At 45.7% G+C, this 70,248-nt stretch overlaps 2 protein-coding genes and 1 long non-coding RNA gene across 11 annotated transcripts; all 3 read left to right on the forward strand.

The window, feature by feature from the left end:
* The first annotated feature begins 7,039 nt into the window (after positions 1-7,039).
* On the forward strand, positions 7,040-31,853 carry KHDRBS1 (KH RNA binding domain containing, signal transduction associated 1). 6 transcript variants are annotated; one of them, XM_082229448.1, is made up of 13 exons: positions 7,040-7,617; positions 15,747-15,871; positions 16,875-16,991; positions 18,598-18,744; positions 20,446-20,579; positions 20,718-20,747; positions 21,869-22,082; positions 23,684-23,751; positions 24,392-24,450; positions 26,232-28,762; positions 29,482-29,531; positions 30,665-30,746; positions 31,468-31,853. In XM_082229448.1, exons 1-10 carry the CDS (start codon positions 7,275-7,277, stop codon positions 26,327-26,329), a joined length of 1,335 nt encoding a protein of 444 aa, XP_082085574.1. In that variant the 5' UTR covers positions 7,040-7,274; the 3' UTR covers positions 26,330-28,762; positions 29,482-29,531; positions 30,665-30,746; positions 31,468-31,853. The 6 variants fall into 6 exon arrangements, with proteins under 6 accessions (XP_082085574.1, XP_082085573.1, XP_082085572.1 ...); XM_082229447.1 differs by having other exon boundaries at positions 30,665-31,853; XM_082229446.1 differs by lacking the exon at positions 30,665-30,746.
* Positions 31,854-33,805: 1,952 nt separating this feature from the next.
* TMEM39B (transmembrane protein 39B) lies at positions 33,806-52,069 on the forward strand. 4 transcript variants are annotated; one of them, XM_082229445.1, is made up of 9 exons: positions 33,806-34,807; positions 42,858-43,090; positions 45,064-45,283; positions 46,040-46,123; positions 47,216-47,370; positions 47,482-47,818; positions 48,555-48,742; positions 49,750-49,870; positions 51,560-52,069. In XM_082229445.1, the coding sequence occupies exons 2-9, from the start codon at positions 42,963-42,965 to the stop codon at positions 51,794-51,796; spliced, it is 1,470 nt and encodes a 489-aa protein (XP_082085571.1). In that variant the 5' UTR covers positions 33,806-34,807; positions 42,858-42,962; the 3' UTR covers positions 51,797-52,069. The 4 variants fall into 4 exon arrangements, with proteins under 4 accessions (XP_082085571.1, XP_082085568.1, XP_082085570.1 ...); XM_082229442.1 differs by having other exon boundaries at positions 33,807-34,807; positions 46,040-46,132; XM_082229443.1 differs by having other exon boundaries at positions 34,687-34,807; positions 42,970-43,090; positions 46,040-46,132.
* On the forward strand, positions 34,820-40,925 carry LOC309535949. Its single transcript, XR_014221449.1, has 3 exons — positions 34,820-35,422; positions 35,479-37,024; positions 40,758-40,925. It is a non-coding gene; the product is annotated as an uncharacterized lncRNA (long non-coding RNA).
* Positions 52,070-70,248: the final 18,179 nt, after the last annotated feature.

Below are 70,248 nucleotides of genomic sequence, written 5' to 3' on the forward strand. Positions count from 1 at the left end.
CCAACTGCAAGGAAAAGTGGTCTGCTATTCAGTTTAAACTAGGTGCATAAGCACCTAGACTGAGCATGGGAAACTGCTTTATACGAAGTCAAACCATTGATCCATCTAGCGGTTTTGCCTATATCACAGGCAGCAGCTCTTCAGTTTCAGGCAGGACATCCCCACCTGGAGATGCTGGGGCTTCAGCCTGGGACCTTTTGCATCCAAAGCAGATGCTCTGCCACTAAGCTCTGATCCTTCTCTGCTTGCCTTTCCAGTAGTGTACTGTTCAAAGAATTCCCCAATGAGAATGAGCGGGTGGTTCTCCCTGCATGCATATAATCTCATTTAAATTTGATGGATTACAACTACAGAAGATTAATTTAATAACTGAGTTTTAAAATGAAAGTCTTTCAAGTAGTTTGGCAGAAATATACTACAGAGTAAAAAAAGGCAGCTTGCCAAAAACATGATGACTAGAATACTCTTCCTTAATGCATTGATGTATACAGATTTAAATCCAACGTGGTTATCAAACTGTTTAAAAACCAAACCAAATTGCTTTCAACCTAGGTGCAGAAAGCCAATGTGTTAGTGATTCTATTATAGATCAGTATTTCCCAAAGTGGGCAATACCGCCCCCTCAGGGGCACTGGAATGATCCAGGGGGGCAGTAGTAGCATCGGGTGTGATTGGGAGGGCCTTGAATAAAAATAAGGGACTGGTGGAAGCATGAAGAAAGAAGAGAATAAAATTTTGAAAAACCATTAGTACACGTCTCATCTGTTGTGTAATCATCCTTACTGCCAAGTCGGGTGCCGTTGTGCAATGGCAACAACACCTCCCCTGAATCCAGTGCTCCTGCTGAAGACGAGGAGTTTTCGTGGGCTTGAGTGAGCTGTTTTCAGCTTCACCCAGGCCTGGGAAATGGATTGCAGCTTGCCTGCCTATTTGGCCAATGGCAGGCAGGTTGCAGCACTGGCCCCAAGCTAGTACACTCCATATGTTTTGAACTGCAATCCCCAGGACTGGGCCTGATGGGAATTGCACACCAAAACATCTTGAGCTTGGTGAAGGTCTCTCTAACTATACAAACTTGTGCAAGTTTACTCAGAAGTAAGTCCCACTGCCAGGGCTGGTATCAGCATGTAGCACTCTTGGACAGCTGTTGAGGCCCCAGCACCACACTAGAGCCCACTCCTGCTCCCTCCACTCTGGGGAGCTGATATTTTAATTTCCTATAATGACTCCAATGTAACCTTGGTCCAGGGCTTTATAGGACATTAAAATGACAGGCCTCGGACTGCCCTGGAGGCCTGCCATTGACATTTCTCATTGTGGAAAATTAAAATGGTGGCTTGCCATCTGACCTTTGTTTGAAACTGCTGCCACTTCCTAACACTGGCAGGGGCAGAGGCATTTTGTTGAGACACCCCTCTTCCTTGTATTCACTGTGGCTTTCTCTCAGATAAGTGCACAGTATTGCTGCTAATATCAGTGACCATTGCACTTGGAATGTAAGATGAGGTCAGAGTAGTTAGCAAAAGGCTTTGCTGAGGGAAGAGGACAGGGAGCAATATTTATCTTTCTATCGCTTTCTATCCCATACTTCCTCTCATACACACACACACACACACACACACACTCTCACTATAGAGCTGTCCTCACAACAATCCTGCGAGGTCTGCTTAATTTTGTTTTTTAGATTTGAGGGGGAAGCTGCTTTTCCATTTCAAATGCAACATATTTGAGTTTTTGCCACTAGAGAGCAGCAGGAATCAACATTCCACTTGCAGAGAAAGCCTGCTCTCCCATGCTGGGAAGGAATGATTGAGTAGCAATATACACTGTTAGATGGTCATCATGTTTTGTCTTTGGGAAGATTAGCACAGGGCTCTGTGAACACCTGTTATCTGGAGTCACTTTATTGAACTAGGTGGGACTTTTTATAATCCTACTGCCATGACCATCCAATTGCTGTGTTAATGGAGGAGCCATTTAAACAGTGAAGGGAAATCTGGTCCTCCTTTTGTTGTAGGCTTATAACACAGCGGGTGGCGCTGTGGGCTAAAGCCTCAGCGCCTAGGGCTTGCCGATCGAAAGGTCGGCGGTTCGAATCCCCGCGGCGGGGTGCGCTCCCGCTGCTCGGTCCCAGCGCCTGCCCACCTAGCAGTTCGAAAGCACCCCCGGGGGCAAGTAGATAAATAGGTACCGCTTACCAGCGGGAAGGTAAACGGCGTTCCGTGTGCGGCTCTGGCTCGCCAGAGCAGCGTTGTCACGCTGGCCACGTGACCCGGAAGTGTCTTCGGACAGCGCTGGCCCCCGGCCAATAGATGTGAGATGGGCGCACAAACCCCAGAGTCTGTCAAGACTGGCCCGTTCGGGCAGGGGTACCTTTACCTTTACCTTTATAATTTATTTATTATTGATTCCTTGCATTTATATCCCACCTTTTTCTCCAAGGAGCTGAAGGTGGTGTTCACAGTTCTACCCCTCCTTATTTAATCCCCTCAACAACCTTGTTAGGCTGAGAGGCAGTGACTAGCCCAAGTGTGCCTCATGGCTGAGTAGGGATTTGAACCCTGGTCTCCCAGGTCCTAGTCCGACACACTAACTACTACACCACACTGGCTCTGTTCCATCAGCCCCGGCAAGCATGGCCAATGGCCAGGGGTGATGGAAGATGTAGTCTATCAAAACATCTAGAGGGCCATCAGTTCCCCACCATTGCATTAACACAAGAGATATGCTTGCAGGGGAGTAGTGTTCTAATCTAATGGGGGAAATATCTATGAGGGTTGTTAAAAAAGAACTAAGAATCTCTGCGGTCACTCCATCTCCAGCTATTTAGCACAGGCCCTACAGACCAATGTCTTCTGAAAAAGTAGGCTCTGGCCTATGAAACAACAAGCAACCATGTCTTTTAAAGGCACCACAGGATGAGTTGGAGTTGTTGCTGCAACAAACATGGCTACCCACCTGCAATTTATCTAGAAAATGTTCTAGCCAACCACTTCTATACTGAGGCATATTTTTCTGCATTCCATGTCCCCATCCCATGGAGAGTTTACCATGGGGAGGTAAATGGTAACATCTGAGATGTCTATGCATCTATGATAATTTCCTCCTCACCAGAGGTATTCAGTGTCTGAATGTGCTTTCTTGGGTTAGGCTGCAGGCATCTGACCTGGTCCTAGTTATGCTACTGTTATGCTAGTTATGCAAGAGGACCTGAGGCAGTGGAATGTGCTTGTTTTCTCCGTTAATATCTACTTCAGCAAAGTTAACACCTTTCCAGACACTGTTCTGGCGGGGCCAGTGTGCCTTTAACAGCAGGCAGAAATAATGTAAGAAAAAAATGTTTTTCTGTGCTGGAGAAAGAAAACAGCACCTGTGGAAAGCCTGCCATTTACCCAACTGTTTAAAGTACAGGGTCCTGACTGTAGCTCCCGCAGCACACGCAAAAGAAATTTGTGGTAACAGGAGTGGGGGAATGCCACTCCAAGAAGCACAAAATGGTTCAACAATGCCAGCTGCATCATCAGCATCCATGGCAACACCACTGATGCCATCATCAGTCACAGATTGCATGGCAATGGTGCCGCTGTGAAAAACCGCTACAGAACAAGCCAGTCTACAGATGGTGATACACCCACACAATATCTCCCGGCATAGCCATGCCTGCCTCAAAGAAGAAAGAATGCTAGGCCCCAACCTCTGCTAAGAAGTAAGATTTCACCCTCCATTAAATGTTGCCTGGTAGCAGCCTCTGCATCACGCTGTAAGAGAGAGAAAAGCAAGGATGCAGGCACACTCTTTGGTCACTGTGAAAATAGGATGCTAGTCTAAATGGGCCATTGGGTTGATCCAGCTGGCTTATGTTCTTATGCTGAGAGAAAGCAATATTTGGTGTCTCCTCTCCTTGAACTTTTCTATCCCATCTGGTCTTCAGAACAACATTTACCTATGAATATGAATGCAAGTTTGCTTTTTTTCCCCTCTAATCCATTTCCTGCTTGTGTTATGTCTGTAGAAATTGTAAGTCTGAGGGCATGGACTGCTTTTTTCTTATATGTAAACAACTCAATTCGTGGCTGAAGAGTGGGATAAAAGCATTCTCCAAATAAATACTAAATAAAAGTGAGTCTTGCACATGGTGGTTCCAGTCCCATTATCTACACACACACAATTGTTCATAAGTACCCTTTTTACTGCACAACAGAGAACACATGGGGAGAACAGTTTTAAAGACCACTGGTGTCATGACCTTGGGATCAGATTCCCCTTTTTCAGGGGATAAGATGGAGAACTCTGAGCCAGAGGAGGAAATTGCATGCAGGGCCAGTCCCAGAAACACATCTCCAACATGAGCCTTGTAGTACCAGTCCCCTCCCCTGCACCAGTGAGGATGTCCCATTGTCATCCTGGAACTCAAATAACACCATCACAAAAGCCCCAGTACACCCAGAGCCACCCTTGCTCCATTGGAATAAAAGATCATTGGAGTGGGCTGGGTTCCCGTAACTGAAGTGGCAACTTCCCAGCATAGGGCACAAGGCTGAGAACCACGGTGGGAATTTATGCTCCACTACGTTGGAAGTGTTGGGATACCACTCAGCTTGCACTGTAGGCAGACATACCTGCATGGGAAGAATAGAAAGAGAGGAACCTCCCAATCTTTCAGTATCAAAATGCAGTTTTACAAATTATGTTGCAACTGCATTTGGAATACTGTGTACAGTTCTGGTTGAGTTGGGGGGGGAGCTGTATGAGAGAGTCATGCCTGATTTCTGCTGGAATCCAAAGCTGTAGCCATAGGAGAAGCAAGACCCTCTTGGGGTGTCAATGCTATGGGCCCCTCCATTGTAGGCTCAGGTTGTATATATGTGTAAATAAATCATATACCATAAAGATACCACTGTCTCCACAGTTCTTCACTCCAAGGGAACCGAACCTTGATCAAGCATCCAGAACTCCTGGAATCTCACACCAATTGGAGACTGGGGCACTTGGAGATTAGGGCAGTGTGCAATAATATTATAGAGTTGGAAAAGGTTAAGAAAAGGGCAATCAACATGATCAAGATGGAGAAACTTAGAAAGGGGGTAGTGTCGAGAAACCAGCTCGGCATCAGTAAGAAAATCAGTCTCACACCAAGATGACTTGAAAAAAGCTCTGACCGCTGCAGCGCAATGTTTATTGAGTGCAGTAAAAATAATTCATCCTCTCTCCTCCAGCACAGCGTTTGTTCTGCCTCGTACTCAAAAAAGTAACAATCAAAGGAATGCAACCTTGCCCCTGCCCGCAGACAAAGAGAATACTATTCTACGTGAGCCAATCATTAATATTCACGTGCTCATCATGCCCAAGCAATATCTCGTGCTGCAAAATCACTCTGCAATAATAAAAGCTTTTATGTACAAACAACCATTTCCCCACAGGGTAGCATTTGCCATCTTTTGGTTTAGAGAAAAGGTAAGTCAGAGGTTACATGACAGAAGTTTATAAAAGCAGGCATGACAAGGAGGAAGCAGACAGAGAAAAGTTTTTCTCCGCTTATCATAACTCTGGAACTCATGGACAAAATCCAGCAGAGCTGAATGTTGGAAAACACAGGGCACATAAAAGAAAATACTTCCTCACACAGTACATAGTTAAACTATGGCCACCAACTTGGATGGCTTCAAAAGATGAAGGAGGCAGCTATCAATGGCTACTAGCCACAATGCCCATGTACTGTTGCCGCCACCAGAGGAAGCAATCCCTCTCAGTACCAGTTGCGGGAAACTATAGGAGGGCAGAGTGCTCCTGTGCTCAAATCCTGCTTGCAGGTTTCCCACAGGCATCTGGCGGGACACTGTGAGAAGAGGATGCTGGGCTGGAAGGACCATTGGATCAGTGATGGCCTGATCCAGCTGAATTCTTCTTACGTTCTTATTCGAATGCTCCGGATTTTTGCTTCTTCTTAAGGTGTGCGCTCATTAGGGCGCTTCTGGTCTGGCACATGCGAGATTGAACACTGCTATTATGCAACTCGGCATTTAACAACGCACATGGTTATCGTACGGTAACTGTTGGGAAATCATTTGCATTTTGTCTTTCTGTAAACTTCTAAGAAAATTATTCACTGAGGCGGCGATGGGGAAACCCATGCGGGGGCGCGCTCCCGCGCCCTCCATGGTTCCTGCGCACGCGGCTGTGCATTGTCCTCCTCGCTTCGCCATGAGGACGCGCGCGCTCCCGCGCTCGGCCTCTCGCTCTCAGCTTTGTCCTCGGCGAAGGAGCTTGTCACGAGAATTAGACTTACGAATGTAGACTCGCCCACAGAGCACAGATTCCGGGTTCACCTAGACAGCCACAAGTACGGAGGCGTTCGCTTGTTTGAAACGAGGAAAGTTGCCCATGGAGGACAAGAGAGTTTGGTACGCTTTTTAGCATCTAGGCGACAGGAGCGAGTTCCCTTCGCGAACAAAAGCTAGCAAGAAAGGCAGCTGCTTTCTTATGGCGCGGGGATTGATCGTGAACGTGACTGGAGTTCTTAAGCAGCTTAAGGCTGCGCTCTACTGCATACACTGCTGAAGCGTCGGTACTCCTGGCTCAAGTTTTGAAAAAGTTTCCCAAATCATATTTTCCCACGGAGTAAAGCTGAATTGGAAAGAGCATTAACGTCTCTTTGTACTGCTGCTTCCATTTCGTTTCGCGGAGGCCGCGCTGCTTTCCGAATCCAGCTAAAAACTACTTTCTATTGTTCTCCATGAGCAGCGCTCACTTTTCTCTTATGGAAAGGGGGGGAGGAGAGAGAGAAGTAGGAGGGAATTTGTACAGTGAACCTTTACTTCCAATGTATTTTTTCTCTCTATATATGTAGTCTACGAACCACGCATGAGCCCTGAATTACATCTAAGACGCATGCGCAGGGCGTGTGCGCACGGCGAGCTGATAGGAAAGAGGGCCGTCTCTTCAATGGAATGCTGCGCCTGCGCGGCTCATCCCGGCGCTTCATTTTTTTTGTTCGTGGCGAAGAGGCCTTAGGCTGGCGCGTGCGCAGTGGGCGCCCTCGCGAGGTCTGCGCACGCGCATTCCTGGCTTGAGTCGAGAAGAACGGTTGGAGGCGGCCGTACTTTGGGCGCGAGGCAGGGGAAGAAAGAAAGAGGCGAAGAAGCAGAAGCAGTTCCCGCGCGCACGAGGCGTTTCCGCTCCGGCCCTCCCTCCGCTTCCTGTCTCGGCGGCCCCGGCGCTCAGTCGGCGTGGCAACCCTGTTCCCTCGCGCGCCTTTGCCGCTCCTTCGGCCGCGGATGCAGCGCCGCGAGGACCTCGCCGCCCCCGGCCGCCTGGGCAGGGCCCCGGGCCCGGCGGCTCCCCCGGGCCGTCTCCAGTCGCCTCAGGCCGCCGCCTCCCCGAGGAGGCCTCCGCGGGGCGGAGGTGGCGGGGTGCGCGGGCCCCAGCCTCCGCCCCTGCTGCCGCCCTCGGCCACCGGCTCGGCTCCGCCGGCCCCCAGCGTCGTCCCTACCCCGCTGATTCCCGGCGCCGGGTCCGCGGCCAAGGCCGAGCCCGAGAACAAGTACCTGCCCGAGCTCATGGCCGAGAAGGACAGCCTGGACCCTTCCTTCACCCACGCCATGCAGCTGCTGCAAGCCGGTAAACGCCCCTGCCGCGGGGGAGGGGAGGGGAGAGGGGCCGCCGACACTGTGGCGACTGCTCGGCTGATTTGGGGGTGGGGTGGGGAGATGAGTCCCAGCGTCCTGTAGAATAATAGTAACAGAAAAGGTGGAGTGCCTGAATGCATCCACTGGAACACTATAGTACAAATTAGTAAGCCCCCCTGCCAATCATAGTTAGTCTGACATCCTTTACTGTTCCAGGCATATACTTAAAAATGTAATCAAGTATAAAGGTGTATGAAGAAGGCCATATGTGCCCTAACTTTCCCCCTCAGTATACGTTTTGGTAGGCTAGAACCCATTTGATCTGGTGCTGATCCTATTTGTTGATCAGACTTAACAGGATGGGAGAACTCAAGATAGTTTATACTCCAGTTAGTTGAGCAAATTCGTTGTCTCTTCCTCTTCCCCGCCCCCAAACCCCCATCCTGTATTCTTGTCAAGGTCGTAAAACTGGACTCCTTTGCCATTTTAAATAAACTCCCACCTCCATGTAACCCATCTGCTTACATATATTTTCAAATGGTAGGTGTGGCATGTTGACGGTATGAATAAAGGAATACTGAACAGAAACTGCTCTTCTAGTTTAGAGAATCCTTCTTGCCTAGTTTATGGTGGTAATTCCTATTTTCCATAGGCAAGTGACTGTTATACTCTTGGAGCAGGGTTCAAAAATTAGCAGGGCGCCAGGCGCATTTCGCTCCTAAAGATTCTCCATTTGCAAGCACCTCAAAAAGTCTGGGTGTCATTTTTTGCACCTGGCTGACACTCAAGGATTAGTGAAATGTATGTGCTTTGAAGCCTCGAAATGTATGTTAAGGATTGACAATATGTTATGGAGTTTAACAAAAAAGAGTAGAGTGTTTTGAAAACTGAAGTATGGTACCAATATTTTTGTTGTAAACATTAAATTAAATATGTATTAACAATTTAATTCAAAAATGTGATAACAAAATATCAAAAAGTTTCGCCAACCTCCCCAAGTGGTGACTAGACATTCTGTTTTGGTGCCCACAACCCAGGTCCTAGGAGCCATTTGGCTCCTAGCTTTTCTATCCCAGTTTCAAACACTGCTTTGGAGAGCATGCCTATGAGTGGTAGAGAGTGTAGTAAAGCAGGAAATTGGAAGTTTCTTAACATGAAGTCTGAGGCATGTAATCTTTCATGTAGTGATGGAAAGGTGGGCCTTACCTCCAGAATCTTGTTTTATCTTGTTTCTGAGAAAGGGAAGACAGTTGTTTTCAAATGGAGATGTGAAAGTACATAGGAATGGCAGAAATGGTGATGAGGACTATAATAGTGATCACCAAGGTAGAAGTAGAGTTCAGGGCTCCTGTTATTCTAATAGTGATGCAGAGGTGTAGCTTTTCTTGACACAACAAGTTCAAGCTGTACCTGCTGAAAGTCTCCTACACTACTTTACATCTGTTGGGAAAGGCTCGTTTAGGTAGTTGGCAGGCTGTGTCAATTCTCTGCCATCCTCTCTTGGATCTGGAAGTTGTGGACGAGGAAGGGGAACTTGAGAAGCTGCCTCACCTGTCAGATCTTTGGCCCCTCTCGTTCAGTATTTCCTACACTGACTGGCAGCAGCTCTCCAGGACTTCAGATGAAACTTTCCCAGCCCTGGAAATGGTGGGCATCCAGTCTGAGTATGTGCTCTACCACTGAGCTCCAGCACTTCTGCTTAGTGTCTGTGTCTTACTAGTCAGACGGTAATGGTTAAAAAACCCCACTTAATTTGCATGTAGTGTTGGTCACCTCTTACCCTGGTCAAGCTGGAGAAATTACAGTGGTTTCTGCTCAGTGAAGTCTATAGTGCCTCTAGTGTATCTGTTATGAAGATTGGTACTAGTGGCACTATAGGCTTTATAATGTGATAGTGGGTACAGAAATGCCATCTAAGTTGGTGGTCAGAGGTAGACTTAGAGAATTGGACCCTAGAATTTCCACCCAAGTATTGGGATTTTTTTTTTATTCCAGGAGATTTCAAGCAGAGCATTCTGTGTATCTCTCCCCTTCCCCTCTTGCTGAGACAGAGGGCTTTGTAATCTCATTGCTATGCATATCTGTATTTGTCCTTGTTTCCAGTGAAACTATTAAATAGAGTGGAAATGGCAGTCTTTGTCTTGCTAGCACCCTCCTTCCCCATCTTGACAGTGTCTAATCGCCTGCTGTAGCTGTATCACCACAGTGCAGCTGCTGTGCTTTCAGGCTTTCACTATATCAAGAGAACAACAACTGTTTGGAAATAACCAGTCATAATTTAGAACAAAGGGAAATGCTAGATTTTCGACTTGTGAGTAAGGTGAGGAACATTCTTGATCTAAGAACTAATTAACTTTTTAAAGCAGAGTTCATGTAATTAAGGCAGATTTCTTTGCTTTTTGAAACAGTTCAGAGGTGCTTTGATTTAATCTTGCTGGATGACAGGCCTGTTTCATTGCTTTATTTCTCTGCGAATGAGAAGCTTCATGTTGCATTGCTATGCAAGAAGCAGTGCTTTTTCTGTGGGTGCTCAGGGGTACTCAGTACTGGCACCCCAAATGTTAAAAGTGTTGCACTTACTGTAACAACTTTATGGTGAGTACCAACATTTTTTTTCCTTTTTTCTTTTTTAAAGCACTGGCAAGAACAATGAAAGTAAAGAAATTGTATCAGTAAAAAATTTTAATTTGAGAATGAAGTCAAACACCCCAAACAGTAAATTCTACTGTTGCAAAAACATTTATACAGTAACCACAGGCAGAAGAGCTTTCTAGACTCTTCTTATATTCTACAAATAACTTCTAGGTACATAACTAATATATTAATTGCAAGAGTCATTGTTCTAGTTGTCCTATATTTTTATGTTCCAAACATTTTAGAAAATCCTAGACAAATTATATGTGAGCCAGCAGAAGCCTCACAGCTGGAGAATTCAAATCAATATGTAAAAGTTGCTTTGCAACCACCTGCTGTTTCTTGGCCCTTGCTGTCCCCTTGGGTCACCTGGCCACAATGCCCAATTATGGCAGAAAGTGCTGTCAGGGTCTCAAGTTTAGACCATAACCTGCAATCCAAGAGATGTGTAAGACACCTCAGCCTCATTTTTTGCTACCTCATTCTTCCATCTCTTCTGAGTTCCTTCCTGTTAGTTTTTTAAAAGTGCTTCCCCCCCCCTTTCTATGTAGTTAAAAAAAAACCGGAAAGGGCAGTACAGTGGTACCTCGGGTTACATACGCTTCAGGTTACATACGCTTCAGGTTACAGACTCCACTAACCCAAAAATATTACCTCGGGTTAAGAACTTTGCTTCAGGTTGAGAACAGAAATCGTGCTCTGCCGGCAGAGCAGCAGCAGCAGGAGGCCCCATTAGCTAAAGTGGTGCTTCAGGTTATGAAAAGTTTCAGGTTAAGAACAGACAGCCGGAACGAATTAAATACTTAACCTGAGGTACCACTGTACTTGATTAGAATTAATTGATTGGGCTTTTTTTCTTTTTACTGGTTGTCTGATGAAAGAAAAAGTTATTTTCCTCAGCTATTTGAGAACAGATTGGTAGACTTATATGTGTGTAGCCATAACACACTGAAGAATTTGGTAAAATAAAAATATTCTGTACTAGAGAATAGTCCTATCACACATATTATGGCTTCCTTATGAATAGATCTGATAAGGTTGGAACTTCTAAACTGAGGGCCAAGGTTGAGGAAGCCTATCTTACACCAGTCTCAGCCTTTACATCAAGGTAATAATGGAGCAAAGCTCTGCCCATTTCTTCCTTTGCCCGTATGTACTTTTTAAGGCTGAGATTGAAGCCAGGCTCCCAGGCACAAGAAACAGCTTTCATGGGCAATGACCCAGCCAACAGATCCAGGGCCCTGGGATTGGAGGCAGGGAGGAGAGCAAAATGACGGGGGGGGGGGGGAGGAAATGCTCTTCCAATAGCACAATGAGTAGGACAAATGCTACCCTAGCTTAAATAAATTGATGCATTGTTCGCATCCATTGTAACTACATGAGGATCCATGACTTGCATAAGTGTTCTTGTGCCATGGTAAAACTGGAAAACACCAGACTGGTTTTTATAGAACTGCTCAGTAACAACACCTAGGTAAAATTTTATTTGATTGTGGTTGAGTGGGCCAGTTCCCATGTAAGAAACATGTAGTTTCAGTATTCATTTTTTTCATTTACTAAATCTGACTATGCCTTTGTGGCAGCCATTTTATGATTTAATGACACCCCCCCATGGCAGCCATTTTGTGGTGGTCCCCACCACACACTTTTAAAGTTCCCAGTGTGTCAGTGGAGTTGAAAAGATCAGGGGTTAGAAAAGTTGGGAAGCCCTGCTTTAGACTTGTACTTCCTAGCCTCTTTTTACCAACATGCTTTCTTCCTGTTAATAGTGTACAGTCCCTGCTGTGTCTATGACCTCTGGTGAGTAATTTGCATCAGAAAACTGTTGCCCTAAAGGTGATCTAATTAAGCATGTTTAGTTTACTTGTATTTAGTAAACAAAGTTAAAAACTTTAAAACATCCAGAGTTGCCTAATAATATTGTATATGCAGTTGGCTTCCATTCACTCTTACTAACGAACTTATAAAGCCAACCATTTCGGGGGGGGGGAGAGAATAAAGCAGTAAAAAATTCCATCCCTACCACCTGCTCTGTCCTACTTTTTGCCATCCTGCCTCTTAGCCAAACTCCTCTTCTTTCCCTTTCCCAATGATATACAATGATATCCCTTTCCCTTCTGTATACAATGTGAAGTTCTTTGGAGACCTCTCATGTCTTGTCTTTCACCTGTTTTTCTATTGGATTCTTTCCAAATAGACTGCTCTTTCTTCTATCAGCAACTTGCTTCTGATTTCCTTGTCTCTTAGTTCCCCTAGATCCAAGGGAGTATGCTTAGTCCTTATTCTCCCTAAATGAAGTTCTAATTCTAGCCAACTTTACAGCTTTTACTTTCTGTCCAAAAGTTATACTGGTATTCAGTTATTTTAAGTTCATTGAGAGACTGGACAATATAAATTTATAATTTTCTATAAAACAATAAAAAAGGTCATAGATCAATAGGTCTACAGTATTTCTGGTTAAATTATGGTACTGATATATATTTACCTAAACTGATTGTGCTTCCTTGAAACTATGCAAGACTAGCTCTTAGAATTTGTCCAGTCTAGCATATGCTGTAGTTTTTAATTCTTTCATCAGCACTGCCCTCTGGCAGTCCCTTATTCCGGGCCTTTTTAGAATCCTCTTGATGGAGCCATATGAGTGAAGTATAACATTGCTAATTCATGCACAGAGAATGGTGTTCTGACCTTGTTTAGCAGAGTGCTGGGTATATGAGTGGGAGTTGAAATAAAATATTATTACATCTGCTAAATAGGCTTCTGGCTAGATACAGTGGTGCCCTGCAAGACGAATGCCTCGCAAGACGAAAAACTCGCTAGACGAAAGGGTTTTTCGGTTTTGCGTTGCTTCGCTAGACGAATTTCCCTATGGGCTTGCTTTGCAAGACGAAAATGTCTTGCGCTTTTTTTTTTAAAGCCGCTTGAAGAGGCGCAGTTGCGACAGACTGTGCTTCACAAGACGAAAAACATCGCAAGACGAAAAGACTCGCGGAACGAATTCTTTTTGTCTTGCGAGGCACCACTGTATTTGCTTTTTTTTAAAGGTAGGAGTAAAAATCCATTTGTCCAGGTGGCAAAGTATCTGCAATGTGTTGATTGTTTTGTGCATTAAAGACTAGACTAGGCCTTGTATTTAGTTACATGAAACAAATGGAGGTGCCATATTTTCCTTTACATTTGGACTTTGTCTAAAAGGTAGGTGCTCACACACTGCTGCACTGCAGTTGGCCATGGCTTTCAGCACTGGTGAACATTTATGCCAGGTTTGGGAACCTTTTGACTTCCAGATGTTGCTAAACTACAACTCCCACCATCCCTGACTGTTTGCTGTGCTTGCTAAGGCTGATGTAGTTCAGCAACATATGAAGGGCAAAAAGTTTCCCACTCCTGTTAAATGCAGAAGAATAGGAGTGTATGAGGATCCTATGAGTATGTAAACACTTTCATATACAAAAGCCTTGTTAACATAAGAAATGTATCAGTTTCAGGTACCAGTATAATATTTTGAGCATGTGGAGCTAGTTACCCTGGTTTCATGGGCTCGTGAACCCCTGAGAAGTTCTGGGTGGTTTTCTGGCAGGTCAGCAGTGCCATTATAGGGCAGCTTCAGCTTGGATAGCTTTTACAGCAACAGCAGCAGCCGGAAATCTAAAAGTGTCGCTTTTTGCGTTAGAAAAGTAATAGCATCAGAGAATGTCCATCTATACCTTTCTGGAAGCTTCTTTTTGAGTTACTCCAGAACAGGTTATTTCCAAGCAAGTTTGTTGGGAAACAAAAGGAATTTGTTTCCGTTGGGGGAGTAAGATGGGGGGAGTAAGATGGTGTCTGCAGTCTTCTGCAGCCCCCAACCAGGTCTGGAGGCTTTTGGCAAATCAATTATCAGCCTTTTGGTAAATAACCTAACTCACCCGTAGTTCATTATGGAGTTTGAGGTCAAAATGTTACAGCAAGGCTAGTTATTCCTTAAAATAGAAGTTATATTGTTCGTGCACATTGATGCATAAAACTCTGTTTCTCCTGGTGAAGGCAATCTTTTTCTAAAATGTAGTTCTTAACAGAATAAATTGGTTTCTGTGCTTGAGTAATTCTCTTAGCAATGTTGAACAGCTTGTGGTTTAAAACCTTTATTCTTCATGCAAAAAAAATCAAGAAATTTTAGCATGCTTCGGTGACTTCTATGAAAATCAATTTAATATTCAAAGAGCCTGAAATATGGGTTAGAAGGGCTCTTCAAGGTCATTTAAATGAAAGGGGGGAAAGTAAAACCTACTGATCAATTTCTGTCTTTTTATCATGAAAGTTTTTGGGGTTTTTTTTTACTTTGGGTAGGCATCTTGTATTCAACCTGAAGTTACTTATTGGTCCTAGTAGTTTTACTGTTGGACTGACTTTTGTTCCATAGTTGCTGAGTAAACTCTTAGAGCAGGGGTCAGGAAACTTTTTCAGCAGGGGGCTGGTCCACTGTCCCTCAGAGCTTGGGGGCGGACGGCGGACTATATTTTGAAAAAAAAGAATGAATGAATTCCTATGCCCCACAAATAACCCAGAGATGCATTTTAAATAAAAGGACACATTCTACTCATGTGAAAACACACTGATTCCTGGACCGTCCACAGGCTGGATTTAGAAGGCGATTGGGCCTTAGTTTGCCTACCTATGTCTTAGAGCTTCTGTGACTTAGGTGTTTTCCTTCTTGCATCCTTGGAAAACTTTGGGCTTTGTTTAGAGAAGGCCTACCCAAAAAGTAGTAATATCTTCTTGAAATTCCTATATTTCCTTCAGCCTGTCATAGGGAAGGCCTTGGAACTTGGCAAGCAGCCCAGTTGTGTCACTTGCAAATTGAGAGCTTGCCAGTTACATTCTTGGACTTCCTTTTAGTGCAAATGCACACATCTTCAAATATTTGATGTCACAACCAGAGCAGAAAGGGATCATCCTGTTACAAAATTGCCTGGTAAAGACAGGCAAGAAAGAAAGGGCCTTGCACCGGAATGTTTTCCATTACAGCAGACGTGGTCGTCTCAGAATTGGGGGTGTTCTGCTGTGGCATGGGTCTGTAGAGTTTTCTTAGAAATGTTTGGGGGAGGACTGGGTAACAACTGGCTCCCGCATGGCTACTGCCTTAATAAAATGCAATAGGTAAGATGTTGCTGGGAGCAAATGAGAAAAGCTACAAAGTAGCAAAACTATAAAAGCAGCTCTCTCTCTCCCTTTCACTTTGGTTTAGAAACAGTTAGCTAACATAAGTGCAAATAGGACAATGATATTTGTTTGTTTGTTTGTTTGTTTGTTTGTTGGGCCTATTGGCTAGGTTGCGGAAAAACTGAGTTTGGGACTCACTTGCACAGTCATGTACCTTGAATGGGGGGGGGGTGATTCTAGACAAGCTGCCTCTTGTACCTGCTTTTACATGTGCATCCTGTTGGGTTTTTCTTTTTTTAAAAAAGGTTGAAGTGCTGTCTCAATTGTATGCTTTGTCTTGTTTAGAAATCGACAAAATTCAGAAAGGTGAATCAAAGAAAGATGAAGAAGAGACCTATCTGGACCTGTTTTCTCATAAGAACATGAAGCTGAAAGAACGAGTTCTCATCCCAGTCAAGCAATACCCTAAGGTGAAGGCCAGCAAATGCCTCATTAATGTCCTGTAAAGGGATGCTTATGACAAGTTCCACTCACAGCAGCTGTTTGCTTTGAGCTGTCCTGATTTATGCCAATGCATTTATTGCTGTTGTTGAATATTTCCAAGGCGTTTCTGCTGTATTTTCTTTGTGTGTTTGTAGCAGGCCAGAGCATAGGCTTATGAAGGATATTTCTTGTACTTGAAAATGTTTATTATTGGATATATATATATTTCATTCCTTGTGCATATGGCATGTCACAAATCATAAGAGGACAGGTCCCTGCCCTGAGGATGTTACAGTCTAAATTTGCCATAGCAAGAAAAAAGAGAGGAGGGGAGACAGTGATATACATGGGGGAAAGGGGCCATATTTCAGTTACAGTTAGGTAGTAAGACAACTAGAGTTGTGCCACAGAAGTGGCATTGCATAGATCAGGGCTTTTTGTGCCCCCCTAAAGTCTGTTATTTTCTTTAAAAATAGACAGGGAAACCATCTTGACTGATCCTGCTGTGATGTCAAAAGGCTTTTGTTAGAGTTACCAACTTTTTTAAAATAACAATTTCTAGATATTTTTTTACTAGCAGTTTCTCTAGGTGATGTCAAAATAAAAAAAAAAATGGGGTGTCCCTAATGCCCCCTAATTAGTCCAACCTTTTAAACAACATATCTTATACATGTAAGTTTACTGAGCATTCCCACAAGCCCCCAGAAGTGAATCTGTGATACCAAAAGTCTTTTGCCTCCAAGCCACCTTTCCTCCAGTGTGCTCTTTTAGAATGCAAACACTTTCACTATGCACACTTTGATATGCTTGATTGCTAACTTACCAGAATTTGGATCATTCACCCTTTGGTTTTTTCTAGAAAGCCAAAATGAGTACAGTTTAAAATTTAGGGAAACTTATAATTGCTGATCCTAGTCATTGCAGTATAAATTTTAAAGTAACTTAATTCTGTTTTTGAAACTAAGAAAAAATCTGTTTCTCTCCTTTTAGTTTAACTTTGTTGGGAAGATCCTGGGACCCCAAGGCAACACCATCAAGCGACTGCAGGAAGAAACTGGAGCAAAGATATCTGTACTGGGGAAGGGGTCAATGAGAGACAAGGCAAAGGTAGGGGCACTGGGCTCAAAGTACTTTTGTGTGTTTTAGAACTCTGGATTTTTTTCATAGATGGTTGGGTTGGCCAACCGTTTGTTGACAGCACATTGCCTTTAAGTAAAAGTGTTGTGTTACCTACCTTTGAAAAATGCATTGATGACTTAGAACTGCAAAATCCCCAGGAGTGAGTACTTGTTGCTTTGCCATTAATCATAGAATGAGCAGGCAGCTCATTAACAGAATGCAATAGTCTTTTCTAATACAACCAATGCCAAGTGTTTGTTGTATCTAGGCTATGTAAAGAAAAGAGATTCATAGAGCATCACTTCAAAGTTGAGCTCTTGCTTCTCACGTTTCCATGTGACTTTGAAGAGGGCATCTAACTGAAATCTTGGTTTTCTTAACTTTTTAAAATTGTACTTGTGAAGGCTACTGTTAAGCCTCTAGATTGTTTAAAGCCAAGTAAGTAAATCTTGAGTTTATGCTAGTCAGGATTTTTCATTGCCAAGTAAGTGAGAAGAGAAATAAATGAATATTATTGGAAGTCCATTTTTCATATTTCTTTGGAATATCAGTTGGCAAAATTCTTTGGAGTCGATATAAGCAAGCATAAGTTTAGGGCCTGACCATCTGGGGATAACTAGTTTAGGGTTGGTACAGGTAAATAATTTTTTTAGTAAAACTAATGTTAGACTTTGTTTTGATTCCTGTTTTTAGAATTATGTACTAGGAGGCATAAATGAAAGACTGTTGTTGGGGTCTGAGATTTCTACCAAAATGTCTAGTCCTGTACTTGTGTTTTATCCTGCCACCTTTATTTGCAACTAGGTGAGCAGTTGCTGTTGCAGTCATTGGGTGTGAAGAATCCACTTGTGTGTCCGTGTCCAAGCACAGAGCAGTCTCAGCTTAAAAAAAAGTTTCCAGATTAAAAATATGGGTGGGCAGTTAATTGTGCACCAAACGATTAGCACCACTGGCCAGTAAAGCAAGTGCTGCCACAATTACATGGGCCTCTCCAAATGGCAGTAAAATTCACCTAGGTCAAACTGTCATAAAAGTCATTACTAGCCCAGTAAAATAACTCATGGATTGAAGGGTCCAGAGCTGTAGCAACAGCCTCCTAAGCCTTAGTAGTTAGTTCTGTCATGAATATATGGAGCCCTTCAATAAGGTGTTGAATCCAGTTTCACACGTGCAAACTGGAAGCAATAGTAAAATTACCTTACAGCAGGCTTTCTCAACCTCAGCCCTCCAGATGTTTTTTGAGACTACAGTTCCCATCATCCCTGACCACTGGTCCTGCTAGCTAGGGATCATGGGAGTTGTAGGCCAAAAAAAATCTGGAGGAAGCCTGCCTTACAACAAGCAGGTAAGGATGATCAATTTTTTCTTTGAGAACTAGGGAAAGATGTGAGACATAATCCCAATACTTCATTCCTTTAAGCATCATAGAATTTGTCTCTGCTTCCTGGGGAAAAATTCTGAGAGGTTTCAGAGAGGTGGCATCTGTTTGCAGATGTGGCAAAGCAACACTTGTCTCTTTATGTGAGCAACAGGAAGGCTTGTGTTGTCTTTTAAAACCTCTAGCCATCTACTGTAACAGTTGTTTGTTTTTCAGGAGGAAGAACTGCGCAAGGGGGGTGACCCAAAGTATGCTCATTTAAATATGGACCTGCATGTCTTCATTGAAGTTTTCGGGCCACCCTGTGAGGCTTATGCTCTTATGGCCCATGCCATGGAAGAAGTCAAAAAGTTCCTTGTTCCGGTACATACCACCTTCTTTTTCTAAAATGTTCTGCATAATGACATGTTTGGTCTTGGCAAGGTGTGTTCAAGTAGAACAGATTGTGGCAAAGCATATTCCATAGAATAAGCTCAGTCAGAAAGAAAAAGGAGATAATGTTTTGAGTAAGGCAGTACTAAGTATTGACAATTCAATCACCGGAGCTGAACAAATGCTTCGTTCCAAAACTTAATTGCAGCCAACCCACCTATGCAGTTGGATGTCTTTCTGCAAAAATGACTCCCAAGCAGTCATAGATACGAAAGACCTTGTCCTATTTTGAAAAAAGTGTTGGGTTGACATTTAAAAATTATAATCTTAGAGATTTTGCAATAGTTACTTAAGAACTTAAAGGCTATTAAAGGGTCAAAAGTTTGGACTCTAGGGAAGATGCCATCAAGAGATTGGCTGCTCCAAAAGTTGTCAGGTACTGAATTTTATTTGCTAATGCCTGCAAATGTTCTTTTTGCGGGGTGGGGGTCCACCTGATCTTTTATTCATTTTAGAGAACCAAGGATTCTAATATCTGGATTGCTGGTTTGGTTTTGCCTTCTGAAATTTGTTACATGAATTGTAGGTGCAGTTGATCTCTCTGAAATGGAAAATCCTGCTGAGGTTTCAACTCAACTAGAGAAGGGAACTTCAGCTCTAATGCACCATTTTAAGACTAGCTGGGGGGTTTTCACCTCGGGTTTAATATCTGTCTTGAAAAGCAGAAAGACCTTTCTAGAAATATTCAGAAATGACTAGCTTTCATTATTCATCAGCAGAGGAAATTGTTGGATCTCATGTTCTAAAGGTGTGAATGTGCACACATTGTGGAGAGTACACAGGAATTTGGGGGTGGGGGTTGTCTTAGTTACCCCTGTTGAGCTGAGCTTCTAGACAGGGAATTGTAGAAGCCTCTTAGACAGGCATTGCTGTACAGCTAAAGCAGAGCAAGAGTTCCATGTCTGCCCTGCTGTGGATAACAATGGACTTCTGATATATTTGTTTTTGTTCTAATGCACACAACACAAAATGACTGTGAGTGCCTCAGTTTTGAATATGGTGCACAAAGGGGTAGAGCTACATAGACACTGCATGTAAGGTTTGTGAAGCTTTGAAGGCTTCCACATATCAAAAAGGATACAAAAGTGGTCGCTCTTCTTTGAAGCCATCTGTTCCTTTTAGTTTGCCAAAACCACCTCCTATCTTTTAACACTTTACTGTGTTACTGTTGCACCCCTCCAACAGATTGGCATCAGTGACTGGATTCCCTACTGGATTTAGGGAGTGAAATGCTTTTGCTCTGCTGCTAATCTCTCCACAGATTGCCTGAAATTGTACCCCCTGGAGAGTGCAGAATGCACAGAGCAGGGACAGAAGTGGAAAGAGGCAGCTTAGAGTTACTGGTGAGCATTTGCTCTTTGGACTGAAACCATTTCCTGCCTCCTCTGAATGGGAACAAGAAATTTAGGTTGCTAAGGGAGCCCACTTCTCAGAGCATTTGACAGGCAGGAAGGCCAGCTGTTCTACAAGGGTGCAGAGGATGTTTTGTGGCAGCTGTTGTGACTTAGGCAGCTCCTGCCCATAGTACTCACCTATGCCTTTCCAAACAGAGCTGCTGTTAGCAGCACAAAAACCCATTTCAAATAAAATGAGTGAGATTATTATTTTTTGCATGGCCATGTTTTTGCTTAGGATATGATGGATGACATCTGCCAGGAGCAGTTTCTGGAGCTGTCTTATCTCAATGGTGTGCCAGAGCCAACACGAGGTCGAGGGATTCCTGTACGAGGAAGGGGAGCTGTGCCCCCACCTCCACCTGTTCCTAGGTAACAAATGGAAATGTTGCTAGAGATGAGCTCTTGCTGGTTGCAGTTGCATCTTTAAGCAGTAAGATTGTGCTTCTGATGGTTTGGGGAGGTGGGGAAGCGATATGGGCTTAATGGCTGTTTCAATTTTTTTTTTAGTGTGTGGAGTGGGGCAGCCTTGCTGAACAGGTGAGAGGCAATAGAAAAGGCACTCAGTCATATTTCCCATAGGTGGTGGGTTTTGAGTCTTAGTTTACTCTCGCAGTTGCAAGCTTTTTCTTGTTCAGCATGTTGACAATACCAGATCTTTGAGGGGGTTTATGAATTGTCCAATAGGGTGGTGGCCCATTAATTGTAGACCATCTTTAATTATTCCTAAACTCCACGGTCCTGCCAATGCATTCTGCACTAAGCAAGGATAACATGAGACTTTTGAAACTTTGGTTTTCATTTAAGAAAGATTCCAACCCTTGTTTCAGAGAGACAGTTGAATGTTTTCTAAGTCTCTCAGGCCAGGTGGATATAGCTTTAAGTGCCCTTCACAGCTGCCTTTGCTCTGCTCTTTGCTACTTTATCTTAACCCTTCTTGACCTAGACATCACTGCTCCATAAAATTGCTAATCTGCTTACCTACATCTGTGCATCTGCCCCTTACTTCATGTCTTTCCTTTATTATGTTTCCCTTTGGCAACTCCTGTTCTTAACATTAAAAAAACCCACAAATTATTCAACTTGTTTTTATTACTGGTTGTTAGCCGCCCTTAGCCCGGTCTTGGCTGGGGAGGGCGGGGTATAAATAAAAAAATACTATTATTATCATTATTATTCAAAATCCAAATATCAGAAGCAGCCTCAGTTGTGTAGGTTTTTCCATACACATCTTTATATATATATAGAAACTGGGCTGTATGAACATCAAGTGATAAGGCTTCCTCTCTCCTTTGCTTCCAAAAACTACTTTGTGCTAAACTTAGAAAGACTATAAAGGCCCATTTCTTTTTTGAGATCTCTTGCGCCTTTTGCATTGACAGCTGATGCTGCTAGTTTGGCTTATCTTTGAAGTGATTCTGGTAGGTACTTAAATCTTTGCTACTTGCTCAATCCAGGTTTCATATTTGGGCATTTTTAGCTTGTGTCTCCGTACATCACACAGCAACTTTTACTAGATTTAATTTTGTCATTCATCTCTGCTGCTAGGCCTCTGCAAATTGAGCATCTGTATAGACAACAGATTAGATTTAGTGGGTGTCCAGAGCATGGTTGTGTGCAGATTGTGTGTGCCTGCTAACTCTTCTGTCCCCTTTTTATAGGGGACGTGGCGTGGGACCTCCACCACCACCTCCACGTGGAGCTCTTGTGCGGGGGGCCCCAGTGAGAGGTGCCATTGCAAGAGGAGCAGCTGTGGCCCGGGGTGTGCCCCCTCTTCCAGCAGTGAGAGGTGCCCCTGCACCAAGAGCTCGGGCAGCCGGCATTCAAAGAATACCTCTTCCTCCCCCTCCTGCACCAGAGACCTATGAAGATTATGTAAGCAGTTTTTAACTTTCTGAGAGGAGGGAGAAAGTCTGATAACAGATTACTTGTGCCTAAAAACTTTGGTTTATCCACAACACCCAAGATTATACATATGTAAGAACATAGATAGCAGCTTTTGTCAGAGTCAGATGACTGGTCTGTCTAGCACAGTATTGTCAGCAGTGATTGACTGCGATTCAATATGGGATTTCAAACCAGGGTCTTTCCCAGCACTGCCTAAAGATGCTGGGGCTTGAACCTGGGACCTGCAAGCAAATAGCCTGCTCCTCCCACAGAGTTAGACCCTTTTTGACCACGTTAACACCTTACATTTCAAGTACTATGATATCACTTTAAACAATCATGCCTTCTCCCAAAGAATTATGGGAGCTATTGCTTGTTAAGGGTGCTGAGAGGTGTTAAGAGCCCCCACCCATTTGCCTCACAGCGCTGCAATCTTCAGAGTGGTTTAACAGTCAGTCCCTCTTCCCAGAGAATTCTGAGAATTGTAGCTTCCTGAATATGGGTCTCCTAACAGCTCTCAGCACTCTTAACAGACTACATCTCCCAGAAGCCTGGGAAAAGCTATGACTATTTAAAGTAAAATCATACTGTTTTAAATACAGTGGTACCTCGGGTTAAGAACTTAATTCGTTCTGGAGGTCCGTTCTTAACCTGAAACTGTTCTTAACCTGAGATACCACTTTAGCTAATGGGGCCTCCCGCTGCTGCTGCCATGCCGTCGCCACGCGATTTCTGTTCTCATCCTGAAGCAAAGTTCTTAACCTGAGGTACTATTTCTGGGTTAGCGGAGTCTGTAACCTGAGATACCACTGTATATGGTGGGGTCTTCCTCTCTTGTGTGCACACACACAACTTTGAAAGAATATAACAGATGTCATTTGATAAGTACAGGGGAAAGGCATGCTTGCTTGCTACTGTACAGGAGAGTTTGATAATAGCATGGGCCTTTCTACCTGGCTACTTTAAAAAGTAATGGCCCTTAAGAATGAATAAGCCTTGTCTTCAGTGGAGAAAATAGCACCAAGCAGAGACAGAAATTGTGTCTGCTTGGCAGTTGTTTTCTTGAGGTTTTCCTCCCTGCTAGCCTCATCCTCCTTACACTGCATCTTTAATGCTTTCTGATTCACAGAAATAAGACTTGATCATAGATCCCGGTGAAGGACTGCTTGGCAAAGGACTGCTTGCATAGTCTAGGTGACCTTGGTTGCTTGGAAGTATGGAGGGAGGATGATTGTACCAGTTCTTAAAGAAATTTCACAAACTTTGTAGTAGCAAACCAGGTTTTGCCATGCTGACTGGGGTGATGTAGTCCAAAATATCTGGAAGACAACAGGTTGGGAAGTCTGGTCTATTCCGTTTATTAGACCAAGATTGTTATATCTACACTGGGCAATTGTATTTTTTTAGTGCGTCAAATATTTCCAAGGACATTGTTTGGATAACTGCAAGGTAAAGTAATGTGTGTTTGAAGGGGGTACCTGTGTATCACTTTTGTGATTTGGACTTTTATAGATGGTACTTTGCTTGGTATTTTATTTTTTATTTTTTTACAATAGCTGACTCCACCCTTGCCTCTTTGTCTATTCCAGGGCTATGACGATGCTTATGCAGAGCAAAGTTACGAAGGATATGAAGGCTACTACAGCCAGGGTCAACAGTAAGTGCTTCCTTTCGATTACTTAGAATCAAGTTGGAAGAGGACTTGGCGGGTAATGTTGTCCAACCCCCTACAATGCAGAAATATGCAGTTGGCTCATACAGGGATCCAATCCACAATCTTTATTAGCATCACGTTCTAACCAACTGAGCCACATTAGTTCTTAATTGCCCTGTATCTTCAGCAGAACACAAGCATATTGTGCTTGTGTGTGCTTCTGCATCTATACCATGAGTATCTGTGTTACAAGGATCAGCACTGTCCAGCATTCCCTGGGCTTTGAGTGATTGGTTAACTACAGAATTGCAAAGCACTGTGTTTCCCCAAAGTCAGGTGAAGGACCCCATCGCATCCACTAAGCCTCGGCCTCATTGGCACGAACTTTTCCTTTACTGTTTGTGAAGATAGCTGGGCCTGGGCTCCTTCTTCCCTTACAACTTTAGCTAATGGACAGTATTGCAAGGAAGCATAGTATCTGATCTAGGGAGTCCCTAACTATTGCAAGAAGCACGTTCACTTTACCCTCTCTGTGAGATAGATGGTCATTTGGACCATCCTAAATAATAACAGCATGATGATTAGAAAGATACACCATCTCAAGGGATAATAATAATAATAATACTCCGTCTTGTTATTGCAGGGAAACAGAATATTATGACTATGGACATGGTGAAGCACAGGAATCTTATGAAGCGTATGGTACGTCTGCATGCTCTGTTGCCATGGCAGAAGCAGAACTCTGTGTTCGATGTATTTTAGTCAGTTATTTTTTTGCCTTGAATGCAAAAGATAAAAAGGTTATCATGATCTAAGTTTTTTGAGAGGCAGTATGTAGGATATAACGAGTCTTTTCAGCTGAGAACAAATCTGGAGATCTTGCCTTTAGCTGATGTTACTCTGAAAATGTCCAGTAATCTTAAGAATATACTGGCTATCTTAGTGCAATGAAAATGTTTACTAGAAAGTCTAATTACCAGTGAGTTTCATCCCATGTTTTCATTCTGCACCAAAAAGCAGAGCTGTTATTGTTCTGCTAACCACTAGAAAGTACAGGACACTCAGCAGGGAATAATAAAGCCCTGTGGTCTTCTCTCTTTCATTTTTAACTAGCAAGATTTCAGCTGACATTTTGCCACACATTCTAGACCATTTTTAAATGCTTAAAGCTAAGGACTGTATGTGTGTATCTTTGTAAAGGAAAGGTTGGATTTCTCAGGATGCTGAATTCTTTGCCAATAATTCCATTCCACATTGGCACAGTACAGTCATGAAATCCATGAAGCTTTAAATATCACCAGTGTGAGACAAGAAGTATTTAGCTGCCAAAGAATTCTCGGATGAGTATGAGGAAGATAAAAATGAGAGCTCCTTGCAACTCTAAGAAGGTTTGTCCCCTTCTACACTGAGATATTGGCAACTATGGAAACAGCTTTCTGGTCATGACAATCTTTGTGAAAGATTGCCAGTGTTTCCATTTATCTGTCATTTTCCTTTGGGTTGACTCTAAGCATTATTTCTCTGCCTCTTCAGTATTACTGTTGCATCCTCTGATTTTCCTGACTGAAGGGACCAAACTTCCTCTGGGCCACTGGGCACGACAATGTTTCTCTTAATTAGTTCAGTTGTAACTAATTTTAGTGTATGTGCCTGCTTTCCTGTGGACAAAATGAGAAAAATAACTTGTGTGAGCCAGCCATGTTGAATTAGAAGTGTGAAGTTTTAGCTAGTCAGAAGAGGATGGATTTCAACAAAACTATTTTTGTCTTGTTTTTGAAAGGAACCTGGTACTTTTCTGATGTTTCATTTTCCCAAAAACTGTTAATATTCCTCCTTATTATGCCTTCTATGTTTGGTGAAAATAATAGTTTCCTACTGCACCTGAGGACTGTATTGTCTCCTGTTGGGCATGTGCAAGGAGGGTATGTTCTGATGGCACAAGATGCAGCTTGCTGAAGTCTGGTCTGGTCAGTCCTTTGGATAGGAAGACATCTTGGAAACCCCAATGCCACCTTGAGCTCTGTGATGAAACAGAGGCGAGATAGAACTTGTACTAAATTTTAAAAGTATTTTCTCGAGGCAACAAAGGCTATGGTGGTAACACATGAGAGCAGACAACTACAGTAAACCCCTCAGTTGAAGCTGTCCACTTGTAGAGAAGCATGCGTCCTTTAAAAATATATGTTCCATTAATAAACTACTAGGAGTGGAGTTGTGTGCAGCAAAACTTTGGCCAATTCTGTGTTTTGATTACCTGCAATGAGCCATTTGGACTCTTGATGATTTGTGCAAGACTTCTGTGTCTTGCCAGCTCTGAATAGCACTTCACATACACTCCAGTTCCTTCCAAAGCACCATTTGGTAGCACACTGAAATCTATGCCTAGGTCTCTTTTCAGGGTTATTTGCTAACACCATGATTCATGAAAAGTAAAACAGCTGTCCTTTTTCTGCTGCCTACATGCGCTATTTTCTTTCCTGCAGGTCAAGATGATTGGAATGGAACAAGGCCCTCGCTCAAGGCCCCTCCGAGTAGGCCAGTGAAGGGAGCGTACAGAGAGCACCCATACGGACGCTATTAAAGCATACATGAGGGGGAAATATCCCTTTTGAGCAAACAGTTGTTTCTGATTCTTGTATCTCCCAGGATTCCTGTTGCTTTACCCACAACAGACAAGTAATTGTCTCCCTGATTTTTCTCTGGCTCCCTTTTTCTCCCACCTCCATCCTCCCCCACCACTGACCTTGCATTCTGGCTTCTGTATGTAGTATTTTAAAATAATTTAGATTTAGAAGACTGAATTCAATTTTTAAGTGTGTAGATGGCTTTTTTTTCTCTGTTTAGATATATAAACACAACTGTACCTTTAAAAAGAAAAAGTTGAGGTAAAAAATGTTAGTTTCCAAAGTGACATGCTTGCTTAACAGTTATGAAATTAAAGTTTGTTAATCTTTTAAGTATTTTTTGTTTTTTAGGCAACCCATAAAAGTTGTAGTTGCAGAATCCCAAAAGTAGGCTACATTTCAAAATTCAGGGTTGGCTTTTAATGACTTAAAATCATAATGTAATGGTAGCAACTGCCGCAGTTTAAAAAGTAAGCTCAAATGTCAACACTTTGCCCTTAAAAGCAGATTGCTTGATTAATCTTAAGTTTAAATGTTAATAGAAAGAATTCTCCTTAACAGATAAAACAGTATTTTTTTTTTCTCAATCAGTTTAACTTAAAAAAAAATTAGGTTTGTAACATTGACCATGTGGGTTTTGAAATCTAGCCCCAGTGTTGAGATGCTAGTGACGGACGTTCTCCAGCAAAAGGTGTTCTTGGCTTAATTCTGCATGAAGAATTTTTAAGAGAAGTGGACATCTAGCTGCTCTGTAATTTTTATATTGCTCTAACTGCCCAGTGTTTTGATATTAGGAAGTATTAAATGAATAGCTGTGCATTGTGTCTCTCTCTTTTTTCTTTTCTTTTTTCTTAAAGGAAAAGCTGAACACTTGAGTGTTTGCAGTACATAATACAGCTCAGGCTTAAAATTGGCAAAACTGTAAAGCTTTTAGCCATTCCAGTGACATGTTCAAGTGCGTCTCAACACTAGCTTTATGTTAAAAAGGGACATTGCAGCTGAAAAAAGCAAGGAGCTTCATTTTGTACATAGATTTGTACACTGTTCTCCCATTTTGTTCTTGGAAGATTAAATGCTACTACTTGTGTAAGCCTGCCTAAATAGGTAGCTAAAATTTGTCAAGATGTCTGCAGCAGTTTGTCAATAAAGTTTAGTCCTTTTTTAATCAAAGTAAATGTGATGAATTGTCATTTTTTTTTTAATTTTGGTCAAGCAGTAAAATAGATTGTCCTCTTTCAATTAATTTAAATTAATGCTAAAGTACTTGGTCTGTTTTTTAAAAAGAAGTTCTCTTAAAATCCGAAGACGTTTTTAAAATGGTATGTTCTGAAAGTTTTAAAACTTCACCAAGCTGAGTAAGCTTAATTTTAAAACAAAATTGTTTTTCACCCCCTGGAAGTTGAGCAGTTAGCCAGAAACGGGGCTTCAAGTGGCAGCATCAGTGTTCTGTTTCACTGAAGGGTTGAGACATCTGCTGGCTTTTTATCTTGAGTCTGCGGACAGCTGCTTCTGCACCAGCCCCTTTGTAGCTGCTATTGATTTCAAAAGGGCAGAGTGGCCTTGCGCAAGCCCCATTCATTTTGGTGACACCTGCGCAAGGAATGTCCCCAGGGGATTGTGCCCTCTGCAGAGAGGCGGAAATTGTTGATCCAAAAGTAACTTTCATCAAAACAGTGTGACTCCAAAAGCCTTTTTCACAGATAGAAAAGAAGACTTCTTCCTTTTGCTGCATCCACAGATTTCCCTCTCCTCAGACTGCCTGCTTTTCAGGGCGGCATTCCTTGGGTTCCAAAGCAATTACAAAGTGGTGGCTTATGTAGGGAGCAGGCAGATTGTTCTCAATAGCCCGTTAGGAAAGGCACATAATGCAGCTTTGCTAACTGCCCACCTGTCCACACATCCCCATGTTAGTGATTTGCTGCCTTCAGAGAAAATTAGCTTCCCTGCCTGGTTGTCTGGAGGAAAGTCTCACTCACTGCAGATGACCAGGTTAAACAGCTGTTGACAAGCCTGGCATGATAGCAGAACTGACTGCTGTGAAGAGCTGGTGGCTTGTACTTACTCTCCCTTCTTGGCAAAATTTAAAATCGAGTATTCACTGGGAAAGAACTGCTTGGGGGTGAAAAAAAAGTCCACTGTTACTGTCAAATTGCTCATAGCAGTGCATGATTGAGGGAAGCTACTTTTAAAAGCCAAAAAGAGTTGTATTTGTAGATTGTTATTTTAAAAAAATGTAAATAACTGAATTTTCCACAATGGTTTGGAGTCAGCTTTCAGGGCTTAATGTCTTGCTTGATGAAAAGAACGCCCAAAACCCCCCTTTTAAAGGAAAATTATCGCAGGAGAATTCAGGATGTCTTAAAGCTAACATGCACCGAAAAACTCAAAAGGTAACCTAAATGTCTGATTTTAATGGCACATTTCTTTTACATAAAATGTGACGGCAACTTGCATAAACTTTTATTACTGAAGAAGTTCTTCAAATGTTAATTTTAAATCTTGTTTAAAAAAGATGGTTTAAAAATAGATAAAATACATCCACTTGCTTATGCATAAATTAGCAATAATGTTTTAATACTTGTGCCCTTTGTCATTTGCAATGGACTGTAACCTTGGGCAAAAAAAAAAAAGAAAGCAAAAAAAAAAAGCAAACAGAATCGAACCTTAAATATCAAAAATGGATGTAGCTAGTCCTCTGTGTTTACCAACAAAATCTACTCAGTTATTCAAGTAAAACTCTGGCCCTTATTGACCCAGTATTGCTGTTCACTATATTAAAACATTTAGTACTTAGGTATTAAGTTGCATGTGTTGGTTTTTTCCCCCTAGAGCAGTGGGTCCTAATTGGTGGTCTGTGGACCCCGGGGTCTGCGTAACCCACCCAGGGGGTCCGTGGCACCGTTCACATAACAAAACTACCCTGGAGATAACAAAAAATTCAAAAGTAAGGGATCCATGGCTTAGCTTTTGAAAAACAGGGGATCCGCAGTCCTTAGCTAATTGGGAACCACTGCCCTAGAGTTTTTAAATTGCATGCCAAGAGTGTATCAACATTTGTTTTGATTTGTGAGTCGTTATGAAGATGCTTACTACTCTTCTCTGTTTGCAGGAGGTGCTCTGCTGTTGGGGTGAAAATGACTTTTGCTGAGGACGAGTTGGGTATGCTATTCGGCTGTTTCTACTTTTCTGGTTTTGGAACAAAGAACTTTTGTATCTCATATAAGCTACATTTGCATGACCAGTCACTTCGGTTCAATAAGGCTGTGCTGGTGCTTAACTCGTCATTTAGCCAAAGCAGGCCAAAAATCAAGACAGAAGGATGGGCAAGGCTGTGTACGCAATGGTTTAAAAACATATATTCAGTTTTGGCACTATGGGAAGTGTCAAAATGCATAAACATTGCATATTTTGCATAGTTCACTCTAGTCTGGGGAGGGTCAGTCACTGAAGCCCCAGCCCCAAATATCGGACATATTATTCACCTCTCTGGCTTCTGAAACTGTAGCAGGCACTTCAAGCATACTTTTAAATCTTCAGGAAGCTAAAATATTTGCACCTTCTGCTTGTTTCTAAGTGCCTGTGGGATTATGCCACACAGAACACGAATACAGCCTGCCCTTCAGGAACTATTTTGGAGCTGTTTGTTCATGTGAATGTTGCCAACCCCAGTTGACACTTGATTCCTTCTCCCTTTGCCTTTAAAGCAATTGGCAGGTTCTCCTAAGGCAGGTGTGGGGAATTTGTTGACTCACCAGGTGCATCAGCCCCAGCTTCCATGCCTAACAATCAAGAGTGATATTTGTAATCCTGCAGTGCTTGGAGGCGGGGGCACCAGTGGGTCTCCCTTATCTGAAAAATTTGTGGCAGTTAGGAAATGAAGTCTTTGCTGGCCAAAGGAAAGTGCCGGAAAAGAAAATAGGAGAGAAATTGCCAAAGTATACAGCTGTGAGGTCACCAATTACCGACTGCCGAACCTCTGCATCTTCTCAGCTGATTAATTAGCATCTTGAACTTGGCAGAGAGCCCACACGTCCCAGCTAAGCTAGATGATCTTATGAATAAGTCATTCAACCCAGTGGCCCCTCACTGACCAATAATGACCTAGCAGAGAACTTAAGATAGTAAAGCATTTTACATGCTACAAAAATTATATAAATTACTGTTTTCATAGAGTTGAAAGCACATATGTGTGGTTCAGTATGTTAGGGTGTGAACCATTGACTAATGGAAGCGCTCCCTCTAGTGGTTTCAGAATGATCACTTAACTATCTAGCTTGTTTCTTCCCGCTCAGATCCAAAGAAAACAACACTGCAAGCTGGGAAGAAACTATTGATAAAACAACTGAGTGAAACTATTTAACAGGCAGGACCACAGTGAGTCGATTCTGGACCTTTCTGAGCAATGTGCTCAAAAGACGAGCTCCCCAAACCTAGAATGCTGACCCCAAATCAGGCCAGGGTTTATCATGGGAAGGGGGGGGGGGATTATGAGCCAGAAAACCTAACTTTTCCATTACAATAAACTGAGCAAACAGAATGCTTGAATCTGTCTTCTCCAACCTGGTGTCCCTCAGATGTTTTGGATTGCAACTCTCATCATCCCAAGCCAGCATGGCCATGGGGACGATCAGAAATGTAGTCCATGGCCCCAGGTTTAGGAAGACTTTGCACTGTGGGATAGTGTGTGACCCAAAATCACCCATTGCAGAGCATAGATTTGAAGCTGAGTCTCCGCAGTTGGAAGCTCTAACCATTACATCACATTGATTGGGTACTTTTTTTGAGACACAGCATGATTCTTGAAAGATTTCCAAATTAACTCTGTTGCAGTTCTTCTCTTGAGGTTGCAACCCAGCAAGACTGTATGTGTGCATGGAAAGAATATGTAGCTAGAAGAGTTGTCTCTTCACCATGTAGGTGTATTATAAACCTATAGGTCTTCAGCATTGCCCTCCATATTTGCTGTGTATTTAGGGGCCCTGGAAACCCTGACCTAAAGGAACTACAATATGAGAACCATTGACATAACTTTTGCAGCATAATTTACTGGTTACATCCTGAGTTTCAGTAATTCTCTCCTATTTTTCTCTAATAGATGGAATCATCAAATACAAGAAGAAGAGGCAACATTATTATGAGGCACATTTTTACCAAGAAGTGCTCTTTGGAGAATTTCTAATCTCTGTAAACTATATGTGTACTGGGGCTTCAAAGACCTGTTTTCAGTTGGTTCAGTTTTGAGTCTGGGATCCTTTAAGTTCAGTTTAAATAATCCTCACACTAATCCTAGAACTTGGAAGTGCTTGTGAAAGGTACATTTTGTGCTGGCACAAGTTCACTACAACATTCATTGCAGGCAAACATGGCAGTGTTACATCTGCTTATTACTGGACCATGAAGTAGATGAGCCCCAGATACATTATTTGAGTGTGCTGTGGTATTGAGTACATTTTAATAAAGGTACTCCATTTTTTAAAAAAAGCGATTTCATGTTAAATCATTTTAGTAAATTTGTATTATTTCTTAATCTCCCAACACTGGAATGGCTTCCTGCCTCTTTTGATCCATACCAAGGTTGAATTGTAATTGTACAGGTAATTCAGTTGAAATTTTTAATATGCTCAAACACTGAAGTTTTGGGGTTTGGGAAAATGACTGTATATATGGTGTGTTACAGAAATGTGTGGTCTTTAATTTTCTTGTCTGAAATTAATTTTTTCATGGAAGCCTTCTGGCACTGATTAGCTGGAGAAATCCCTCCTTTTCTCTGCAACCTTCAGGGCTAGAAATGAGCTTCTTATTTTCTCCTGTTTTTCTTCCCCACACTACCATAACTGGGTGTTACAATAGTTGCCAGACTATAAACATCTGGTACTAATGTAAGTGTATTCTTGATTCTATGACTATTTTTACGTATGGTTTTTTTTTTTAAAAAAACACACACACATAATAATTTAAAAATCCTTGTCTTGAAAGTGAAGTTTACACCCTTGGGGGGGGGGGAATCTACTCTTTAAAAATTGAGATTCTTTAAAAATACAAAAGGTGACAAGCATATTTTTGGGAAAACAGCAGCAGTCACATCATAACTGGTTACCAGGTAAACCCTAGATTAATCTCAACTTTCATTTAACCTTACCTTGAAATTATTTACCAAAACAATACGTCAAGGGAGCAGTCTTCCAAAGAGAGGGTTAACATACAGCAGCCTTCTCCAGCCTGGAGCCCTCCAAATTGATTGATTTTTTTTTTATTTACTTATTTATTTACTGGACTACAACTCTATAATTAGTTACAGCCAGCATTGCCAGTAGTCAGGGGGTTATTGGTCTTATGGTACAAAACATCTGGAAGGTGAAGTAACGAGAGAAGGCAAAGCAGGATTTATTTTGTCAGGTATAGGAGTGCTCAGCTCTGCAGCATGCAATACAGTGCTTCTGACTACACAAAGTTTGTGTCTGCTGCTGCAGTGTGACCTATCCACAGATGCCTACTTCATCAGATGTGTTAAGTGAAACATTGGAAGGGTGCAAAGTAAGGTAACAGATTATGCAAGTGGTAAAATTTGAGGTGAATACAAAAGGCCCCCAGACCAACCTGTTGATGGCACTGACAGCTCTTTAGTTGAATAAAGGTATAAGAAAAGTGAATGGCCCCTGGATGGTTAAATCTATTCAAAGGCGACTGTGGGGTTGCAGCACTCAACTCACTTCTGGCCGAGGGAGCTGGCGTTTGTCCACAGACAGCTTTCCAGGTCAAGTGGCCAGCATAAGCAAACTGCTTCTGGTGCAACAGAACACCATGATGGAAGCCAGAGCACACGGAAACGCCGTTTACCTGCTCGCTGCAGCGGTCCCTGTTTATCTACTTGCACTGGTGTGCTTTCGAACTGCTAGGTTGGCAGAAGCTGGGACAGAGCAACAGGAGCTCACTTCGTCTTGGGGATTCAAACTGGTGACCTTCCGATCGACAAGCCTAAGAGGCTTGGTGGTTTAGACCATAGTGCCACCCGTGTCTACAAAAAGGTGTAAGAGCTCATTGGTGTGTGTGTTATTTGCCTTGCAGGCTGTTCTCATTTTAGAAGTACATAGCTCATTAAGGCAGTTACCCTTCCAAGTTCTGGAGTGGTAGAGCCTATGAAGTCTACTATAATGACCCTCAGCCAAAAGAAACCTGTTTCTTAGGCATGCTTTATCAAATGACTGCCTTCTCTCTCTAGCTGACGCTTCCCCTCCAGCAGTCCTATGCTGGCCTCTCATGTATCTACGTATTGTCATGCTGCAGTTGGTGATAGTGGTAAGCAAGCAGAGGCCCCTCCATAAATTGTCGTGCAGCAGCACTATTGCAATGTTGTGATCAGGCAGCAAAAAAGGGGGGGCATTATTTTGTACTCCCCCCCCAAAAAAAACCAGTGTGTGTGTGTGTGCGCCTATATGACATGAGGGGAAGGGTTGAGTCAGTGGAATGCACAATATTAATTGTCAGCACTAGGGTGTGGTTTTTTTAAGGCCTTAGAAAAATACAAGTGTGAAGTACTCCTTAGACCAGGGGTAGTCAACCTTTTTATACGTACCACGCACTAATGCATCTTACTTGAGGGTAAAATTTCCTTACCGCCCACCAGTGCTGCAGTAACATGTGCCGTAGAACCCCTTACCGCCCACATGGAATTCTGAAACACCCACTAGTGGGCAGTAGGGACCAGGTTGACTGTTGCAAAGGAGATCAAGGTGGTGTCCGTTATTCTCCCTCTCCATAGTTAAGCCCCACAATAGCTCTGGCACGTACGTTCGGCTGAGGAGAGCCCGCAGTCGGTGGAAGTAAGCTAGGAGCGGTGGCTCTCGATATTGGGCTTCAACTCCCATCCTAAGTGGCTTTTGTCCATGTTTGCCGGTGGCAGCTAGAGGTCCACATACGCATCCCTTCCCCTCACGTAGCATGTGGCGAGTACACAATAGCTTCCAGCAGACGCCCGTTAGGATCCCCGCAGGGGCGAAGAGGTCTCCGGGCTTCCTCAGAAGTGGTTCACCAGCGATGAGGCATGATGGGAGTTGTAGTCCAGTAACTGCCTGAAGGTCCCACGCGGCTGGCGCCGGGTCCTAGAGACGGACATATAGCTATCCCCTGAACTGACAGCGGCTCTTGGCGCGCTTGAAGGGCCGCCTCCCTCCATCAAGCCGCGCGCTATCCGCCGCCCAAGGAAGACGCGGCCTGAGGCCCCCGCCGCTCTTCCCGCCCAATGAGCCACGTGACTGACTCCGCCCCCTCCGCCAATGCTTTTTCCCCACCGCCCCTTTTGTCCTTCGTCGGATGCCGTCGTCCTCCCTAGCAAAGAACGCGAGGCTCCGCCCGCCATCTTCTTCCTCGCTGCTTGTGGTGCTGCTGCCGCCGCTGCCACCACCCGGTTCCGACCGAGCTCCGCCTGCGGGAGATGGGTAAGGCGGCGGGGAGAAGGAGGGGGTTGTCCGCAGGCTTCCCTCCGCCGTCGCTGGCCCCGCCTGCCGCGCGCGGCCCCCTCTCGCCCCCTTGACGCCCGGCCCATCCGCGCCCCCTGGTTGCCCACCCCCCACATGGCCTGAACTTCCCCGCCCCACCCACAGAATCTGTGTTTCATAGTTTTTTACGCTCGCTGTTTAGCTGGGTGGGGAGATGGGGGCGGTTCCCACTTGTGGCTTACAAGTGTTCCAGATAAGACCTGTCCCCTGTCCCTGTCCTCAGTCTTTTAAGAATTAAATGGCCTGGCACAAAAGGAAAATAGGAGAAGAAGGGAGAAGGAAAAAGACACACTCAAGCATTTCCCCTGCTTTCTCTCTCCTTTACAGTGGTTGCTCGAAGTTTTGGTCTTGTGTGTTTACAGGGACCAGGAGGTCTGCCCCTTTATGGCAGGGGCTCCCATTGCTCCCCCCACCACCACCTCTCCAACATTTTACTTTTTCTTTGTACACTCCTCTGATTCTTTATCATTTTGGACCTGCTGCTCTTTGCCATTTTGTACCGTGTTGCCAGCACTGTGCTGTTCAGAGTAGCTGCCAAACTATCCCTGCTTGTCAGCAGCAGCTGCTGTTGTTGTTGTTTAGTCGTTTAGTCGTGGACCAGAGCACGCCAGGCAGCAGCTGTTAGTTTATTGCTATTGTCACACGAAGATGCCTTAGGCAGAGCCAGAAGCTGGTCCGCCTAACTCAGTGTTGTCTGCACTAACCGACAGCCCTGCACACAAACTTTGGCCCACTAAGCCAAACCCAGCTCTTTAGCTGTGTGCCAAATGAGGGGTGTGATAAAACCTTGAGGGTTTGATGCCTGTCTGGGGTGCATGTGGGGACTCCTGGTGACTGTGATCTCCTGGCAGGCCACAATACATGGCTTGTGGCCTGTGTTTGGCTTGGAGAATCGCTGGTTGCACAGACCTGATGTATAATGTTAGGAACACACTGTGACTACCTAGTTCTGAGTCTCAAACTACTGTTAAATGGGCAACCTCAGAAGATGGTGGACTCTCCAGGTTGGATAGCCATCTGTCAGAGATTATTTCATTGTGATTTATGCATTGCAGGGGGCTAGATGACCTTTGGGGTACCATCCAGTTCTACGTCTTTGATTCTGTTGGTCCATCCAGCTCTGTTATATTGACACCAATAGCTCTCAACCTCTTCAGTCCCTGTGTTTGAGAACCCACATTTCCATTTTATGCTACCAATTTGTACAGGGATAGTGTTGCTGCTGCTGCCATTCACCATGTTACAGAGGCCCAATTGGCCTCCATTAGAAGTCAGGCATTTTGCATTGCTGGTCCCATGTTGCAGAACACTCTTCCAGCAGAGATTCAGCAATCATCCTTCCTTTTGATTTTTAGGTGTTTCTTTAAGACTATTTAGTCTTAATGCAGCTATTGGAAGCTTTTTTTTGACTCACCAGTCATTTTAATGATTGTTTTGCCATGGCTCTAATGAAGTCTTATTGCTGTACCCCACCCTGATATTTCAGCATATAAAAGATAGGATATAAATACATCCATAAATAGAATAAGTATGCCTTAAGCCAGGCCATAAGCCACCAGTGGGTCCTTAAGCACCAGTTGAAGCCCAGTGGTGTACACCAGTGTTTCCCAACCTTTTTCCAACAATGGCCCCGTTCTGACCTTGTTTCCTTCCTATGGCCCCTCATGGGCGTAACCAAGAGGGGGCAGGGGGGCAGTTGCCCACCCCATAAGTAAAAATCAATGCAAATATGAAGTTCTGCCCTCCCCCCTAACAAAAGCCTGCACCTTAACAAAAATCCTGGCTATCCCCTTCCCCTCCCATCCTACTGGTAGAAAGGTAGCTATTTAAATGTTTTGTTTATAAATAGAACATGTTTTGTTTGTAGTTTTTATAATTTATACAAAATACAATTACATAAAATGATAGGAACATAATGAAATATTGTTGAAGCAGAAAAACATAGAATCATGGAGCTGGAAGGGACCCCAAGGATCATCTTTCTAGTGCAACCCCCTGCAATGTAGGAAAGGTGCACAGGGAGTTCTGTATATATGGGAGAATTTAAAAAAGCAAGTGGTCCTCACTGACCTGGTGCAAAAGTACCTTATCATCTGAAGGAGCCCTGGCCGCCTAGATAAAACACTATAGCCCCCCACACCCTTACCTGGGAGTAATGTTGGAGTCGGAACTTAACAGGTTAAGTTTGTCCCATGATGCCTCAACATTCTGACGTCAGCTTTAGAAGCTGGGAGGAGTGTTCTGTTCTCTCTCGGTTGTTGAGAGGAAAGGACGAAGTTTTGCCATGGCTGCAAGGAGTCCTGGAGATTTCTGAGAAATGTCGCAATAAAGAACTGTAAATAGACACGAAAGAAGGCTCTGTGTGTCTGTGGGAAGCAACGTGACAGCTTTGACCGCTGTGTTCACTCTGCTAGCCGTGACCAGAGGAAGCAAGAACGCGCAGCTGAAGGAAGCGTGCCGGGCTGTTGTTAAAAGCTAAGTTGGGTCGTAAACCCATTAGCCGGTCACGGTTGATAAAAAACATTCACAGGTTATGGGCATAAATCACCGCTTGTAAAGCTGTCGCTGGGGCTGCTGGAATGCTTTGAAGTTCTGCGTTCGGAAGCAGTGGCGCTGACGGAAGCGGGGCCTGTGTCTGAGGCAAGCAAGCAACCTGAAAGACGCTGTGCTGAATGCTGCAGTGCTAAAAGCAGCAGGGAATCGTTTCTCCACGGACAGGAGCCAGAAGAGCTTGTGAGTAAAGCTTGTGGGCACCTGGGAAGAACGGGAGACTATGGACAGAAAGCCTGTTGAAAAAAAGGCTGCTTAGAGCTGAGAGCTGTGCCTAGCGTTTGAAGGCAAGCTGATGTCGATGCCTGAGACAGCTATGAGTCCTGCCTGAAGTGGTGAGGCAGTCGATCTCAGCTGGGAGCTGACCTGCTAGACCGGGAGCTGGAGAGCGGCTGTTTGTTTACGTGAGTACGCTGGGCCCCGGGGGAAGATGGCAGATGGCCAGGAGGTGATTCAAGCTCCGTTTGAACAGCTTGAGGAACTCACCGCCCAAGCGTGGAATACCTGGGCAAGATGGGTGAGAGCGTGGTTTATAGCCACGGAGGTTTGGGACATTTCCCAGAGGGAACCAGTGCAACTGGTGGACAGAGATGCAGGAAAGCTGCAGTCTGCTTCTCTGGAGGAGAAAATGCAGAGAGAGAAAGCTGACAGAGCTGAGATCTGCATGTTGCGAGCTAGCGTACACGCTAAGCTGTTGCCGTGTTTGGAAGGCATTGAGTCAGCCTGTGAAGCCTGGAAGGTGCTGAGGAGTTTGTGTCAATGCTCAGCAGGTGGCCAGGAGCAGGAGGATGCCGAGGGCTCAGCCAGAAGCCCTGAATCTACAGCCTCACGGAGTGCTGTTGGAAGTGTTGGGGGGGCAGAGAAGCCCAAAAGCCAGTTTGGAAAAGTTTCCACTGCGTATGCTGAGAGAAAGTGCTGTTTCAGCGGGGGCGGAGCTGATGTCCCGGAAGCTGTGCTAGCTGAGAGCTCACCCCAGTACTTTTCCACTCGGAGGTGCTACGTGTGTAATTCTCCAGAACATCTGCGAAGAAATTGCCCCCACCGGAGCAAGGAGGCAAGGCAGGATGTTGTCAAGGTCAACTCACATGGGAACCAGTCGGGTTACCATGGAAACCAGCCTGGGAAAGGAGCCAGGCGTGCAACTGAGTCTGGTGGACGTGACGGAGACCAGGGGAAAATTTATCAAATAACTGCTAGTATGGCATTGTTTGAGAACAGCTGTGAGAAAGGCTCAAAGTTTTGTTTTGTGATAGACTCAGCAGCTAATTGCAACTTGATTCCAGAGACCCCTGCTGTCGAGATGTGGAATTGCAGAGCAGTTACGCTCGGAAAAACAGTTCAGTTTGCAAATGGACAGAGAAATAATGTCACTAACGTTGTAAATGTGTTCTTTTCTGTTTTGCAGGAAACGTTGGAGTGTTGTACTGTCCCAGGGATACAGCACTGTCTTTTGTCTGTGCCTTATTTGTTAAAGAAGGGGTTTAAGGTTTGCTTCGAGGATAATGCCTGCACAATCTCCAAAGGAGGGAGGATACTTGCCAAGGTTAAAAAGGGGCAGAATGATCTCTTCATTCTTAAGATGCCTCTGGAGGGTGAGGGGAAAGTTGGAAAAGCACAAGCCTTACGTGCTACAGTTCCCACTCATGTGTCATGTGCTCATGTTTGGCATGCAAGGACAGCTCATAGTTCTTTAGAAGAACTACAGACGCTACCTGAGGTCGCCAAAGGTTGTCACATTGTCAAATGTGGATGTGTCATAGATTGTGAAGCATGTAGACAAGCAAAGGTGAAAGGGTGCAGTTACCCAAAGGTGGAGAGGGTACACACCAAACCCTTTGAAATGGTTCACATTGATCTGTTGGGTCCCGTAAAGGAACCAAGTCTGGGAGGGTCAAGGTTTCTGCTGACGATGCAGGATAGCTTTACGCAGAACACCTGGAATCACGGCCTCAAATCTAAGGAAGAGGCAGCACAACTGATCAAAAGTTGGGTAGAGGAAGTGGAACTAAGGTTTTCCACCAAAGTGCAAGCTGTCACAAGTGACAGAGGAGCTGAGTTTACAGGATCTGCTTTGCAGAGGTTCTTTCACAAGAAAGGGATACATCACACAGTGACTTCACCCAATCAGAGGGGGTGGGCTGAGCTAAGATGTGAAGCTCTGGTTAAGACTGCAAAGGTGTTGCTGGAAGACTCTGGGTTACCTCCAAAGTTTTGGCTGGAGGCAATCAAGTATGTAAGCTTCACCTGGAATCGGACCTACAATTCAATGGTAGGTGACACACCATTTGGTTTGTTGCATGGCAGGAAACCCCAGATTCATTTTTTGCGCAAGTTTGGGTCTCAATCATCTGTGCCGGTGCCTGAGGCTTTGCAAGGGCCAGATGGATCCAAGTTCCGGAAAATGATCTTCTGTGGGTATGAGCCAGCAGCACGTGCATGGAGGTTTGCTTTCCCTTCAGGTGATCAGAGTAAGTTGCTGATCAGCAAACACGCTGAGTTCTATGAACAGGATGTAAGGTCAAAGACTCCTGTTGGGCGGGATGTTCTCTCAGAATGTCTTTTTGATTCAGAGCAGGAAGATGCTGGGGAGGAAGAAGAAGAGGCTGAGTCTGCTGATGACGACCAGGTCACAGACCAAGGTCTGGAGCAGGGTGGGGCATCTCCACAAGTTGTTAAAAGGGAGGTCAAGAGTGAGCCTAGTTCTCCGGTGAGTGTAAGGGAGAAGATTCGAAGTCGTTATAAGTCAGAGGGGGAATCCCGGGATGCAGAGGACACACCTGCTGGTGATGTTGTGTCAAGGGAAACATCTGAGTTTGTGCCCAGACGGTCAAGTCGCACAACGAAGGGTGTTCCACCTGAAAGATATCAGGCCACTGGTGCGTGGGTTAGTTTCGCACAGTGTGAACCTGAGAGTTATGTGGTAAGTCCACAGGTTTTGTCAGAATGTGACGCAAGAGGGGGTGTTGGAGTCGGAACTTAACAGGTTAAGTTTGTCCCATGATGCCTCAACATTCTGACGTCAGCTTTAGAAGCTGGGAGGAGTGTTCTGTTCTCTCTCGGTTGTTGAGAGGAAAGGACGAAGTTTTGCCATGGCTGCAAGGAGTCCTGGAGATTTCTGAGAAATGTCGCAATAAAGAACTGTAAATAGACACGAAAGAAGGCTCTGTGTGTCTGTGGGAAGCAACGTGACAGCTTTGACCGCTGTGTTCACTCTGCTAGCCGTGACCAGAGGAAGCAAGAACGCGCAGCTGAAGGAAGCGTGCCGGGCTGTTGTTAAAAGCTAAGTTGGGTCGTAAACCCATTAGCCGGTCACGGTTGATAAAAAACATTCACAAGTAAGGCCAACTGAGCTCAGTAGACACTTAGTTATTTACAAGATGCAAGTCAGCAGCACCAGACGACCCTGCTCAGCTAGGCACTGGGGTGGCTTGCACCTCGCAGAGTCAGGCTCAGGCTGCCACTGGGCACAGTACTGACGACATCAACTCCCAGCTCTACCCATTGCCACCCCACCATCGCACTTACCTGACCTGGGGATTTTGGATCGCAGACTCTACTGGTCAAAACAGGAGCCTCAGTGATTGCCCTCTTCTGCTGGAAACAAACCAGAACTGCTCCAAGAAAGCATACATGGCAAAAAGGAGTTCTAGACCCTGGTGGGTCTCCCTCTTACCCACTTGTGATTGGCCAAGCAGATAGCCAGCCAATCAGGATTTTTTCCCTTTGATACTCACATCCCTCTGTGGCCTCCTAGCCTCATGCTGTGGCCCCCAACTTATGCGATTTTCACCTGTGCCCCCCTTGGGAAATCTTGGGGGCCCCCAGGGGGCTCTATGGCCCCCGGTTCGGAAACACTGGTATACACTGACAGGCAGATGCTCTCTAGGACTTCAGGCAGGGGTTGTTCCCAGATCTCTCTGGAGATGCCAGAGGTTGAAACTGGGACTTCTGCACGCAAAGCACATTTCCACCAAAAACTGTGACCCTCCCCTTTTTATTCCTTCCATAAATAGAAACCAGTGCCTACTGCGTTTCCATACTCTTGATGTCACCGAAGAGTGGATTTCAGGGTGGGGCTACATAGGTAGGAGAGGGCTTGGTTCTTAATGGCTAGGGGGTTACTAGAAAGTAGAGTTAGCCCCTCTCCCAGTGTGTCCCTGGGTGCTCTTCTGTAACTTTCTCCCAAAGAATGGAATGACAACATTGGGTGCTAGCTTGTAGTAGGGGCGAAAGTGGATTTGGGGAGGTGGGCTTGTAGAGTGCCCTCGGAAAACAATGATGAGTATTTTGCTGAGGTCTCCTTCTGTCACGAAGAGTATGGCAGGCGGGTCGATTACACAAGAGTATCAAATGCTCTCTTAAAGGAGGTTTGGTTGGCTCCATCTGTGCCTACCTTTTGGCAAGCAGCAAAAATAAGTTTCATCTCATTGTGCTTTTAGAAAGCTTTGTTCATGGACATTTTATTTCATTGTATCGCTGCTGAGCATTAAAATTACTGTAATTGTTGTAAATGTTTATTGCCATGGACATTTTTATACTGCACTAATTATTTTAAAATTCTAAGCTGCTTTGGTGATTTTTCTTACAAATGGGAAATGGGAAGGTACTTGGAAATGGATCATATTTATTGCCACTTTTATATCTCATTCCCCCACCCAAGGAACTCAAGGCAGCATGCATACATCTTTTTCCTCCTCCACCATCGCCGCCCTTTCTCCCATTGTATTCTTACAACCATTCTGTGAAATAGGTTTTCCAGTAGGGTCTGGTTCAAGATCACTGTTTGTTTCATGGCTGAGCGAGGATTTGAGCCCAGGATCAAGAAACACCCTCCATTACACCACTGCTGCTTTTGCTGAACCTTCCCTTCCTTAATAACTAGGGCTAGGAAGAGAAAGTGATATTCTTAGGAGCCAACACTGAATTTTTAGACACAGCTCTGATGTCTAGACACCAGCTTCTCATTCCCAGGGAGTGCATTGTACACACTAAAAATATTTGTGTTGTAAAGCAGGCAGACACGTCTGTGAGAAGGGGACACACTACAGTGGAGCACCTGTTTGGCCGCTGTTTGGTTCCCCATGGCATGCGCTATTTTACGTGAAGACATCCTAATACATCCTAATAATAAAGGGCTTACTTATACTAGAACTAGCTATTGAAACGATTATACGTGAAGAATGTTGGTGTAACATAAAGCTCAAGCTCCTCGTTCCAGTCTTTCATCTATTATGAAGACACTAAACAATTTTTGGTGTGCCTCTGACTCTCAGTCCTGAATCCGCAATATATGAGTACTGTTACTGATCCACCTTTCAGGGCTGTTGTAATGATTACTAAGAGAATCTCTGTGAAGCCTAAGGGTTCACACACTAAGGGTTGGTGTCAGTGTGTGTACCAACTTCCTCTGGAAATTTTAGAACTGTGTGATGTTTTGCAGATACCTAAGGAATTGCTATGACTACCCAGACCTAACATTTCCAGTTCTTCAAACTAAAGTAATCGTTTGATGAGAGAGCTCAACCCTCTTTGACTATCGGTGGTTATGGCAGGGGGAAGAAGGGGCCCTAACCGGACGTCCTACTGCCGCAATCCGCTCTGTGAAACTGGAGCCACTGGGGGCGCTGGCCATTCCACCAGTTCTTCAGTCACCAGCGTGCGCTCCCGTACCAGGTGGGCATGAACCCCCAGAGACTGTTGGATCATTCTGTCTGATACAGAGTTCTGTCCTATCTGAATTCTCTCTTGCTCCTCCAGCACCCAAAGTTGACCCAGTACAGTTCATCAAGCTTAGCTACTTCTTTTGTCCTGTATACAGTGGCTTAGAAAAGTTGATAGGAAACTGCCATACACCAAGAAAGAGCATTGGTCCAACCAGCTCAGTGCTGTCTGCACTGACTGACAGCAGCTCTCCAGAATTTCAGACAGGTCTCTCCCAGCGCTACCTGGAGATGCCAGGGATCAAACCCTGGGACCTTCTGTACAACAAAGCAGATGCTCTAGCGCTGAGCTATGACCCTTTCTCTAAAAGGGAAATGCTGATTCAAATCTCACCCCAGCCACAAACACTCTACAGTGGTGCCTCGCAAGACGAAAAGAACCCGTTCTGTGATTCTCTTCGTCTAGCGGTTTTTTCGTCTTGCGAAGCAAGCCCATTGACGGATTAGCGGATTAGCGCTATTAGCGCTTTTAGTGGCTTATCTGCTGATCGGATCAGCTGATAAGCGGCTTAGCGGCTTAGAAAAAGGGGGGGAGGGAAAAAAACCAGCAGGAACTCGCAAGACACTGTCGTCTTGCGAAGCAAGCCCATAGGAAATTCATTTTGCGAAGCACCTCCAAAACAGAAAACTCTTTTGTCTAGCGACTTTTCCATCTTGCGAGGCATTCGTCTTGCGGGGCACCACTGTAGCTGTATCCATCAACCACTGCCTCCACCTGCAGTATGGTGGTGGCAATACTGACCTAACTTGCAGGACTGTTAGGGTTTTTCAAGCATGAAACACTGTCAGCTTTGAAAAAGCACTGCAAATGCTTGGGATTTCATAGAGACTGCAACTCCCAATGAGAGCACTTTCACTGTGTCCCATTTAGGTCAGGCCCTACTCTAAATCCCTTTGCTGTGCAATATGAGAATTTTTGCCATGTGAAACTGGAGGTCTACATGGCACCCACCAGCCTGACTGACCTTAGTGGGAGGCTAGAGTGGGAGGAGGCTGATGCCTTTTTAAGAGCCTGGTCATGCTTACATAGCTGTAGGGCAGCCTTCCAATGCTGTGCATCTAAGCCAGGGCTGAGGCATCTTTCTGTGGTGCTTGAGATGTTGTTAGACTTCCAACTCCTATCAACCGCAGCCTCTGTGTGTGTGGCCAGTGCTCAGGGATGGTGGTAGTTACAGTCCAGCAGTTTACAGAGGATCACAGGTTCTCCATCCCTGCCCTAAACCATTTAGGTCTTTAGCGGCTACTGATGCTCTAAATTCAGTGTTGAATGTGTAACTACTGCAGACACCACCTAGGCCCACAAGCAGTCTGGTGGCCGAATTTCTGGAAGTTTCAGGCTCCCTTTAGAAGTATGCCTTTGCAGAAAGCATCACAGTAGTCTAGTCTGGGATACTGTATGCTGCCATGACTGATTCTGTTTTTTTAACATGTGATATTTTAGTGTATTTTTGGTTTCTATGGAAGCCGCCCAGAGTGGCTAGGGAGGCCCAGCCAGATGAGCAGGGTATAAATAATAAATTATTATTATTATTAATAATTTTTGTCTTGAGCTGCCATGACTTTCAAAAAGGCGCTGCAAATGATTTACAGAACAACTTATTATTATTATTATTATTATTATTATTATTATTATTATTATTATTATTATTGCTGTAAGACCTTGGCAATGCAGGCACATCACCCTTTCTTGCCTTGGGAAAGTGCTCCATAGTGGCATTGAAGGGAGGGCAAGACAGGTAGAGTAGGGGGCATGCAGTGGGGGGCTGCTTATGACACAGAGGAGGGGAAATTGGGAGAATGCAATACATTGGTACAAAAAGTAGCACATTCATGTTAGCAATTTCAGGCCTAATTCTTAGGTGGGTGGATGCATTCAGAAGTTTTTCTGAGCTGTCTTTTTTTCCTTCCGCCCCTCTTCCCATGTAGGAGTGGCTCAGGGACGGGCCTTTCCAGCCCTCCTCTGGCAACCCAGACAGTGGTTCCCCTCCAGCACTGCAAGATCCCAGAGCTTCCCATTGAGAGGAGCATCTTGTTTGAACTCCAGCTCTTCTTCTGCCACCTTATCGCCCTCTTTGTCCACTACATCAACATCTACAAAACAGTGTGGTGGTACCCACCATCACACCCTCCATCCCATACCTCGTTGGTGAGTATCTAGATATCTTGCTGCTTACTTGCAAGATCACAAAATCACATTGATAAGGTCAAGAAAAGTATAGTATAGACATATACACACAAAATAACACTGAAGCTTTTTTATTATTCTCTAAAAGCCTTCTTAAAGAGGAAGACCTTGCACTGCTTCCTTGAACAGGAATCTACAGTGACACCTATTGACAGAACATGTTATAACAGGACAAGTTTTGCTGTAAAAGATGTGCATTAAATAATCAGAAAGTGAAAACAGCTGCTTCATTTCATATTTATGACTAGTAGCAAAGCTGGCTTCAGAGATCTGATCAGGCATTTGCCAGTGCCCAGAAGCATCATGGAGCACACTTTGCATGGAATAGCCAAGAAGGTCAGGTTCATTCTGCGAATTCTAGGATTGCACTCCCAGCCTCTTTCAGATTAGGCAGGTCCACAAAGGTTGCAGGTGGTGGCGGGCAGTATCCTAATGCTGTGGGTATTGTGAGGCAAACCTCTCCAGTTCTATGCTCATAGAACATTCACCCATGTGAGTTAGAAATGGGGGGGGGGGGGACAAGTGGAATTCAGCTCAGAGAAGCAGTAAGTCTTGGAGTGAGTGAACCTGCCCTTAGTCTTCATGACATTGGATCTTTGGTGGGTTCTTTTTTCTGCTATAACTTCTCATATGTTTCCCAGTGGCCCATGGGAGCCTCTCCATTTTCATTTTTCTATAAGCTTGTGGACCAATCAAGTCCTCTGTTTCTTTCTACAGAATTTTCATCTCATCGACTTCAACGTCCTGGCAGTGACAACCATTGTTCTGGCAAGGAGGTTGATTGGTGCTATCGTGAAGGAGGTGAAGGAGGTAGAGGCCTGGAGCCCCCCACCCTGTCTGGGGGGTTACTCGCTTCCTGTATTTAAGCCTGTACTTGTTTCAGCTTTTCTTTATTATGTAAAGAGCAGATGTGCTCTGTGGCAGCCTCCATTTATTCCAGTGGACATGTCTATTACTGTCTTCCTATAAGCAAGCAAGGATTAGCCCTGGTGAGCTTCTGTAGGGAGGGAGTTCCAAAAAACATGACCCACTATGTCCTTTCACCCCAGGCTGTAAGGCATGGCCTTCCTCACCTGTCTTAATGGGTGCAGAGAGACCACAGATGGAGTAAAGCATCCCTTAGTGCAGTGTTTCCCAAGCTTGGGTCATCAGCTGTTTTCAGACTACAACTCCCATCATCCCTTGCTAGCAAGGCCAGTGGTCAGGGATGATGGGAATTGTAGTCCGCAAACAGCTGGAGAACTAAGTTTGGGAAACACTGCCTTAGTGGATGTTTGGCTTAAGGCACATAAAAGTGCAATCCCAAGCATGTTTATTCAAAACTAAGTCCCTTTGAATTCTTTGGGACTTAGTGAATATGCTTAGAGTCTGCAACCCTAGAACTAGGAATTCTGAAGCACTGCTGATTTTTCCCCACAGGGAGAGGGAATATATGATTTATAGGCTACTATTAAAATGAGGCTGCATTTTAAATTGTATTTTAACCCATATTTTAATAAACTGGGTCCTGTCCCCCCCCCCCCGCATTATGTTTTATTATAATTTTATTGGTGTTAGCCGCCCTGAGCCCAGCTCTGGCCGGGGAGGGCGGGGTATAAATAAAAAATTACTATTAGTATTATTATATGCCCACAAGATGGGGTGATGTTTGCCACTTTGGGAGACTTTAAAAGAGAATTGGACAAATCCATTGAGAATCAGTGGCTGCTAGTCATGACGATGGCCTTCAGTATTGGAGGTGGGATGCCTTGGAATTCCAACAACTGCTGCTGAGCTTGTGGGCTTCTCACAGGCATCTGGCTGGCCACCGTTGAAACATAATGCTGAATTACTTGGGTCTTTGGCCTGATCCAGCAAGCCAGACTCGTCTTATCTTCTTCTTCCTCCTCCCAGGCTTCTCATACTGGCAAAGTCTCTCTTCCGCGCTCTGTTTTCCTGGTGATCACTCGTTTTGCTGTCCTTACTGGGGCAGGTTGGAGTTTGTGCCGATCCATAATCCACCTCTTCAGAACATACTCACTCCTCAACCTCTTGTTCTTGTGCTATCCGTAAGTACCAGAAAACCCTTCTCATATGATTATAAGTTGCTTTGGGTTACCTTGGGCAAATAAGTAATAACAGTGAAAATTTCAGAGCCCCTCTCTTTCTGTCCTTCCCAGGTTTGGCATGTATGTCCCCTTCCTGCAGTTAAACTGCGACTTCCGCAAGACTGGCCTCTTCTCCCAAGTGGCCAACATTGGCCCCCGTGACACAGGTGAGGTCAGCTCAAGGGGCAAGGACTACCTATCTGTTCTGAAGGAGACCTGGAAGCAGCACACCCGACAGTTGTATGGCATGGAAGCCATGCCCACCCACGCCTGCTGTCTCTCCCCGGACCTGATCCGCAACGAGGTGGAGTACTTGAAGATGGACTTCAACTGGCGCATGAAGGAGGTGCTGGTGAGCTCCATGCTCAGCGCATACTATGTGGCCTTTGTGCCCGTCTGGTTTGTGAAGGTATGTGAACAATGGGTGAGTTGCCTCTGCAGCACAAAATCTAATTGAGGGGGGACTTTTTTAACCCAGGGACCGCACTTCCTTCTGAGGAACCTTTCAGAGGCTTCGTGCCAGTGGTGGGCAGGGCCAGAGGCAAAAGTGGGCGAGTGATAAATGCAAATTTTACCTTTGTACAGCAAGCTAGTTTCTACACACAATGAAGTACTGACAAAACAGATAATGTAATAAACAAACACATAAACTAAAACATAAATAAACACAAACATTTCTTTTGTGGGTGGCAACCTGGAAGGAAACAAAAGTGGATATTGTTGCCTTTGAATTTCCCGTTATTTACTTGCTCTTTAAAGCAGGTAGTCAGGCTTGGCAGCTTTTCAGAATTTGGGGTTTTTGTTTTTGTACATGTGTGGTCTTCGTTCCTGTTGGGCCACAGATGATTTGCATGAGTGTGTTTTGTTTAGGCAAAGGCAGCAAATGGTGTCAGTAGCTAGCAACTCTTTGAAATTTTGTACATTGTGGCCTCCTCTGCCACCACCCATGAAATAGAGTGGCCCAGGAGTTGGCCATCCCTGCTGTAGAACGTTCTCACAATCTCATTGCCTTGCACCCAGAAAAGCAGTTCTCTTGGTAGATGCAAATTGGATTGGTTTACTTTGTGGAGGTGAAAGGCCAGCTCTAAAGATACCATGCCTGTCTAACATCTGCATGCTCGCTCTCCCGCCTTGCTTTCCTACAGAATACCCAGTATTACGACAAGCGGTGGTCGTGTGAGCTGTTCCTCTTGGTTTCCATAAGCACCTCTGTCATCCTCATGCAGCATTTGCTGCCTGCCCGCTACTGTGACCACCTCCACAAGGCTGCAGCCCACCTGGGCTGCTGGCAGAAGGTTGACCCAGCACTCTGCTCCAACGTGCTACAGCATCAGTAAGCAGATTTCTGATCATGGTTCCCATACTCTTTCTAAAAACATGTCTGGGGCTGGTAGGTAGGGGCAGGATGCAGGTAGCTTATGTGCAAGCTCAACATTGGTCTGAGTAAACTGAGGGTGTCTTGGGACACACAGGGTGTGATAAGCAAGTTGCCTCTTGTGTAAGTTCCTACTCTCACTGAGCCTTAATCGGTTTCTAAAGAACACCGCTTGAAAAGCACCAGTTGACACCATTGGGTATCCTTGGACAACTACCCCTTTGCTCTTCTATCCATGCCTTCTTTAAGGTGTGTATCAGAAGCCGAATCAGATCAAAAGTGAGAAACATACACACACCAGTAAAAATGAGTGCTTCCCTTTTCATCCTGTGCATACCTGGTCACATAAAGCAATAGCAGAACCAGGTAGGGTGAAAATATTGGGTTGCCAGCATTTGATCTGGCCCAAATCCTGTGCATATGGGTCCTTTTTTCCTATTTTTGTCAAGCTACCAGATATTGCTTTGAGCCCAACTAGCAGTGCATGAAGGCAGCAGATCTCCACTGTTCATTGGCTCTGGTATTCAAAGCCTGCCATTCCTTAGCTTGGGGAGCTTTTATGGCAGGCACAGCCCTTGTTGGATTCTGGCTTCAAAGGCTTTAAAAGGGGGGGTGATGATAAGAGATTTCAACACCTTTTACATAAAAGTAAATAGCTGGCAGCCCAAGGAAGATGTTCTCCACACACGACATGCACACCCATACCCACACCTGAAATAGCACTATCAGGAGTAGCTCATGTCTGCAATTTCATGTCTGGGTAGATGGGATAGAACAGCCTTCTCTAAGCTGGTGCCCTTGTTTATTGACTAGTGGGAATTGTAGTCCAAAATATCAATGACTTGATCTGCAGTTCTTTGAGTTCTTCCTTGGGACTATTCACCATTACACACAGTGGTACTGAGTCTATGAAGTTTTCCCATCTCTCTCCTTCCATCTCAGGTGCCTCTTAAATTATTTTTCAGGTGGACCGAGGAATGCATGTGGCCGCAGGGCGTGCTAGTGAAACACAGCAAAAATGTGTACAAAGCCGTCGGCCACTACAACGTGGCTGTGCCTTCAGATGTCTCCCACTTCCGGTTTCATGTAAGCTTTTGCTCTTTTCCAATACAGAATGATGAATGTATGACTGAGTGAGCTGACATCCTTCTAAGGAGCCCAGTGGTGTGAGGTTCAAGGTAGAAACTCTTCCCGTTTATCCTCACAACAACCCCTATGTGAGGTAGGCTAATCTGAGACAGAGAGAGTGATTGGGTCAAAGAGTTTTGAGCATAGACACACTAATCGCTATGCTGTGTTGGCACTCTTATGCATTCTGTCTGGTGGGCTATCTAAAGGAGCCGCATTCTGCAGCCAGATCTTTAGAGAGCAGGCACAAATGCATAAATTTGCCTGGTTGCCAGATTGGTACTTTTAAGAACATATGAAGGACCTTGCTGCTAGATCAGACCAAAGGCCAACCAGATGCCTGTGAGAAAACCACCAGCAGAACTTGAGCACAACAGCACTTTTCCTCGCCTGTGATTCCCAGCAACTGGTATTCAGAGTCATGCCACCTCCAACATAGAACATAGCCACCATGGCTCTTCAGGCATTTCTTTCTGGCCTAAGTAAGCATGTGAAGGGGTCTGCAGGGATGAGGGTGCTAAGCTGTGCTCTCATGGCCATTCCTGCCACCCTCTGTGAATCAGCAGGTCCCCAGTGCACACAGAGGCTCCCTTTGCTTTCAAAACCTTTTGTTTTTCCAGAGTTCTGAAATACCCAGGCAGCCTCTCTGAGTACAGTTTGCTGTCCAGCCTCATGGCGAGAGCACAGATACTCGGGTGGTGGAGGAACTGGCACATTTCCCCCTGTTTCCCCTGCCCCAACCTTCTCACATAACATGGAAAGAAGAATGTCTGAAGAGGAGTCGATAGGTAGGTAGGTAGGAAGAAAGAAAGAAAGAAAGAAAGAAAGAGAATAAAATGTTACTATACCCAGGTGAAATCATAGCAGTGCAACAGCTAGCATAGAAGAACTGATGCCCTGAAATTAAACTGATGCCTGTTTAATTAAAAGAGCAGAAAATTCAGCATGGAGAATTCAAGATGGGGAGAGAGAGAGAAGGAGTTTGTCTTAACCTCAGCCAAGGAACGCTGTGTCTGTAGCCCCTGCCAGTTGCCCAGGCACCAAAGAAGAGAGACAGAAGGGCCTCTGAGGCCAGTATTAATGCTCAGGCAAGCTCATAAGGTGAAGACAACCTGTTCACATCCCCTTTAGGGCTTCAAAAGTTAATACCAGCACAGTTGGTCTCCTGTGGATAGAGGGTGCACCCTAGAAAACACCCAACACTCTTCTATGGCTGCAGGTTGCAGGGAATGATCAGTAGTGGCTGGAGTTCGCCATTGCTGAACCCCTGATGAACTGTTTGAGAATCACTGCAATAAAGGTTGGAAAGTAGTCTCCAGATTCAAATGGAACATATCGGTGTACACACCTGCATTTACTTTCGAATTCACTTAAGTAGATTTAATCATTTTAACAAAAGAGCAAGGTTCCACTCCTCTTGCAGACAAAAGTCTAGGCCAGCCTTCATCAACTTGGTGCCCTCCAGATATTTTGGACTACAGCTCCCATCAGGCCTAGTCAGCACAGCCAGTGGTCAAGATTATGGGAGCTTGGAGTCCAAAAGGATTATGGGAACTTGGGAGTCTGGAAGGGCACCAGGTTGGGGAAGGCCAGCCTGGGCAGTTCCCAGGAAATCGCCGATGCCTCACCCATCTCTTGGCCGTCCAGTTCTTTTTCAGCAAACCCCTGCGGATCTTAAACATCCTGATTCTCCTCGAAGGAGCCGTCATCTTCTATCAGCTCTACTCGCTGATTGTGTCAGAGAAGTGGCACCAGACCATCTCGCTGGCCCTGATCCTCTTCAGCAACTACTATGCCTTCTTCAAGCTCCTGCGGGACCGGCTGGTGCTGGGCAAAGCTTACTCGTACTCTGCCACCAGAGACACTGACCAGAAGCTCAACTGAAAGCCTCGCACAAGCAGGCAAACCAACTCTGCCACTTTGTCGGGGGCAGCCAGAGATGCTTCTGCCGCCCCAGGCAGCTGCTCCTCCCTGCTTGAGAAGGAGGCTGCCACCCCAAGGGTGCTGGAGGGCGGTGCTTGGACGGCAGTGTGCAGCAGTCAGGCCGGCCCTGAGCTTTGTATGTTCGTTTTTTTACACTGCTTTTTGTCTTTGTTTTGTTTTGTTTTTCTTTGATAACTGATACAATGAGGTAAATATCTTATTTTTATACTCCCAGCTGTTGTCAGCCTGGTATGTCCAGTAGCAAGAGCAAAGCAGCGGGTCCTTGGTTTAAATCTCAGAGCTGATTTAGAGAAGTGGCAAAGAGTCCTGACCTGTTATCCAAGCTGTTATCCCCTGTTCAAATCTTGCCTCTGCTACAAACTCGGTAGGTGGACTTTGGCCACTCTTACTTCCTCAGCGCCCCAGTCTGCAGTATGAAGTCCTGCTGGCCCGCCTTGCAAGGCAGTTGTGAGGATTACTGAATCAGTGGAAGTTGAAGCAGTTTGAAATTGTTGAGATATACTCTCTTAATGCTTGGGAGTTTTTCTCCCTTATCTAGCAGCCTGAACATTTGTGGCACTTTGTTAGCAAGCATGACAGTTGCCTGCCCAAACATAATGAAACTCGAGGAGCTAGAGAAAAGGACCACTACAGTGATTCAGGGTTTTATGGGGGTGGGGGCGTTAAGATGATCTTTAGGAAGAAAGAGAGCAATTAGAAAGGGCAGGGCATGTGGAGCTCATAAAAGATTACTGCGGTGAGAACTGAAGCAGGTTTGTAGGATCACAACTCGAATCATAGAATTGTAGAGTTGGAAGGGACCCCTGGGGGTCATCTAGTCCAACCCCCTGCAGTTGGTGCAAAGCAAATGAATAGAGAAAAATGGTGTGTGCACATTCTCAGTGCTAAGTTCCTGAATGTGTAGGCAACACATGGAAATGAACCCTCCAGCTGTTTTGGGCCGGCTAGCACCGATGGGAAGCCTGCTCTTAACAGCTGCTGGGCACAAACAAGCTGGACAGCTCAAGGGGGCCCCATCAGTCAACATACTGTGCCTCTCCATCCTTATCGAGCTACAGCCTCTTCCCCCCACCCTTATGTCATAGCCTTTCTCTGCTACCCACAGGGTAGGCCAAACTCCCTCTCATTGTTTTTGTTTGCGGTGGCACACTTTTTGCACTTCCAGAGGAAGCTGCGTCTGCCAGCAGCAGGTGCACAGCGCAAGTGAAGGCTGCCATGACCCTCCAGTCTGATTGGATTGGCGCTTTCCGTACAGAGCGTGGCTTGCACAGCAGGAGCAAATGGCCACCAGGTGGCAGTTGCTGCAATGTCTCGTTCCAGATCTCTTTCTGGTGACTTGTTGCTAGGGCTCTCACCATTTTCTATCCCAGAAGCAAGGGGCCTGTTGTTTTCACTGCATATTTTGCCAACTGAAGTGGCAAGCAGCCCTTCTTTAAACAGCAGTTACACCTCCACCCCCTGGGGCTCCTGTCTGATGCTTGCTTTATAAAAAGCAGGGGAGCGGGGTGTTGCTTGGCCTTCATACATAATTACCTTCATCCTTGAGGCACAGCGTTCAAGAGCAATAGAGGGACTAGAAAGCAGTTGTGGTTAGTCATTGCGCAGGAATGGAGAGCTAGATCTTTCCAGAGTTGGCCATCTCCCCACCTCCTTGCTGTGAGAACTTGGGACATGTAACACCTCTGTCTTTCCAGGATTCAGCTTTATTGTATTGGCCCAAATCCAGCTCCTTGCCACCTCCAAGCATTATTCTAACACCTCAATCACCTCTCCTGATTCAGATAGAACAGGAAGAGAGAGATGGGTGTCATCTGCATGTTGATGGTATTTCAGATCTGATGAGAGCTCCCAAAGGCTTCATATAGATGTCAAAGCACATGAGGGGCAAGAAGGAACCCTGTGGGACACCCCAGGTCAACTCCCAGAAGCCTCATTTAACTTATTTCTGAAAGTGGCTCTGTAGGTAGGAGTGGAGTTACCAAAGCACAGTGCCCCCACCTCCCTGTGATGCTTCAAAAGGATACTGCGGTCAGTATCAAAAGCCACCAAGAGATCAAGGAGAACCAGCAGGGATGTATTCCCCCATCTCTCTCCCAACAAATTAATTAAATGTCATCAGTTAGGGTGACCAAGGCAATTTCAATGCTATGGCCAGGCTTGAAGCCAAACTGGAATAGCTCCAAGTCATCCGTTCCCTCCAGGCATGTCTGAAGCTGAACTGCCTTCACCTTTCTGAGCACCTTCCCCAAAAGAGGGATATTCACCACTGGACAATAGTTGGTTAACAACATGCTTGTTAAGCTGAGGACTGGGGATAACTGACCAATGCTGTGAAGAGCTGGTGAGGGAACATCCTTCCCCCCTTTCCCTCTTTGTGTCCCCACCACCACCACTTTGTGTCCTTTGATGCTTCCCATCCGGCTGTCTTTCGCCTGGAGGCTGCTGCTTGGCTGGTGCCCTCTTGCCTTCACCCACTGTCGATGCAAAAGGTTATCAGGCCAACAGCTGGTGGGTGATGCTTTCAGCCAGTGCAAGTAGAACTGGAGCCTCTTCCTTGCTGTGCCTGGATCTTCAACCTGGTTTCCGTATAGATCCAGCTGCTCGGCCATTGTCCCATCCGTTCCTGTCGTCGCCTGCTCCTGCTTCGTTGAAAATCTCACCAGACAAGAGTTCTTTTCAGCTCCACCTCAGGCTTGCATGAGTCCCCGCCTTGTCCCAAGGGATGGGGGGAGGAGGAGGAAGACTTGCTGCTGCTGCTGCTGCTGCTGCTGCTTAACAAAGCCCCTTTCCCACTGCAGCTCAGAGGACTCCCGCTGGCTATCTAGGCCACCAGGGCACCATCTGTCCCTAGCAAGATTATTGCAAATGAAATAAGAAAAGTCTTAGCCCAGAGATTAAAATATTTAATAGACATGTTTGTTCCACAGAGAAGACTTCCCTTACAAGAAGGGAGCTGGCTGGTTGCCCTCAGCACTTTCCTTGAGCTGGCCTTTCACACTTGCCTCAGAAGGGCAAGCAGGAGGCTGGAGAAAGAGCCAGGGCTCCATGACAGAGCATCTGCTGGTTCAGTCCCCAGCATCTCCAGAGCTGAGAGAAATTCTCTACCTGAAATCCTGGAGCAAGAGCTGCTGCCTTTCTGTGTACATAATACCAAGCTAGATGGACCCAACAGTCTGAGTCTGCATAAGGCAGCTTCCTGTATTCCAGGGGTCAGCAAACTTTTTCAGCAGGGGGCCAGGCCACTGTCCCTCAGACCTTGTGGGGGGCCGGACTATATTTCGGGGGGGGGGGTGAATGAATTCCTATGCCCCACAAATAACCCAGAGATGCATTCTAAATAAAAGGACACATTCTACTCGTGTAAAAACACGCTGACTCCTGGACCGTCCACAGGCCGGATTTAGAAGGTGTTTGGGCCGGATCCGGCCCCTGGGCCTAATTTGCCTACCCATGCTGTATTCACTTGGGAGTGGGTGCCATTGAACCCAGTGAAGCTTGCTTCTGTGTAAATGTGCATAGGATTAGGCTTTGTTACTCTCCCCGCAACATCAGCTGTCTCAGGCAAATCTACAGGCAAAATTAATTTTGGGGAGTTCCATGGAGAGCAGCTGCCAGTCAGTATAAACAGTACTGCGGTAGATGGACTTGTTGGTAGCTTCCTATTGCAGTTTTTAAGCTTTGCTGCTATGCCAGGCCAGCAAGGAAATGCCTGTAAAGCAGAGGGATGGGGCTCTCAAACATTGGGCACACTGTTTTTCCATAATGATGCCAGCCTAGTTCCTCTGCTCTGCCATTGCAAGTGGTTCACTTCTATCATAAGAGGTGCTGGGCTCAAGCCTGTGGGGAAATGCTGTCTTCCAATCCCAGGTGCGAATGGGCAGGCACAGCTGGTTAGCCTCTTTGGCAAGGGAATTGGGCTCCATGCATGCTCAGAAGCAACTGAATTGCCACACTCGTCGCTCAGCTTGCAGCCTGCTGCTGACAGCGTTTTTAAGCCTGCACCTTGCCACCTATTAATGAGGATGGAGGCAAGCCTGGTCCACTGAAAATTTGCAGGTGAAAAGTCTACCCAACTTTGCTGGGAAGATTGCCAGTTTAAAGGTGCGGTAAGAGATACGTACCTTCCCAAAAGTGTCCTGAACATTTAGCAGTGTCCTGTTTTTGCTTTTAAAACAAACAGCTTGTGGCAGACACACTTGAGATCTAACATTGAGGCCTTTCATCAGTTTCAGCTGCTTCATTGAAGTTCTTCATGCCCTCTGCCAGCCAGGGCCAAAATAAACATTACTGCCTAGAAACTGCCCACTCTGTGTGGAAGACCTTCTCCCGCATCCAGATGGATTGTGAGGCATGCTTGGGTTTTTTTGTGATGGCTGAGATGCCATGCGCCCAGAGCCACGCTCATCTCTGTTCTTACTTCGAAGCACTTGAGGACTGGATCCTGACACAGAAAGCCAATTCCTGAACTAGCAGCAATCCTTCGCCAAGAGAAAAAGCTACCATAATTCCTGTGTACAGGGTGGTGGTTTTTGGAGGACAGCGTTATTTTGGAAAGAAGTTTCTTATGAGTGGGCTTGATTTGCACACCTGGGTCCATCTCTTGACCAAGCACAGACTCACACGCATGGATAGTCAGTCCCAGATTTAGTACCTCAAGAGATAATTATTTCAATCATGGTCATTTTGCTTGTAGTTGGGTGCAGTGTGGCACAGCATAACACAAAATGTAGAGAACTCGTGTAATATCCATGTACGTGTGAATCAGATCTCGCCCACCCTGCCCAGTCTGGCTCCTTTTATCAGAAGTTTATTCTGAACATCTCACTCTTCTTTAGTTCCAGTTTAACTAAAAGAGTTCATAAAATTAATTCTGGATATGGAGCACATGGAGTTCCCTTGCTCTCAGTTCATAGGCATCTCCCCCTTTGCTCACATGAACATGGATAAACCTCTGCCAGAAAAAGAAAAAGAAAAGCAACTTTGATGTGGTTATATATAGGATTGTTTCAATATTCTTTTTGTGCACTATTTTTGAGGCAGTCAGGGCATGAAGGCAAAAGCTGTCTACTATTCTATACAGGTGTATGTGTTTTCAGGAGAAAATCAGGCAGTATGTATGTGTGGAATCACAGCAATATCTAGCCCAGGCTTCACAAAACTGTGGCTGTTGGGGATTGTAGTGTGAAATATTTTTTTTGGGGGGGGGGGGCACCAGCTTCAGGAAGCTTGGTCTGTTTGAAAACCTGATATGAGCATTTAAAAATGACATACCCCTACTTAACAAAAAGAAAAGGGATCTTTGTCATTGGAACCTTGGGGGTGTTGTCCCACAATTCTGACTCAGGGTCCCAATCCCCTGGGATGTTCTCCTTACACACAGGCAGATGGTGGGGAAGAATTATGGGCTGACAGAGGTGCCCGGACTGACCCAGCTATTCCTGCCAGTCAGAAGTTGCTCCTGGATGCAGGCACTAGTGGGCACCAGAGCACTGTTCCTGCCTCTGCTAGGAGACAGAGTCATGAAGGTGGCATCATTCTGTCAAACCTGCAACAGCACAGAGAAATGGGGTGTGTTCCCCAAAGGCAATGAAGAGCAGAGAAGGAATAGTTGGGCAGTGCGGGGAAAATGGCAGTGGGGAAAGGTGGGGTTGGAGGAAGGAGATACGGGCAATATTACACCATGTGAGAAGCTACAACCACCTCTGCCATTAGGCAGCTGATTGATCGTTATTGATCCTATTATTGTTGTTTTCTTACTGCCAGTAAGGGGTGCTTGTGGAATTTTCTGCCTCAAATGCCAAAACAACTTACCTTTGGTATGGTGCACATTGACTTTGCAGTGGGGAAGGAGAAATGGGGAGAGCAGGCATCACTTGCTATGCTGCCTCTGGCATTAAAATGACTTTGACCCTGGAGGAAAGCCCCCTCTGCACACAGAGCCCAGGGAAATGCAGTGAACGCAGGGGGAATTCCTGGGATCCTAGTTCCATCCATCCTGCATTATTCCCTTCTCCCTATTGAGCCAACAGAACCTGCGCTGCATGTCCACATGCTACTGCTGACGGTTTGCTACAGAGCAGTTAAATATTTGTGAATGTATCATTCCAGACCAGCCGAGGGCTAAGGTTGGGTTTAGAAGTGACAGGTGGCAGGCAGGCGAAAAGTGTCATCACTTCCTTTCCCTCATCAAGAAATCCAGCAGAGAAGGCAAAGCAGTGGGCTTCCACTGGTGCTCAGCTCAGAACTGAGCTCTCCTGATTTGTTTTCAGTGCTCAGAACTGAGCAGATGGATATGTGGGGAAGAGGGTGTCTATGAGTATATACAGTGTGCTGGACAACAGGCTAATTTACACACACACACACACACACACACACACACACACACACACCTCTATTGATATTTTATGTATTTATACAACTATTTCCATGCTGCCATGTCATAAAAATTCAGGGCAGCCTACAAATAGCTCCATTGGTAGAGCATGAGACTCTTAACACCAGGGTCATGGGTTCGAGTCCCACATTGGACAAAATATTCCTGCACTGCAGGGGTTGGACTAGATGACCCTTGTGGTCCCTCTCAACGCTACAAAATTCTATAAAATGTCATTAAAAACAACGCAAATATTTATTAAAGTGATTGGCTAAATAAAATAAACAGCTGCTTTGACCTTTTGGTATAAAATGGAAGAAGAAGAAGAAGAGGAGGAGGAGGAGGCGGCGGCGGAGGAGGAGTTTGGATTTGATATCCCGCTTTATCACTACCCAAAGGAGTCTTAAAGTGGCTAACATTCTCCTTTCCCTTCCTCCCCCACAACAAACACTCTGTGAGGTAAGTGAGGCTGAGAGACTTCAGAGAAGTATGACTGGCCCAAGGTCACCCAGCAGCTGCATGTGGCGGAGTGGAGACACGAACCCGGTTCACCAGATTACAAGAGACACCTTGAAGTCAAAAGTGAGGCTGCCTGCTGAATCTGCTGGGAGAGTGTTCTACACCATGGGACCAGCAGAACTGTGCCTGGCTTCTAGTGGAGGCGAATCAGGCCTCTGTAAAATGCAGGGGTTTGAGGACACTTTCAAGCCAGGTCTGTGAAGCAGGGATGGTTAGGGGCGACCTGGAAAGATTGAGCTTGGAACAGATTGAAAGGCCTGAAGGGCTGCATCCAGCTCCTGAAGTTCCCCACCTGGCAACACTAAGGGGCTGAGCCTCCGGGTAACAAGATGTGGATTCAGTGCTCAATTCACTGCCCACTGCTGGGAGGGCTGTGCCCTCTGGTTGCCGACTCACCCTCTGGACTTGCGATGCCACCTGTGTCTGGATGGGAGCAGCTTCTCTTGGTGGCTGCTTGCTGCGCCTGGTTTCCAGAGGGACTTGTCAGCCCACCTTGCGCTTGATCTGGCATGTCGGCCTCATGATGGCGGCAAACCCCACAGGCAGTCACAGGAGCTGGCTGCCAGTTTCTGTCCAAGGATTTCCCCTTTTGCTGCGGGCATCTTTTCCCAGACGAGAGAGAGAGAGAGAGCTTCTGAATTTGTAATTAAAGCTTTTATCAGGATCCCTGATGCTGGGCCAAGCTTTGGGGGAGAAAAGTTCCTTGTCTCCTCTCCGTTCGAGTGAGCAGACTTGTTCTTCAACTCCGTGCTCGCCACATCTGGGATTTTTTTCTTTTTTCCTGAACGTGGCCCCACATGCTTGGATTTGCAGCGTAAGGACAGGCTGTGGGAAAACCCAGAGGGGAGAGTTATTTTATAGTCTCTGCTTGGGGGAAGAAGGTTTAATATCAGCTGCATTGAACTGTGAGCTGGAAATTAATTGCAAGCCCTAGACACACAATCACACCTCGCAAAAAACCCCCAAAACATTCCGTATCTTTATAGGATGATCCAATATAATTTTGACGAGACCAGTCGAAGGTACTGAAACCAGGGTGATGTAGCTCCATCTGCTACATAACTCTGCCTGCCTACCTGACCTGATGCAGCAAAATCATCCAACTTGTGCATTGATGGCATTAGAAGGGGTTGATGGGAGTTGTCGTCCAAAACATCTGGAGGGTACTCGGTTGTGGAGTGGGAGCTACTGTAAGGAGAGGCTTTGGAGGAGGGCAGCCTGTGCTCCTCAAACACTGGGGCTGCACCAATTCTGTGCTTGCACTATAGCTTGTGCTAGATCATCAATCCATCCATTCATAAAACACCTATGCCAAAGGGGCCCTCCCCTCCCAAGGCAGAATTCATTTCTGTTCCAAGACTATCACCAACAGGCTCTTTGCTGACAGAGCTTTGTTTCCATCAAGAGATTGGGGAGGGGGGACACTTGCTTTGGGATCCACATCTACTCCTGGAATCATAGAGGAGGGCAACCAAAATGGTCAAAGGCCTGGAAACAATGCCTTATGAGGAACGGCTAAGGGAGCCGGGCATGTTTAGCCTGGAGAAGAGGAGGTTAAGGGGTGATATGATAGCCATGTTCAAATATATAAAAGGATGTCACATAGAGGAGGGAGAAAGGTTGTTTTCTGCTGCTCCAGAGAAGCAGACATGGAGCAATGGATCCAAACTACAAGAAAGAAGATTCCACCTAAACAAAAGGAAGAACTTCCTGACAGTAAGAGCTGTTCGACAGTGGAATTTGCTGCCAAGGAGTGTGGTGGAGTTTCCTTCTTTGGAGGTCTTTAAGCAGAGGCTTGACAACCATATGTCAAGAGTGCTCTGATGGTGTTTCCTGCTTGGCAGGGGGTTGGACTCGATGGCCCTTGTGGTCTCTTCCAACTCTATGATTCTATGATTCTATGAATTGTACAGTTGGAAGGGGCCACGGGGGTCAGGGGTCACCTAGTCTAACCTGCTGCAATCCTGAATCTTTCCCCCAATGTTGGGGCTCAAACCCACAACCATGAGATTATGTCCTACCAACTGAGCCATCCCAGCTGAAAAGCCCTAACTCCATACCCAGAGGCCTGGGAAGGGCTCTCCATCTAGCCACCACGCCCACCCCCACCATGCTGCTGTGGACAGCACCTTTGACTCCACTCCTCCCTGGGCTTTCTGGGCCATGACCTTCCAGCCTTTCTTGCCAGTTCTCTACTTTCTTGCCAACACACATTCCTGTTCCCATCCCTCCTGATTCTCCATCCCTCCCACCCTGGCTTTCTTCTCTCAGAGAACTGCACTGCTTATTAAAGTGACTAGAATATTTGTGAATATCCTGCGCCATCACTGCAGATTAGGCTAACCACTAAGGTAGTAGGGGGCAAATCATAGGCATATAGGCCACCTCCCCGCACCATTCTCTAGTGAGTGTCTTTGTGGTGTGGCCCCCATAGGGGAGCCTGACCTATTACAACCGGTCATGCCAAGTCCAGTTAACATTCTGCCAGCCAAAACAGGCTCTCAATGAGCAAAGACAGTCAGGGTGGGAGAGGAACGCAGCAGCCAACAAGTGAGTGGGCCTTTTCCACCTCAGATTGCAAACTCACTAGACGGGGTGTGTGGAGGGTGGGCAATATGTTGAAATCAATAGCTGAAGCTTTGCACAGCATGCAACTTTTACTGCTTGATAAGATTTGCAGAAAGAGTGGCATAGTAGCAGGTTGAGATGTTGGCAACCCTCTTTCTGCCACGTCTGTACAATTGTTGGGTTCCCAGCCCTTCCCTTCTCTTGGAACGGAGGCATGAAGGTGGCACTGCAGTGTTGCTCCAAGCGTCACAGAGCGGCACAACAGCACAGGCATCTCACAGTCTAGCCTCTCTCCTCCCACCTTCCTGCCAGCCAGCTAAATATAGCTCACAGGAGCAACGGGGAAAGCAGTTCAGGTGCAGCCTAAATGTTGCTTTCCTGTCACTCAGTCAGCAAGAAAGCCCAGCTGCAGCTACTGGAGCCACCAGCCTGCAAGTGGATCCTGCCTTGCTCGGCATGGCAGACATGAGCACACCAGAAGTTTCTCTTTGGGTTTCAAGGAGAGGCTTTGGGGCTTTGTATTGTCATTTCAGTGACCGAGCAGGTGGCTCTTGGCTTGTGTTTATTAGGGTTAGGGGTTTGCAATCCTGAACACGCATCCTTGGAAATGAGGGCAAGTTTGCCAGAGTTCTTTGCTACCCTAGTCAAATTATAATTCCCTGCCCATTAAATGCCCTCTGCAGTGAGCTATCCAGAGCAGCGTTTTTAACTGCACAAATATTTTCAATATACTCAACAAAAATACCTCTTTAAATACCTGTTCTTCTTGTTCTCTTATTCTACTTGTTAGACCTGCTAATTCTGCATATTCTGTCATCTTAAGTTGACAGTCTTCCTTACTAGGGACCTATCTCACTTTCCATTCTGGGGCTAACTAGATCCGAGCCACTGTTGTTGCATACATGAACAGGGTAGCCTTGCCCTAGGATGCACCAACCAGCGCAGCATCTCCCAAGGCAGCTGAGGCAGAGGCAGAGATTAGCGGACAAAGGTAGGAGCGGGATGAGGCAAATGGGCAAATGACGGGGTCAGTGGGATGTGGAGGTGCCCCAATTTGCCCTCTTGAAACGTTTGGGGGGGTATGAGAGTGTGGTTGGCTGGCGACTAACTCGTTAAGAAGATGAAGAGCAACATATAATTTCTGGAGGTGGAGCCACATCACCCTGTTGCAGTGAAACCAACAGGCTGTCTTGGCACTGCCGTTCTGCCTTCCGTGTTTATCTGCTCTCATTTGCCACCATTACGCAACTGGATGTTTTATTTTTTAATGGGGTTCTTTTGTAGCCCACCCTGGGATTGCCTGCTATGAAGGGCAGGTTGAAAATATTTTCAGTAAATATGTTAAAAAGAAGGTTGTGGCACCTGAAAGATTAAACATCTTTCAAGTGCCATGAGCACTCTTTCTTGCTTTTAACAAATTATAGAATAATATACCAGTAGAAGCTCACTCTCACTATAGTGCACAGCTTATGAACATGTAAGAAAGCATTATTGCAGCATGATATTGCAAGAATGCAACTGCAAGAATGGCATCCATCTGTGCTGCATTGCCTGCAAAATTCCCAGAATGCTCAAATGAGTGGGGGAGCAGAGATCGACCGATGGGCTGTTTTTGAACATGATTCATTTTTTTTTGCATGTACCAAGCCTCACAAACCTTCCTGCCCCTCTAAGCAGCAATGGTCTCCCTCTCTGATTTCCTTTCGGAATCTGATTTTGGCTACAAGGCCCAAACATCTGCGCCAGGCGAGGCCCTGCTCCCAAGCGCAGCTGCCATTTCTGCATCAGCGTATTGATGCCCTGTTTGTTAGGGAGGGTAGGGGGATAGCGGGCAACCGAGCTTTCTAAGCCCCTGAATGGTTGCCATGGAAACCGGAGGAAAAAAGGTTACCGCGGTCCCCATGGGAACGACTGTCGTCAGACACACACACCCTACCATGGCTGCCAATATCCCACCCCTCTTCCTCCATCATGCAAATAGGGGAGGGGGGAGTCAACGAGAGAGAGACCGAGAGAGAGAGAGGAGAAAGATTCCCTCATGAAGAGGGTGTGGGCTGTGGGAAAGGGGTCCTGGAACACTTGCCATTTCAGACGAGACCAGGCCTTGCAGAGGACGCGCAGCGCTGGGGCAGAAGTGTGACCCTAGATCTCAATGCTTCCTTTGAACCAGGGAATGGCTGCTGAGCAATACAAGATGAATAATAATACATCCAGGCCTGTGCAGAGAATGACAGTATCCTTGAGCTTGCACAGAGTGCCAGAGCTAGCTCCTAAACATCATGGGATGAGCAATGGGGAGCAGGAGGGCAGTCAAATTATTTGGAGGGAGGGCGGTTGGCTCTTGGGTCTTTCAAATCTGCGTAGGAAAGACTGGAATTCTAGCATGTACAACTTATCACGCAGGGCAGTTGTGATTGTGATTGTCATTATTATTATGTTTTTATTTATTAGTTGCCTCTAGGCAACTTGCAGAATAAAGTGGAGAGTTGAAAACAACGACGTCAAGAATCACAGCAACTGTGAAAACACCAGCGGTATCCTGGACAGAACTGTATCAATACAGGTCATAGCATTTCACACTGAAATACGAGACAATCCTGAATCATACAGGACAGGTGGCAACCCTACGAGGTGCTATGGACTTGAACTCCCACCAACCACACTGGCTGGGGCTGATGGAAGTTGCAGCCTAGAACATCTAGAGGGCACCAAGTTGCCTGAGGCTGACTTAGAAAGATCCTTGGTTTGGTGTGGAAGTTCCGTTTTAGAAAAACGGGTTCAAGCGTTTGTGAAGCGGCAGGGATGGGCTGCCCAGTGCTGTCTGCCTTCCTTAAACAGGCTCCGCGTCCACCCAGTCCATTGGAGAGGAGACCAGGTGCATCCTGCCTTTTGGGTCCTGCTCCACGCCCTCGACTGGCTCATCTGGTCTGTGTGCATTCTCTGGTTGTTGAACCCAGCTCAGGGGACTTGTGATCTGAGCCCGGTGCTGCTTATTATCCCCTGTGAATAAATCGCGTTTCTCAGTTAAACAAACAGGCCCTAAGCCTTTAATTCAGATCCCTGTTTCCCTCCCACTTTACACTGGAGAATCCGCCCACCTTTAGGCTCTCCTTTGGAGGAGACATTTGCACACTCTCCTCCCTGCTTGCCTGACAAAACACACACACACACACACACACACACACAATTCTTTCCCTCCTGCCTGCTTTTGCTCTTCTAGTCCTCTGACCCAGAAAAGCCCTTGATCCAAGCAGTCTCTGTTGCTCCCAGTTAATTTTCTTTTGTCTAAATGCAACAGGACTCAACAAGGGAAAGGGCTTAGCGGTGTGATGCTCAACAAGGCTCTCGGACACAAAGCTCTAGGAAATATTATATATCACCAGCGGCATCCGCTCCAGACAGAAGCGCAGCCAGGGACAGGGCGGCGATCTCTCTAGGGGCTGCGTTGCATGAAATAATGGGGCTGGGGAGAGAGACAAATTATAACGGAATATTTAGAATGAAATTACAGTGACCAAGCACCTTTCTGCAATGAAAACGTCTGGGGCTTTTAATGGAAGGGGAGAAGGTGACTCAAGGGAAACATGATGGACATTAATAAAGATTATGACTGGCGCGGAGAATGGGACCTTGTTTTCCCTCGTGGTTCTAGGCTTTGGGGTCACCCAATGAATTTGATGGGCAGCAGGTTCAAGAAGGAAAAGACTTCCTCACACCACAGGGAATTAACTCAGGAGAACGTTCCCCAACCTGGTGTCCTCCAGATGCTTTGGATTGCAAACCCCATGATGGGAGTTGTAGTCCAAAGCATCCAGAGGGCACTATGAGAACATCGGAAGAGTCTGGCAGCTGGAACAGGCCAAAGGGGGCTCATCTGCCCAGCATCCTGTTTTCACTGTAGCCAAACCAGATGCTTCTGGGAAGCTGCAAGCAGGACCTCTCTCAAACTCCTCTTCCCCAGCAGCTGGTATTCAGAGGCCTGTTTCCTCTGATACTGGAGGTCGTGTATGGCCATCACAGCTAGGAGCACTAGCTGGCCTGTGGAGTTCCCTCTTGCATGGGGTGGTCCTGGCCACAAAGCTTAGGTAGCTTTAAAAGATCAATGGGAGAAGTGGTGGTCCATCGACAGCCAGGCACACTGCCTTAGGCCCCACACTGTGGGTGTCCAGCGTATGCATGCCACACCACATCACCCATCACGACATTGGGGCAACGTGACATCATGTTGCATGTGCCCTGGCCGTGGCTGTGGCCTGCACCTCCATTGCGGGGCCTCTGTTGAGGCCTGCTGTGGCCGCAGATACACGCCGGAAGCACATATGCAGCCACAATGGGGCTCAATAGAGGCCCCTCAGTGGAGGCACAGGCCCTAGTCCAGTCGCTGCCACAGAACCGGAGCACCAGAGGTAAGACCAGGTGAGTGATGGGCAGCAGTGGCAGGGGCAGAGGTCAGGCACCCACATCAAAAATGTTGTGGGTGTCCACACAACCAGGGCTCCCTGGAGTTGACAGCTGTTAGCTATGCTTGCTAAATGGAGCCCTCCTATTCAGTCGCAGTCTATCTCTTAGGTAGAAGACTGAGAACATCACCACAGCAAGCAACTGAGCTTTGCTCACCTTGGCTTTTTCTCACCCTGCCCACCCAGATCAGGAGGTCTCTCCTTTTCTTCTTCAACTTTCACCAAGAAGGCATGCAAGCTGACTCAGCAGCAGCCGCCCGGTCTGTGGGACGCAGGCTGCTGACTCATTTCCCTTCTTCGCATTGCCCAACCTGCTAAAGGGGAAGGGCAACAGGGTGACGAAAATTTAACCAGATTGATTTTCCCCTGGAAATATGGGGAAAAACACAACACAGCCCAGGAGAAACGAAACAGCTTTCAAAGCCTTTCTTCTCCCAGTCCATACATTCCCAACCACAATCTAGGCAGCAGCCTTACACCACAGGGGTGGGGAACTCATTTTGGCCCAAGGGGCCACATTCCCTCCTGAGCAAGCTTCCAAGGGCCAGATGCCACTGGTGGGCGGGGCCAGAGACAAAAGCAGGCAGAGCGACACTTACTTTGCACAAGAACACCTGGAAGACACCAGGTTGGCAAAGGCTGACTTAATGCAATGGTGCAATGTAACTGCATTGTGCTTTCCTCACCCTGCAACCCCACCACTGACAAACAACGAGGTTGAAAGGCAGGAGATGGGGGGCAGCAGTCAAAAGTTGGCCATTGTGATACAGTATAACAGAGGGAGGGAGGACAAATTGGGTGGACAGTCTGCTTTCCAGCAACTGCACCCACTTAGTATACCATCTAATCTGGTTCCAAGGCAACCCCTGCCATTCCACATACTTTCACAGTGCTGGCTGGGGCTGATGGGAGTTGTAGTTTAGAATGCCTGGAGGGCACCAGGTTGCACAAGGCTGCCCTGGAATTCAGTTTCCCTTCCTTCCTCCTTGGTTCCCAGACACACGCTCTCCTTTTCTGCTTTTGTTATGAGATGCAGGGCAAACTGCAGGTGATCCCTGAGACTTGTCCCCCACCCTGGAGGAGGCCAGATCCGACTCATGGCCTGGGAATCCAACCAAGTGGGGTTGACTCAAAAGTGACTAACGCACCTCTCTTCTCTCCGTCTCAGTCAACAACCATTTCCCAGCCAGCATAATCTGAGCCACTGATCCTCTCTCGGGAGATTATAGGGCAGGCGCCATGGCTTCCTTTCACCTCAGGTGTCATCATGGAGGGGTGGGGAGCCCACAGTCTCATTGGCAGCTTGCAAAGAAAGACGGAGGGAGCTTCAGCATGGGTCATGTTTGGGGCAAAAGGGCAGGGCCCACGTGGAGCAAAGCAGGGCCAAGCCAGCTCCTCCCAGAGCTCAACCATCCGAAGGGAGCTGGGCAAGGGCAGGATCTTGTCGCTTGTCTTTCAAGGATTCCTCAGCCCCTGATTGGATGCCAAATCAGCCTGGTCTTTGGATTGGCTAGGAACCCTTTCCTGAAACCCTTGTCCATATATTTGATGCCTGGGTGGGCATAGGGACACAGGAGCTCAGTACAGACTACACTGGCAGGCAGCAGCTCTCCAAGATTTCATTTTTTTTTTATAGAATTTTTATTGGTTTTACAAGATTTTTAAATAACAAACAAACACTTAAAGAGACAAACATACACGTATAGTTTCATAACATATTTTCATAAACCTCTTTTCTTGGACTTCCCCTTACCCCCCCTTTCTGCATCCCGATGTCCATAATTTTTAGCAACTCCCAATTGTTACTTCCAACCTCTGTCATCTTAGTCCTCTCTATATTCTGACCTTATATCACTGTATCCCTTTGTTTCTAAAAACCACAACACTTTAACATTCATTAAGTTTATAATAGTCCTTAAGATAGCTTTTAAATTTTCTCCATTCTTCTTCCACCGTCTCCTTTCGTTGGTCACGGATTCTGCCTGTCATCTCAGCCAATGTCATATAGTCCATCACTTTCATCTGCCATTCTTCCAGAGTGGGTAGATCTTGTGTCTTCCAATACTTCGCGATGAGTATTCTTGCTGCTGTTGTAGCATACATAAAAAAAGTTCTATCCCTTTTTAACACCAATTGGCCGACAATGCCCAAGAGAAAGGCCTCTGGCTTTTTAGGAAAAGTACATTTAAGTACCTTTTTCATTTCATTATAGATCATTTCCCAGAAAGCCTTAATCTTCGGGCACGTCCACCAGAGGTGATAGAAGGTACCTTCAGTCTCTCTACATTTCCAACATTTATTATCGGGCAAATGATAAATTTTTGCCAGCTTGACTGGAGTCATGTACCACCTGTAAACCATTTTCATAATATTTTCCTTTAAGGCATTACATGCCGTGAATTTAATACCAGTGTTCCATAACCATTCCCAGTCAGCTGACATGATATTGTGCCCAACATCCTGTGCCCACTTAATCATAGCCGATTTGACTGTTTCGTCCTGTGTACTCCATTTCAGCAACAAGTTATACATTCTAGATAAAATCTTAGTATTGGGTTCTAATAACTCAGTTTCTAGTTTTGATTTTTCCACCTGGAAGCCAATTTTCCTATTCTGTTTAAAAAACTCCATTATTTGGCGATATTGAAACCAATTTTGTACTTTATGTTTCAATTTCTCCTGGCTTTGTAGTTTAAGCTTATCTCCATCCTGTTCCAAAATTTCCCAATACTTACTGTTTCATCTTGTGATGTACTGTAGCCAGGCACTGTATAAACTTTGTATCGCAGTATCACTTTTACAGGAGAAAGTCAGTTCAGTGTCCTATTGTCCTAAAAGGCAGACCGTTTCATACTTTTAATAACTGAGACAGCAGAGGATTTTTACTGTGAGTAGATCGTGCAGTTACTAAAGTCTCTTTCACCTCCCCTCTGCCCTGCTAGCTAGAGGGGAGATCTAAGGTCTGAGTGTCCGGTTTAGTTATACAAAAAGCAAGTTTCAACGGATGCAGATTTAGAGTTCCGTTGCTTTCACTTTCATGCAGTCGGGGGGAGGCAGACTTCCTTGATTTAACTTCCCCGCTTTTAGCCCGATTTTCAGAATTTAAAGGGTCCCAATTGTTTTCAGCTCCTACTCACGGGAATTCAGTCCAAATTTTCTTTCAGGAAGGAATCGGCGCTCTCCGCTTATGGCGACGCGGCTTCACTCCGCAGGCTGGGTGACGACTCTCAGCACCGCGCTCACTCCCGATGCCGCTCCGTAGCCTTTAAAAAGGCTCTTTCGCAGTACCGGGGGGCGCAAAGGTGCCCACCGAATCTCCTTGTTCTCAGGCTTCAGCGCCTGAGATTTTAGGGGTCCCCCGCTCGCCGTAGCGGGTAAGACCCGAACTTGCGGAGCAGTCCTTCTCCGGAGCTCGGAGGTAGGACCGCCATTAAGCGCTGGCACCGACCGGAAGTCAGCTCTCCAAGATTTCAGGCGGAAAACATTCCCAACCCCCATCTGGAAATTGTGCTACAGATTGAACCTGGGACCTTTGGTATGCTCTGCCCCTGACCCATGGTCCTCCCCGCTTGTCAGAGAGCCACTGGCTATCCACTTCCTCTTCCTCACTCTCAGCATTGCCCTTGTAGAAATCAGCAGGGAGGAGGAAGGGGGCAAAAGTAGAATTTAGCCTCCCTCCCTTCCAGTCCCAATGGGCATCAGCCACCACTGGGACAACTGAAGATGGGAGGCTGAGAAAATAATGGTTTGTCTGCTAGAGAATCTGTGTGAGTTGAACTAAGAGACCTTCTCCACCCCCCGGTGTCAACCGTGCTTGGTCTACTTTAAAGGCAGCCATGACAGAATCTTCCATGTACATTACATGTACAAAATGTATAGGACATCTCAACGGGGGGCCCTTAAACCAGGGCTGGGGAACCCCTGTGGCCTTCCAAATGCTGTTGGACTCCAGCTCCCATCAGCATGGCCAGTGGTCAAGGAGAATGGGAGTTACGGTCCAACAACATTCGGAGGGCTGCAGCTGCCAAACCCCTGCTATGAGAACATGGCCCTGGTTCATTCTCAGGCACAGTTCAAAGGTTCAAACCCTACTGTGCACCCCCCAAAAAACCTCTCATTTAAAATAAAACTATACAATTGGGAGGGGCAGGGAGGCTTGATGGGCACCAAGTGTGTTGTGGTGCCATCCTGGGGATCCCAGGATTAGGCCGTAATAGCAAACTTGTGTATCTTGAGTGTGCTGCTGCCCTTTGAGAAGTCCTGTCCTCAACTCAGAGCATCAGAGCTTTCCCACTGGCAGCTTCCTCTGCCCTTTGAAGAAGCTGGCAGCTGACCCCGCTAAGCTGGCTCTCTGGGTTGCATTTGCCTCTTTCCCTGAGCCGAGTGGTGGGACGGGGTGGGAACAGTCAGCATGCTGGACTTCCCGATGCCTTTGTCGAATCTTGGATGCCAGGCATTAGCTTGCCCACTCC

The sequence above is a fragment of the Podarcis vaucheri genome (genome assembly GCF_965113315.1).
Source record: "Podarcis vaucheri genome assembly, chromosome: 7".
Classification (NCBI taxonomy): domain Eukaryota; kingdom Metazoa; phylum Chordata; class Lepidosauria; order Squamata; family Lacertidae; genus Podarcis; species Podarcis vaucheri.

What these genes read in the sequence shown, in the direction of transcription:
- TMEM39B (XM_082229442.1), top strand. Translation starts at nt 42,963, where the DNA reads ATGGCAGGGGGAAGAAGGGGCCCTAACCGGACGTCCTACTGCCGCAAT. An exon ending in AGCGTGCGCTCCCGTACCAG is followed by an intron (nt 43,091 to 45,063) that starts GTGGGCATGAAC and finishes CTTCCCATGTAG; the next exon opens with GAGTGGCTCAGGGACGGGCC. An exon ending in CTCTTGTTCTTGTGCTATCC is followed by an intron (nt 47,371 to 47,481) that starts GTAAGTACCAGA and finishes TGTCCTTCCCAG; the next exon opens with GTTTGGCATGTATGTCCCCT.
- KHDRBS1 (XM_082229447.1), top strand. Translation starts at nt 7,275, where the DNA reads ATGCAGCGCCGCGAGGACCTCGCCGCCCCCGGCCGCCTGGGCAGGGCC. An exon ending in TACTACAGCCAGGGTCAACA is followed by an intron (nt 23,752 to 24,391) that starts GTAAGTGCTTCC and finishes TTGTTATTGCAG; the next exon opens with GGAAACAGAATATTATGACT. An exon ending in GGAATCTTATGAAGCGTATG is followed by an intron (nt 24,451 to 26,231) that starts GTACGTCTGCAT and finishes TCTTTCCTGCAG; the next exon opens with GTCAAGATGATTGGAATGGA.